The 60,948-nt window shown below is 43.3% G+C and overlaps 4 protein-coding genes across 5 annotated transcripts; all 4 read right to left on the bottom strand.

Annotated features, from left to right (window-relative positions):
* Positions 1–311: 311 nt before the first annotated feature.
* Positions 312–7,129, bottom strand: LOC118392440 (mitogen-activated protein kinase 12-like). 2 transcript variants are annotated; one of them, XM_035784438.2, is made up of 12 exons: positions 6,551–7,124; positions 5,714–5,843; positions 4,695–4,753; positions 4,488–4,599; positions 4,255–4,284; positions 4,036–4,083; positions 3,592–3,706; positions 3,234–3,305; positions 2,905–2,984; positions 1,482–1,560; positions 1,176–1,349; positions 312–508 (listed from the first exon to the last, which is right to left on the bottom strand). In XM_035784438.2, exons 1-12 carry the CDS (start codon positions 6,667–6,669, stop codon positions 432–434), a joined length of 1,095 nt encoding a protein of 364 aa, XP_035640331.1. In that variant the 5' UTR covers positions 6,670–7,124; the 3' UTR covers positions 312–431. The 2 variants fall into 2 exon arrangements, with proteins under 2 accessions (XP_035640331.1, XP_035640332.1); XM_035784439.2 differs by lacking the exon at positions 4,255–4,284 and having other exon boundaries at positions 6,551–7,129.
* Positions 7,130–7,408: 279 nt separating this feature from the next.
* On the bottom strand, positions 7,409–20,216 carry LOC118392441 (mitogen-activated protein kinase 11). Its single transcript, XM_035784440.2, has 12 exons — positions 19,959–20,216; positions 13,453–13,582; positions 13,285–13,343; positions 12,965–13,076; positions 12,406–12,435; positions 11,943–11,990; positions 11,717–11,831; positions 11,427–11,498; positions 10,898–10,977; positions 10,580–10,658; positions 10,218–10,391; positions 7,409–10,027 (listed from the first exon to the last, which is right to left on the bottom strand). Exons 1-12 carry the CDS (start codon positions 20,069–20,071, stop codon positions 9,954–9,956), a joined length of 1,086 nt encoding a protein of 361 aa, XP_035640333.1. The 5' UTR covers positions 20,072–20,216; the 3' UTR covers positions 7,409–9,953.
* Positions 20,217–20,864: 648 nt separating this feature from the next.
* Positions 20,865–24,176, bottom strand: LOC127906818 (uncharacterized). Its single transcript, XM_052460329.1, has 5 exons — positions 23,257–24,176; positions 22,675–23,007; positions 22,067–22,477; positions 21,552–21,926; positions 20,865–21,146 (listed from the first exon to the last, which is right to left on the bottom strand). The coding sequence occupies exons 2-5, from the start codon at positions 22,964–22,966 to the stop codon at positions 21,088–21,090; spliced, it is 1,137 nt and encodes a 378-aa protein (XP_052316289.1). The 5' UTR covers positions 22,967–23,007; positions 23,257–24,176; the 3' UTR covers positions 20,865–21,087.
* A 26,481-nt stretch (positions 24,177–50,657) lies between these two features.
* Positions 50,658–57,147, bottom strand: LOC118392442 (secretory phospholipase A2 receptor-like). The gene is made up of 10 exons (XM_052460328.1): positions 57,106–57,147; positions 56,076–56,114; positions 55,438–55,746; positions 54,462–54,627; positions 54,236–54,342; positions 53,375–53,722; positions 52,797–53,129; positions 52,110–52,610; positions 51,572–51,940; positions 50,658–51,169 (listed from the first exon to the last, which is right to left on the bottom strand). Exons 2-10 carry the CDS (start codon positions 56,107–56,109, stop codon positions 51,159–51,161), a joined length of 2,178 nt encoding a protein of 725 aa, XP_052316288.1. The 5' UTR covers positions 56,110–56,114; positions 57,106–57,147; the 3' UTR covers positions 50,658–51,158.
* Positions 57,148–60,948: the final 3,801 nt, after the last annotated feature.

Genomic DNA, 60,948 nt, shown 5'->3' with positions numbered 1-60,948 from the left:
CTGCAGTCAGCATGCCAATTGCACTCTCCCTCAAAACTTGAGACATCTGTGACGTTGTGTGACAAAACTGCACATTTTAAAATTGCCTTTTATTGTCCTAAGCACAAGGTGTATTTGTGTAATGATCATGCTGTTTCATCATTTATAGCCAGCAGCATACCTCCCTGCATACCACTGCTTGCTTGCTTCTGAAACTAAGCAGGGTTGGTCCTGGTCACTCCCTGGATGGGTGACCAGATGCAGCTGGAAGTGGTGTTGGAGGGCCAGTAGGAGGCTGTTACAGTAGTTCCACAATTACACAAGATTGACAATATCTTTAAAAATGTTTATTTGGCAGAAAATCTTTTTATAATCAATAAACTACATTCTGTACATTGCATTCGCATTACATCTGTACAATACAATAATCATTGACAGGTATGGGTGTACTCTCAGAGTGATGTCTCTTTGGGGTCCTTGGTCTCTGTTGCTGCAGGCCTGAAGGACAGGATCTCTGTGAATGTGTGACCTGTAGGATATATTATCACAATACATTACTAATTAGTCACTCTGTAGACTCTATACCTTTTTCTTCCTTTCTTTCTTTCTTTCTTTCTTTCTTTCTTTCTTTCTTTCTTTCAAGTTAAATGTGTTATCACACATCAACCTCCCTCATCTCTTCCTTGTCATCTTTCTCTCCCTTTATCATGTGGAATGAAAAAAGGAATGCTTTCCCTTAAATCCTCTTCCTAGGGAAAGGGATACCTAGTCAGTTGCACAACTGAATGCATTCAACCGAAATGCGTCTTCTCCATTTAACCCAACCCGTCTTAATTAGAGCGTTGCAGGGGGCTGCCTTAATCGACTTCCATGTCATTGGCACCCAGGGAGCAGTTGTTGCCTTGCACAAGGGCAGAATTGCATCATTTCCTAACTTGCCAGCTTGGGGATTCAAACCAGCAACCTTTCAGTTACATGCCCAACGGTCTTAACGTCTAGGCTACCTGCCACACCATCCTCCATCTCTGCCCCTTTTTCCTCTGCCCGTATCTCTCTCTCTCCCTTCCTGCTCCCAAGCTCCCCCTACATCTCCCCCCTATCTCTTCCTCCTCCCTCCCTGTGCTCTCCATCTCTTTCTTCAGCTTCCCTCCCTCCCTCCCTCCCTCCATCCATCCATCCATCCATCCATCTCTCACGTTTCCACTGTTCCAGGGGCAGGTCTGTGTTGTCCATGGAGTGATCGTAGGACTGGGCTTCAGTCTCCTCCTCTGGTTCTCTGAACTCGCTGAAAAAGGGCATGGCCAGTGCCTCCGACGCACTCACCCGCCTCTCAGGGTCCAGCAACAGCATGCGCTCCAGCACACACACCGCTGCCACACACAGAGGAACACATTGTCTTTAGTGGTGTTATGGTCAGAAGGACACTCCTGACAATAGTTAGAAACAGTAGCTGTTTTGTAAACCCCCGTTTATGATCCTTTAGTAATAGACTGTCAGCTCACCGTCTGAGCTAGCTTTGGAAAAAATAAAGTGCAAATCTTTCTTTGGTACTTTGGGAAGGCTCCGTATGTAGTTTTTGGCCTGTTGGAAGAGGAGCAGATTTACATGGGAGTATATATGGTATTCTGTTGGTATGTACGCTAGTAGGCTGTGTTTGCTTTGAATGTGTACCATCTGAATGTACAGTTGAAGTCGGCCGTTTATATACACTTAGGTTGGAGTCATTAAAACTCATTTTTAAACCACTTCACAAATTTCTTGTTAACAAACTATAGTTTTGGCAAGTCGTTTAGGACCATCTACTTTGTTTATGACAAGTCATTTTTCCAACAATTGTTTCCAGACAGATTATTTCACTGTATCACAATTCCAGTGGGTCAGAAGTTTATATACACTAAGTTGACTGTGCCTTTAAACAAATCAAATGTATTTATATAGCCTTACGTACATCAGCTGATATCTCAAAGTGCTGTACAGAAACCCAGCCTAAAACCCCAAACAGCAAGCAATGCAGGTGTAGAAGCACGGTGGCTAGGAAAAACTCCATAGAAAGGCCAAAACCTAGGAAGAAACCTAGAGAGGAACCAGGCTATGTGGGGTGGCCAGTCCTCTTCTCGCTGTGCCGGGTGGAGATTATAACAGAACATGGCCAAGATGTTCAAATGTTCATAAATGACCAGCATGATCGAATAATAATAAGGCAGAACAGTTGAAACTGGAGCAGCAGCACGGTCAGGTGGAAAATTCCAGAAAATGATGTTATGGCTTTAGAAGCGAAGTGATCGGCTAATTGACATAATTTCAGTCAATTGGAGGTGCACCTGTGGATGTATTTCAAGGCCTACCTTCAAACTCAGTGCCTATTTGCTTGACATCATAGATGGCATCGTGAGGATGGAAAATGATGTTGTGGCAAAATGGCTTAAGGACAACAAAGTCAAGATATTGGAGTGGTCATCACAAAGCCCCGACCTCAATCCCATAGAAAATTTGTGGGCAGAACTGAAAAAGCGTGTGCTAGCAAGGAGGCCTGCAAACCTGACTCAGTTACACCAGCTGTCAGGAGGAATGGGCCAAAATTCACCCAACTTATTGTGGGAAGCTTGTGGAAGGCTACCTGAAAAGTTTGACCCAAGATAAACAATTTAAGGCAATGCTACCAAATACTAATTGAGTGTATATAAACTTCTGACACACTGGAAATGTGATGAAAGAAATCAAATCTGAAATAAATCATTCTCTCTACTATTATACTGACATTTCATATTCTTAAAATAAAGTGGTATTCCCAACTGACATAAGACAGGGTATTTTTTACTAGGATTAAATGTCAGGAATTGTGAAAAACTGAGTGTACATGTATTTGGCTAAGGTGTATGTAAACTTCCGACTTCCAACTGTATTTTGAGTGCCCACATGACTTACATCTTGGCTTTGTAGCTTCGTAACAAAGTCTGCAGTGGGTGTACCAGTAATCTTCATGATCTCTTTTAGTTGGTCCAGGTCTGTGCTCACCCAGGGGTCAAGTGTCATAGCTCATGTGGTACAGGAAGTCACATTCACATGGTGCTCATACTATATATGCTTAGCCATAATAAGCTTACAGAACTAGTCTGACTAGTCGATAATTACGACTAATGCACCCGCTGACTTGCCTGGCAGGATCATTATAAGTACAAATACTAGTGTCTCTCTCTTTCTGCAGTAGGTGTGTGGGGTGAAGACAGAGAGTAGTAAACACTGAAAAAGGATACGGTCATTTCCTTTGAACAGCGGCTTCCCCAGCAGCATCTCCGCCATGATGCAGCCCACCGACCAGATATCCACTGATGATCGAGGAGGACAGACATATATAGGATTGCCATAGGATTGAATGGTCCTTCAGTAACACGTTGCTACCAAACTGCTACCATACCAGTGAGTTCAGTTACAAAGATATTGTACACAAATTGTACAAAGAGATAGATCTCCATAGGATCTCATACTTTAGGATATTTTCTGTATACAATAGCATGATTAATCATGGCAACAACACTGTTTTTGACATTAGAAAGTACTGCCATCATGTGGACAAAGAAGGCAGCCACGAATAAGTGTATGAGAGAGACTCACCAGTCTGGGTATAGTGCATCCAATTGAGGATTACCTCGGGGGCTCTGTACCAGCGAGTGACGACGTACCCAGTCATCTCTGTGTCCGTCTGCCGAGCCAGCCCAAAGTCAAGGATCTGAGACAGACAGAGAGAGAATTGGTTTGGCTACATTGGATTGTCCCTTTCATGACAATAAAGCACAGGAGGTTGGCGGCACCTTAATTTGGGATGACGGGCTCGTGGTAATGGCATGAGCGGAATACTAGAATGGTATCAAATCCACGGTTTCCAGGTGTTTGCCATTCTATTTGCTCCGTTCCAGCCATTAGTATGAGCTGTCTCCCCCTCAGCAGCCTCCATTGCAATAAAGTGATTTTAAGTTAAATCGAGAGCGAGTGAGACTGAACAGGGAGAGCACAGTGCTTATCACAGGTCTGGTAGCAATACGTATGTATATGTAGTACCTTCAGCTCACAGTCTTCGTTGACAGACAAATTTCCAGGTTTGAGATCCTGTTGGTATTTAGAAAAATTACATTATCATGCTGCCAGATTGACCCAAACACACGCAAGCATACACACAAAGAGCTTATGAGATGGAAAATGGCATGAATAGCACTGGGTGTGAAAAAAGCAAGGGCCCCAACCCCAATGCACATAGTTGAAAGGTCAAGGGTTACACACCCTGTGGATGATCCCTGCAGAGTGGATATACTGTGGGGAGACACGAAAGTCCATGAAAAGAGAAAGTCATAAAATTAGAAAAAGAGGTTGGTATTCAAGTATATTCTGGGAAACATTTAAACCTTCTGTATAAACTGCTTTAACTTTGTATCATATTTGAATGTTGGCGATAAAATTAGCATTTCTAAGTATATATATTTTTTTGTGTGCATGTGTATGTATGCAACTCTAACCTTGAGTCCTTTCAGCATTTGATAGACAAGGAATTGCACCCTCTCCTGTGACAATCTCTCCATCTTCATCAGTTTCCCCAGATCAGTACCCATGAGTGGCATTACCAGGTAACTGAGAATGACAGGGGAAAGGGAAAAAAAGACTTTATGATGAACAAAAACATTCAATATATGAACAGGAAGGGTATTGGACAAAGAGGTACTTACAAGTCATGAAACCTGTCCAATGAGATCTCAGAAGTGAACACATCCAGCAGTCCAATCACCTAATCCAAGCCAATCGAAGAATAACAGAAAATAAATAGAATAGCTCAATTGTAGATTAACTGGAGAATTGTTTTGTGCGCATCATGTATCTCAATTACATTATCAGGAAATGATTACCACTTGAAGTTACACACACACTTGTGATATGGGGTGTCTCTCTGTCATTCTAGTGTGAGCAACTGACTAAAGTAGATGTTTGCTATGAGGCAATTTTTCCACAACATGGATTGGCTTCCTTCTCAGACTTTCCTTGTGTACCCTTATTAATCTCGACCTCCTCCCTGTATACCCAGTAGACCGCTGAAAGCAGTGGTCACCAAGTACAACCCTGGCCCAGGAGAGCTACAACATGTACGTGTTTAAAAAATAGATATCTTTTTATTTAACTAAGCAAGTCAGTTAAGAACAAATTATTATTTACAATGACAGCCTATGGGGGAACAGTGGGTTAACTGCCTTGTTCAGGATTTTTTACCTTGGGGATTGAATCCAGCAACCTTTCAGTTACTGGCCCAACGCTCTACCCACTAGGCTACCTGCCGCACCAAGTTGAATGCCCGACTCAACTTCTCAAATCACGACTCAGAACCTGTGCCTGCTTCAAACGAACAGCCCTATAATCTTGATATGATGCGTTTCTGTTTCGTATTATGGGTTGTGATGTGACAATTAAAATGTGATATTTCTGACTACCCTGCTACTGACTAATTGCCAATCATAAGGAACAGCTGTGTTTGTCTCACTGTGTGCAAAAAAAGTAACTGTCACTGCTCTCTGCACGCAGCCTAGGCCATAAGGATTTTAACAGTTTGATGTGGTTAAAAGTGCATTTTTAAATGCAGTACTGTAGAGTTGTGCCATTTCATTTTTAGACACGGCCTAATTAGCAGAGTGAAACAGACACATTTTCTATTTATGTTCATTAACCACGAGGTGCGTATTCGAGGAAAGGCCCTCACATTTTCGTGCTTCATGTGCTTGAGGAGCCGGAGCTCTCTGTAGGCCCTCTTGGCGAAGAGCTTTGACTGGAAGGGTCTGTGGAGCTTCTTGATGGCCACCCTCACCCCAGTCCTGCGGTCCTGGGCAGAGCTGCAGCAAGACAGGTAGGTACAGGGAAGAATACATTTTAGCAATGTAGGCCATTGGTGGTAGCCTAGTGAAGAAGGACCAAACTCTTATGTTTTATTAAATGCTTGCTTAATTATTTCTTTAAAACAATTCACTTCCAAATATCACGTTTTTTAATCGAGTGGTTAGGCCTACTACAACTACACTCTTGGGTATTTCTGGAATTCAAGTAGAAACATTTGGTAGGCATATCCCAATAAATATTGAGCAAAGACCCAGAACAGATGTAGCCTTGTAGGCGGATGCACTTAAATCTAAATCTTCTCTTGCTCACTAAAATCCAACAGACAATGAGGCCAATGGGGGTTCTTTGTTATGCTTTTCCCGACTTCACAAAACCCAAAAGTCCCTGCCGTTTAAGCTATGCTTAGGAATTAAACATAAACCGCATAATATAACAGTTAAGTCTTCACTATTCATCAAATAGCACCGATGTTTGTTGATGACTTAATTCGGACACAATCGAGCACGTCACTGCACAAAACTTCCTTTTGATATAACCACATGAAGAATGAATGAGATGAACAGTTCCTAAAAAAAAAAGCGATGCTTATTTTAGGAACGAGTCACGTCTTGTTGTGGCTTGGTTTGTATTGCCAAACTCCAAATTCGACATTTACGAAGAGTAGCCTACCCATGTTTGATGATTCAACTCGTATAAAACTCACCATACTGTCCCATAGGCGCCAGTCCCCACCTGCTTTAGCTCGCGGTATCGCTCTGGAACCTCCCATGCCGTTTTGTTTACCTCCTGACGGTAAAATCCTGTCCGCGTGCGAACCGACATATTCAATTCGATATGGGGGTCAATGTATCCTCAGCTAAATCTTAATTCAGGGATAATGACCCGTTGTTGTGCACTAGACACTTCGTTCACTTGCTCTCGTGTAGCCGCCACCACCTACACACTCTCTATCACTCAGCAAATGCGCAATGCGTTCTGTTGCCCGACAGTGGTCTCCAGTGACAAGACTAAATAACCGTAACCAGTGACTGGTCTCACTCGTTTTTTATACCTCAATGGTATCGCTGGTGAACGCTGGTGGCATGACCTCTCTGGCTTTTGTCGGGGAAAAAGGTAAACACTAGAGTCGCTCTGTGCTATTATTGGGTGAGTCTTTGTCCAGACTAATTTTTACATTTGAGTAATTTAGCAGATGCTCTTCATCCAGATTAAGGTTAAGAGCCTTACTCCATTGCACATTGGCATATTTTTTTCACCTAGTCGACTCAGAGATTCGAACCAGCAACAATCTTAACAGCTAGGCAACCTGCCGCCCTGGTTCCTTATTGTCTTACAATCAAGTCACAAGGAATGTTGCCAAAATGCTGTCTGTTGTCATGAGATAGCAAAGAGAGCTAGCCTAGCCTAGCCTAAAAATAGGGATGAAAGTTATTTTAGTATTTTCCTGGCCTCCCTTGGTTACACTTCCTTTCTGCTTTGATGCTGTTTTTCTGCCGTCTCAAAAGTAAAAATGTACATGTAGGCCACACACACAATTATTATGAGTCTATGACACACACAGTAAGATAACTGGTGATGAATTGAGCTTTTATTGATGACAAGAGGAAGAAGAGGATACATGCATCGTCATGATGATCGGAAGGGTGGTCTCTCATAATACTGTTTCTGTTCTGTGGCTGAGAGATTATGACATAGTTTGATGCCTGCATGCATGTTTGTTGGAAACATGCAAGAATGGAACTTGAAGGCAAATTGACACACACACACAAACAAAATGCCATGTATACTTAGACTTGCAACCCATAAAGCACTGGAAAGCTACTGTGCGTGTGGGCTGGGAGTATTGATGGAACTTTGGCCATGTGGAGGAGGAATGAGTAGGCCGTAACTCTGGAGTAAAGTGGTCTTTCATAATGCCACAACATGCTATGCCCATGACAGATTCTCACCACTGACATAGTGCTGCATACCGGCTGATAGGCTGCTGCGTGATACTTGGAAACATTAAGGAATGTATCCATACAACAATAGACTTAATCATTTTTTGGGAGAAAACAAGACTGGATTGATGCACGCATTCATGACGTTACCAAGACAGGGAATAGATCGATTTGATTTATTCTGAATATGTGTAACCAAATGTTTACTTGTTCATGCTGAATAATGGTGTTATAACTGTTGTAATAGTGTTGAGTTGGTTGACATCAACTGTCATGAGCTGTCATGGCATTATGACACAGAGTTGACATTCGGTTATTGATTGGAAATGCATATGGCAGAAATTGTACAGTTCAAATTCATGCCACCATAGAATGAAAAGACACTTGTTTTTTTAACATACAGTTTTGTATACATTCATCTTTTTTTGCAGTTCTATTTAAATCCAACAAGTTTCCAATATCAACAATTGTACATGACACATACAGGACCGTAAATAGTCAAACATCAACTGAGAAAGAGTATTTCAGATTATCTCTACTGTAATTGAGGCATTATGTATATGATTGTTGTTGTAGTTCTTGGGCTAGTATAGGTTGCAATTCCAGGAAAATATAATTATCTTATTCCCCTGTAATTCGTTCACCTCCGTACGCCCCTTTAAAACATGCAGAATATTAGACCTCTGAAACTACAACATTCAGACCTGTAAATCCAATTTAAACTGCATGCATCTGGGAGTCACTGTGGGTAATGGTATATGTGGGAGTCACTGTGGGTAATGGTATCTGCTGAATGTTCAGATGTAAACTTCAGCTATAGGTTTGGGTTTCTCTACAGAGCCAGGGACTAGTAAAACCTGTTGGACTAGAGCCAGTGGAATCTGAAATGGGTGATACCAGCAACAAATGCATAGCCTGCATACAGGTAACTGCCAAAATAATGGAAACTCTTGAGTTAATAAGAGATACAAATCTTATTGAAAGCAGGTGCTTCCACACAGGTGTGGTTTCTGAGTTAATTCATTAAAATCCCAACATGTTTAGTGTCACGCCCTGACCTTAGAGATCCTTTTTATTCTCTATTTTGGTTAGGTCAGGGTGTGACTAGGGTGGGCAATCTATGTGTTCTATTTCTTTGTTGGTCGGGTATGGTTCCCAATCAGAGGCAGCTGTCTATCGTTGTCTCTGATTGGGGATCATACTTAGGCAGCCTGTTTTCCACCTGAGTTTGTGGGATCTTGTTTTTGTACTATTGCTTTCCAGCCCTACAGAACTGTGCGTTTCGTTTTTGTATTTGCTGTTTTTTCGGTGTCATCAATTAAAGAAAGATTTAAGCCTACCACGCTGCACCTTGGTTTAATCCATCTCTAAACGAACGTGACATTTAGGGTCATGTATAAAAATTCTGGGCTGGCCATTATTTTGGCCACCATGGCTATGCCCCCATAGGATAACAATGCCCCCATCGACAGGGCACAAATGGTCACTGAATGGTTTGATGTGTATGAAAACGATGTAAACCATATGCCATGGCCGTCTCAGTCACCAGATCTAAACCCAACTGAACACTTACGGGAGATTCTGGAGCGGCGCCTGAGACAGCGAAACGCGTGAAATTCTTGACAACAATTCACTAGAACCCTCTGTCATTACCATGACATAACAGGTGTTATAAGCAGATTTAAACTGACATCCATTATGAGTGCTTATAAAATGTCTTTATGACAAAGATTTCCAGTGACCTGTAGCCAATGCCTATTTATCAGTTGGACCCTTGGGTAGGTTTGAAAACCCTTGTGCTGCTTTCTCTCTCTGCCTCTCTCTCCTACCTCTTTTCAACAGACTGTAAACATATGCCTATCAAAACATGCTCCCTGTAATCGTCGTAATGTGTGTATTCTTATCCCTATCAGTTCAACCAGACCTCCCCTCTCCCTGCTCCCCTTTTACAAAACTCATGACAGGCAGTCAAATAGCCTGTCACAGTGAGCAAGGGGAGGGGTGTCATGCCTCTAGGGGACACAGCGTTGTCTCTGATTGGCCCACAGTCTCTCTTTCTTTTGGGTTCCTCCCGCCTCCCCAATGCCGGCAGACAGACGGAGACAAGACGGCGGTCCTTCATCAGCTGACGGGACAGACAGAGCAGAAGGAGGCAGGGTTTGTCTTTCACTGTTCCACCTGTAGACTGCTCGTTTCGCTGACAGGCGCTTTGATTCCATTCATCTCCTCGAACACCAGCTCTGTATAGTGGGAGAGAGAGAGAGCGAAAGAGAAAGAAGATGAGGTGAAGAAAGAGGGATGAACAAAAGGTGAGAAGCAAGAGAGAACGTTTAGTTCTGGTCAAGAACATAGCAGAAAATAAATGTTGAATCTTTAAAAAAGAGAATCCCTCTTAACCTCCTCCAACCACTCTCCATCTCTCTCTCTGACCTTTCCACTCCTCTAGTGTGCGGTCCTTGCTCTCCAGCGTCTGATCGTAGGGCAAGGCCTCTGGTTCGTCGTCCGGGTCGTGGTACTGGGAGAAATAAGGGTGGGAGAGAGCCTCACTGGCCGAAACACGCCCGTCACAGTCCAGAACCAGCATGCGCTTCAGTAGATCCACAGCTGAGGAAGGGAGGGAGAGAGAAGAATGGAGTTGCAGAGAGAAAGATGGAGACCGAGATTAAGATGTAGGCGCAAAGTGAAAAATACTAACAAAGCTGCATTATGTTATCCATAGCCTTGGGTGACTATAGTCTTGGGTTAAAATTAGCCTCCAGCAAATTCAGTTATCAGGTATGACTCAGTCTCACCCATTGGGTTGGCTCCTCTGAATATCTTCTCTAAGTCCTGCTGGGGCATGAAGGGTAGAGACTGGATATATTTCTGAGCCTATGAATAGGAAGCAATGTACACACATGTGACAATGTGTACAGTACATTGCAGGGCCAATTGAGAAATCAATCATGCTACAAGCAAAATATTGAATAGTCGATCATCAAATTAGTCAATCAATTACACCTATCAATGGATGTCAGGGGATAATCAGTATCATTAAAGTAATTTGCATTGATATAGCGTATGATCCATTCAACTTTCCCATCTCTCCCTCTATTTCTCCATCTTCTCACATGTTCAGAGGAGATCTTCTGTAGAAGGTCAGGGGTCGGGGTGCCCACCACCTCCATAATCCTCTTTAGCTGGTCGATATCTTAGATCAGGAGGGGTTAATTAAGGGCCATCATGACTGTGAAAAAGTCATTTGGTTGGCAGGACCAACTCTTTAGGTAGAACAACTGACTGAGGGTAGGCATACTTGACTTTGCTAGAACAGTGTTCTAGTGTTCGTTTTATACAGACAGCATACTCCAACATTTGAGGACCCAATACATACACACAAAGCAGTAAATCACATTCCTATTTGTTTCAGTCGTTGACAGTCAATACAATTCAGTCCATTGTGAACTTCCTTTCCTTTCAGTCACTCTCAATACACCTCCCCTTCAGACAGAAAGGCTATATTCTAGATGGGATTGTGATGCAAATCTGGGAGGAGCTGATATGTGTCCACAGAGCAGTATGGGCGGTAACAGCGCTGGAGAGCGGTTGGGGAGTGTAGTGCACTCCGTATCAAGTCATGTCTGTGTTAGTGAAGGATACAGTCGTTGCCGGGAAACAGGACCTTCCCCTTCAGCAGCTCTCCCATGATGCATCCCACTGACCAGATATCCACTGTAACAGAGGCGTTAACATTCAGTCGTCATAACAACAGGATTTTATGATTAGCCATAACGTCACAGATATAGCTAGATACTTTTTCTTTCTGGAAAGAACTGTTTGATGATAGAGTATGTGTTTGGTTGTAATATTAGGTGTCTGGTAACGTGTGGTGTGAAATGAGAATCTTGGTTTTATGATCATTCTTGGGTTGTGTGAGTGTGGATCTGTACCTGTCTGATTGTAGTGCATCCAGTTAAGCATGATTTCTGGCGCTCGATACCAGCGAGTCGCCACGTACCCCGTCATCTCATCATCCGTCTGTCTGGCCAATCCAAAGTCAAGGATCTGGGGGAGAGCGAGAGAGACACAGGTTGTCATGGTGATAGCCATTTCCGAGTTGGGGAAGGTTGTGTTGTGATAGTCTGAGGAGTTGGGCGGCTGGGTCACTGGTCTTACCCTCAGCTCGCAGTCCTCGTTCACTGCCACGTTACTTGGTTTCAGGTCCTGTGAGACAGACATATGAAAAGACAGACCGGTCAACACAGAGACTGTCTGAAGGACAGGGGAAAAGAAAGGGAGAAAGAATGAACACAGACAGACCAAAAGGCAGATAGATAGATAGACAGACAGACAGACAGGTTGAAACATATACTGGGTTTTACAAGCTGGGTGTTAGGCCTACAGGCACATGCAACAAGAAGCTCTCAGCACACAATCTCTCTCTGACACACTCACACAATATGATATTATCTACTTACACACATACTGGTACATTCTAAATACAGAATTGCCTTTAAAGACAACAAAGCACTCAGGAGAGGCAATTGCTCTCCAGAAGACTGCCTTTATGAAAAGAGGGGATGAGGGAAAATGAAAAGAGTGGGCAAGAAGAGAAGAAAAGAGGAAAGCCACCACTCACTCTGTGGATCAGTCCTGCTGAATGGATGTACTGTTCAGGGGGAGATGGGAAAAGGGACATGGCAGCGGGATGGGGGGAGGATTGGGAGGAGAAAGGAAAGAATGGAGTGCGAGAGAGAGAGAGAGGTCAACAGTGTATTCTAACATTGGCCCCTGTCTAAAAGGGTCTACATTTTTTGTTCATTCCTTGGTAACTAGGTTTGCTAGCTACTAGGCTGGCTGGTCAGTCCCCTCTTAACTGTGTTGCCTAGTGAGGCAGGCATAATGTAGATTTCAAACTTAGTATATCTGAGTTTGTAATCAAATGTGAAGGTACAGTATATATACCATTTCAGAGGATGTTAAGGGATATTCTAGTAAATTATAGCCAGTAATTTTATAGTATAAAAAGGATCATGATGATGGTGTTTGAGGTTTAATTGTGGCATCTTGAAATACGTAACAGTTGTCTTTGTGAGTAAAAACAATTATAATCAGGGAAGGTTGCTTTGTACTGTGAGTGTATGGGATAGTATGTAAAAAAAATATGTCTAAACATGATGCGTTGGGGGGTTAACTACCTTGAGGCCCCTGAGCAGCTGGTAAATAAGAAACTGCACATGCTCATCAGAGAGACGCTGGAATTTGACTATGTTGTTCAGGTCTGCCCCCATCAAGTTGGTTACCAGGTAGCTGGAAAGAGGAGGAGGAGGAGGAGGAGGAGGAGGGGACTTTTAGAACAGTGCATGGAGATGTTCCAATTCAGTTAGACAGTACATGCCTTGAATCCTGGTGAAAAGCTCTATTTAAATGCAATATGTCATCATCAGAATAATCATGACAGTATAATTACTGTATGGGGTATTTTGGACATCCTGGTGCTTGTTCAGTAGTCACTCACACTTCATGGAAGTCCTCTAGCGATGCAGCAGGGGAGAATACATCCAGTAGTCCTATTACCTGTTCAGGGAGAAGGTTGATGCCAAAGAGTTACAACTCTATTGTGCATTATCAAGGCAATTTAGGTCAACTAGCCAACACGGGAGGTCTTCAACCACTCCTTACTCACATTCTCATGTTTCATGTGCTTGAGTAGCCGGAGCTCGCGGTACGAGCGCCTACTGTGGATAAGGGACTGGAAAGGCCGAGACAGCTTTTTCACCGCCACCTTCTGTCGTAGCCGCACGTCATATGCTGAGCTGTGGGGAGCAAAGGAGAGAGAGAGAGAGAGACTTACAAAATGAAATGCATTGCTTCTAAACATGTTGCTCGTTAAATTATTAGATTCCTTATTAGTGCAAATGTATGTCTGTGTAGTGTACTGGTGTTGCGCTGCCGTCTCCGTTGTTGACAGTGTTATTTCTACTTAGGCAGCATTTGGAGCAACATCTTACTCAATTCCGATGTTGCACAGAGAGAAGGAGTGTTAGGGGAAATGAAAAAGATTCTAGGCAATAACATTATAGAGGAATGAAGAGACAAAGGAGTGTAGAAAGAGTAGAGGTCAGAGAGAGATTGAGGGAGAGCAAGAGATGAGGGAGGGGGCAGGAAGTACCAGACAGGAAATAAGTGTTTGAGAAATCAAAAGAAACTAGACTGAAGGAAAGAAGAAGCAGTAAAGGAGATGATAAAGAGGAAGTGTGAAGAACAGAGGAAGGAAAGGCAGCACAGAGCCACAACTCCACAAGAAGCTAAAACAGCATTAATGTAAATCACTGTCATTATCAACCTGACCGCTAACTCCTTTAACCAGCCTGTGAGGAGCGCTACACCATTACTATGTCCTTACCTGGGGCCTGCCATGTGTACAACACAAGGCCATGTACACACCATAATCAGACCGCATCACCTTCAGACAACGCCAAGTGCATTCATTTCATTCACAGCCACAGAAGCACCTGCTGCTAGATGCCCGTTATATGTTTGCCAAACAGGCAGCTAGCACACCATCATCTTTCCATGACACAAGCCAGACATCTCCATCTCTCTCACACACACACACACACACACCAGTCCTCTGCCATCTCATCTTCCATACATGGCTGTCTACCTCACTGCCAACAACTCCACAAGCAGTCTATGCATCGATTTCTGCAACTGACTCTGTCTTCCATCTCAGAATGTTTGATCAGCTGTTACATTAATGCACCTCAAGTTTCAAAAACAGAAAGAGTGGGCGAGGGGGAAGGGTGGCGTCAAAGGCAACGCAATATCTGATGCAAAGTCATTTGGCTCTCTCTCTCTCTCTCTCTCTCTCTCTCTCTCTCCATCTAGCTATCTATATTGACTTTAGTCTTATGCATATACAATCATTCAAAGGAAATAGTGGGGCAAACATGAAAGCATCTGCCAGAGCATCTTGTTTGCACATAGAATTCAAAATGAAGGTTGCTTGCTTTTATTCTCCAGCATCTTGCTCCCCACAGCAGCTTGCATGTTAATCCCGATAGACAGTTCATGTACTTGAGATTCTATTTCATGTGTGCTTTCATCCGAGAGCTTTGGCGGCCATCGCTTGTCCTCTCACGTTGTAAACAAACTCTGCACAACAGCGTCGGCTAAATGGCACCGAAGTGACATGATAATAGCACTTTAAGCAGCCAAGCCCCTACAAACAAAAGCATATGGATATGCCATCTACAAAGCTACACAATGTGCTGACAAATACCACACACTCACAGTAGCCATGATTTGCATAGTGTTGCAGCAACAGTTGAAATAGGCACGTTGAAATGAGTTCATTGACTAAATGAAACATTCATGGTGCAAGCACAAACATTTGCACAACGCTATATTATTGTTACATAACGTTACACCAACAAAGAGTTTCCCAGTTCCATTGTGAAGAATATGTTCAGTATCATGGACAAGTTCTAAACCCATCAGTCAGAACAAATTAGTTATATTACTGGCCAAGACGTTCCAACTTCCTTTCAGGAGACCGATGGAAGGAAAAGTAACCATTGAAATTGAATTAGGGGTTTGCAGTCTGCATGCTGAGCGGGGAAATGAGAAATGATACGACTTGGGAAAGCGAAGGGAAGTGGCAGTACGATGTCTCAAGAATGACAACTATTGTCATTACGCGTGACTGGTGTTTTGCAGTCTATGAAAAGCTTTCCAGTTATTGGAATAAAGTCTATTTGAAGTAGCAACCACATTTGTGAAAATCTCAGACATTCCAGTGCATTTTAAATGTGCACATTCATATATGATTTTTGATGTCTGCTGGTGTAATTATGGAAAACGAATACATGTGTCTATGTGATGTTCTGCATGGTATACAGTGAATGTGTGATATGAGTCTGCTTTAGTGCAGGTACGATAATACCTCTGTCTGATGGCTACGCCATTGAGAGCAGCTTGGCTGGCTGCATCACCGCTTGGTATGGCAGCTGCTTGGTATCCGACCATAAGGTGCTACAGATGGTAGTGTGTATGGCCCAGTACATCACTGGGGCCAAGCTCACTGCCATCCAGAACCTCTATACCAGGTGGTGTAGTAGGAAGGCCCTAAAAGTTGCCAAAGACTCCAGCCATCCAAGTTATAGACTGTTCTCTCTGCTACCGGAGGGCAAGCGGTACCGGAGCACCAAGGGCTCCTGAACAGCTTCTACCCCCAAGCCATAAGATTGCTGAACAGTTAATCAAATGGCTACACTGACTATTTGCCAGTGGTGTAAAATACTTTAGAGTACTACTTAAGTCGTTTTTTGGGGTATCTGTACTTTACTTTACTATTTATATGTTTGACAACGTTTACTTTTACTTCACTCCATTCCTAAAGAAAAGTATGTACTTTCTACTCCATACATTTTCCCTGACACCAAAAGTACTTGTTACATTTTGAATGCTTAGCAGGACAGTAAAATTGTCCAATTCACACACTTATCAAGAGAACATCCCTGGTCATCCCTACTGCATCTGATCTGGTGGACTCACTAAACACAAATGCTTTATTTGTAAATTATATCTGTTGGAGTGTGACCCTGGTTATCTGTAAATTTAAAAAAAAGAAAATAGTGTCATCTGGTTTGCTTAATATAATGAATTTTAAATGATTTATGCATCTAATTTTGATACTTAAGTATTATTTAGCAAATACATTTACTGTTGATACTGAAGTATATTTAAAACCAAATACGTTTAGTCTTTTGCTCAAGTAGTATTTTACTTCAGTTAAGTTTTACTTCTATTAAGGTATCTTTACTTTTACTCAAAATATAACAATTGGGTACTTTTTCCACCACTGCTATTTGCATTGATCCCCTTTTTATTTTCCCCGGCTCTATGCACACTCACTGGACTCTACCACACACTGGCTCTATGCACACTCACTGGACTCTACCACACACTGGCTCTATGCACGCTCACTGGACTCTACCACACACTGGCTCTATGCACGCTCACTGGACTCTACCACACACTGGCTCTATGCACACTCACTGGACTCTACCACACACTGGCTCTATGCACACTCACTGGACTCTACCACACACTGGCTCTATGCACACTCACTGGACTCTACCACACACTGTCTCTATGCACGCTCACTGGACTCTACCACACACTGGCTCTATGCACACTCACTGGACTCTACCACACACTGGCTCTATGCACACTCACTGGACTCTACCACACACTGGCTCTATGCACACTCACTGGACTCTACCACACACTGGCTCTATGCACACTCACTGGACTCTACCACACACTGGCTCTATGCACACTCACTGGACTCTACCACACACTGGCTCTATGCACACTCACTGGACTCTACCACACACTGGCTCTATGCACACTCACTGGACTCTACCACACACTGGCTCTATGCACACTCACTGGACTCTACCACACACTGGCTCTATGCACACTCACTGGACTCTACCACACACTGGCTCTATGCACACTCACTGGACTCTACCACACACTGGCTCTATGCACACTCACTGGACTCTACCACACACTTACACATACTACACTCTGGCACTCCAACACACACACGCACTGCGTACGCTCACACACACACACACACACACACTCACGGATAGACACACTTTCACACTCTTCACATACGCTGCTGCTACTCTTTTTATCATCTATCATGATTGCCTAGTCGCCTTTACCCCTACCTACATCTACATACTGTATTACCTCAACTACCTTGTACCCCTGCTCAATAACTCAGTACCTGTGCTCCTTGTATATATTTTTCTTACTTTTTAACTCTGCATTGTTGGGAAAGGGCTCGTAAGTAAGCATTTCTCAGTAAAGTCTACATCTGTATTAGGCACATGTGACATTTTTTATTTGATCTGATATTCATTATATGAGCCTTTCTGATCAGATCATTGACCTCGGGCAAACAATCTCAGGAGGCTTTGCAGGGAAATTGAGGAGCACCAAGGATCAATATAATGACTCCAATTCTCCTCTGTATCCTCAGAAATAATGTCCATGGACTCCCAAGGCTCTCCCAGTCCCAACCCCCTATAAAATACCTCCCCAATTCCCAAACCCCCACCCCTCTGCTAATCAATCAGCTCTGCCATGGAGAAGATGGTGACAATGGGTGGAGCTCAGCCTGAACAATGCAGTGCTCAGATAGAGAGAGAGAGAGAGAGAGAAAAAGTTAAAGAGAGATTGTGTGTAAGAATGTGAGTGTCCTTGCTGGCTAGACTGGTACTATGAGCAGTGGTGCCATTTTGTAGGGGTAGAAGATCACATGACTGCATTGCTCTGCATCTTGGTTGATGGTGTATTAGATGTGTTTGTGAATCCACATAAATAATGAGTTTTGTTTTTAACTGTTTGAGAATTGTATTCGTCAAAAGAAGCAGACACATGGATGGTATTTTGTTTGAATTGTTGCTAGAGCAATGCTACCATGTCTATCTGCTCAGCTTCCAAGGTCTTCATCAAATCAAACAGACATAACTGTGTCGATTTCACCATGATTTCTCAGTGGAGTAGTAAAACACCGCAGTTCTTCCCATCAATCAGCTAGGCTAAGCTTCCATTAAATCTAATGGACCAATAAAGGCTTAGATATTGCTTGAGCTAACATGTAGTTTCTGTGCCTTCCTTCTCTTCCATGTCTGCTGCATCACAGATGTCTGTTGTCTGTCTCCCTGGGCTGATACTCAGAAGATCACATCCTCACATCCCTCTGTCCTAGGAGATGAAAAAGCATTTGATTGACAGGCCATGGTTGGCTGTTTTACCAGCATATAAACAACAAAGAGAGCTCTGCCTACAATGTCAATCTAATCTATCTACCAGTGCTGTTATAGTAAAAGCACTTCATTTCCCTTCCCATGCATGGATCAATATGGATTGCATGTATGACACTCAAGTCGAGGTGCACACATCACCATGACACCTCGCCATGGCAACAGTGTCTATTCTCCCGCAACAGACAAAGAGTGTTCAAAAATTAAAACAAAGAAATATTGCCCAACCCACTTGTGAGAAAAGAGGAACTCGTTCATGTGGAAATGTAGCCTATAAGAAGCACCTCAATTGGCTAGACAGCTGTGTGTGTGTGTGTGTGTGTGTGTGTGTGTGTGTGTGTGTGTGTGTGTGTGAGAAAGAGAGAGCTTGTATTTACTGTATGGGGAGGAGATCAGGTTATGAAATTGATGTCTGTTGTTAGGTCAACAGACTGGTGGTCATGAATACAATGTTGAGATTTCTTCCCTAGGACCCTCTTCACTATCTGAAGTGAACATACACATATCAAAGATAAAAGTCCATAACAGCACAAATGTCTGAAAAAAAAAATCCAAGATATTTGCAGTCAGCAACACTGAGGTAGCCCCTACACATACACATGGCTATACAGATGTGTCATGCATCCTTAAGTTGTTCAGTGTAGATCCTGCCGAAGTGCTGTCCCTGTCAGTAGCCCAAAAAGCCTTCTAGAAATCCTATTGAGAACTGTCACGATTCGGAGGATCTTCCGTAGCGCGTGGTTGCAGGCGCGATGCGCCGATAACTCCTTGTTGTTTCCGTTCGGTGCGGGAATCGTATGGGGCAGACTGAAACAGCTAATGTACATGCGAAGCTTACGGTGTTTAAAGCCTCCGCACCGAGAGGCAACAACTGTAGACAGTCTGCCGTTGGACTGATGACGCCCAGTATTTGAGAATGGTGTCAACGACAGATAAACCAATACAATTGGACACGTAGCCTATATGACAGCATCATATTGATACCAATAGAGTAGTCTAGTAAATCGACATTTAATAACAAACATGAAAATAACATTGAGGATTTTCTCGTGCATAACAACTAAAATAACTAGGCTACACGAACATGGATTATATTTGAATTGAAATAGGCCAAATAACTGCTTAATAACAATAAAAACATCCTCAGTAATAATAATGATAATAGGCTGGCAATTGCACAATAATAATGAAAATAGGCTATAAATAGGCTTGTTTTTTTCCCAATATTATCCAATAATGTATATTCATAATACAAATCATAAGGCTAAATTATGTTTTTCATCTGCATTGTATTGTGTGTATGGACAGCCTCGCCCCTCCCTCTTTCATATAGCCTACTCACCATACCGAACCGTAGGCCCCAGAGCCCACGGGAGTCAGGTTCTGGTACCGCTCGGGAACTTCCCATACAGTCTTGTTCAGCTCCTGCCGATAGTAGCCTGATCTGGCCGACATTTTTACAGTGAATAAGTTTTTTACGACTAGACTGACAGCTCTGTCTGCACAATCCGCGGTAACTGGTGCACAGAGGGGAGCTGCTGGCCGTCTCGCTCTCTCCCTCTTGTTCTCTCTCTCTCTCTCCCTCTCTCTCTCTCTCTCGATATTTCTGAGAAGGGGGTAGTGTAAGTAGAGAGATAGAGCTGGTAATAGACGATGTCTCAGATATGGGGGTTGCGGCGCGGAAGGGGGGGGTGAGATAGGGGAGCGATTCCTCTCATTAATCTATTAGGATAGGCTCCTGCAAAACATATTGTTACCCATAGCCTATGTAAACCTTATCATTTCCCTTTTTTTATGTCTTTTATGTCTCCAAAATGCATGTTTTGCACAGCTTATGGTTTATGGCACATTGTTGCATCAATATAGCAGCGGTGTCAATTTCACAGAAGTCACAGTTGTCGCATGAAATGCATACATCTTTTAACACAATACTAAGTGTAATTATTTATTTTAATTTGACCTTTTATTTAACTAGGCAAGTCAGTAAAGAACATATTCTTATTTTCAATGACGGCCTAGAAACAGTGGGTTAACTGCCTTGTTCAGGGGCAGAGCAACAGATTGTTGTTACCTTATCAGCCCCAGTCCAACGCTCTAACCACTAGGCTAACTAGCCATCTTCTACAGTAGGCTACAGTGATCACACAAAAGTGAAAAACTACATTTTAATTTTAATAATCTTCTTTACTTTTTATCAACTCTATTTTTAAACAATCAAATTAGTACAGTTAATAACAGTCAAATAGCAATGGTTATGAATGAACATACAGTGTCATTAAGTAATGTAATGTAATAGGTGAAAATGATAAATAAAAGTAATAAAAAGTTGTAATAATTGTAATATAAATAATAATAACAGTAATAATATGAAAAGTAGTATTAGTAGTGTAACAATATAATGAATTCAAATGCAGGTTCCTTCCAGACCTTGAGTGTGGTAGTCTCTCTGGTAGATTAGATCAGCTATGCTGTTACATTGTGTCTGTCTGCAGACTGTCCCGGCTGCCATGGTGAGCCCTCTGGTGGAGATCTGTTGAAACATCATGGACAGTATGAGTGGACATGGAGGAGAGGTCATCAATGTATCTTATATTGCCAGGCCTTGCATTTGGTTTTAGATAATTAAGCTACAGTATACCACAGAGTGTAGTGAGTATAGACTCTGAGCCCCTCAGAGCAATTCAGATAGTAGCCAACTGTAGAGAGGGGGTGGCTGGGATGTAGATTGAGCCTTTTTCAATAGGGAGGTATGATCAGAGCATTGCATTAAGTAATACATTCCATAGAGCTGACATGACAGTCAAGACAGTACATTTCTATTCCGCAGTAAACCATGACACTTCTATGTAATATTTGTCTATCTGCAACATTCTGAATGTTCCACCCCACTTATTAACAAGCCCTAAAATAGAAGATCAAAAGAAAATCAACACACCTTGACAGATGAAGGGTAATTCCTGATGACAGGAAGCATCCAGCCACTTCAGTTCTCTGTTACCAACCCGGACCATCTTACCACAGTGGTAATTGATGGGCTTGAGGGGGAAGCAGCTGTGCCACCCACTGTACTTCACCACCTTATCAACATCACCACTGGTCCACAGCCAGGGGGCGCTCCACTCAAAGATGGACCGCTCCAGACCAATCCATACCCCCCCACATGGCAGCTCCACATTGGCCAGGAGCTGGGTCACGTCAGCCTGTACGGTTTGGTTGGTGATGTGCACCAGGTTGGACTTGGAGCCACGACTTTTACAGAACTTCAGGGCATTTATCCAGCTCTTGGACTCGTTGATGTAGTGCGGGTAATCTGCATGGACAAGACAAAAGCATAAAATTGCACACATGTAAATGCAAGTTCATGAACACAAAACCACAAATAAAAAGCCCAACAATTGTCACTTGTAAACCTTTGTACAGATTGGTACAGAATGTAGCTCCATGTCTCACCAGGATGGAGTGGAGAAGTTGCACTACTGGGTGAGGATGTAGGATTCCAGTCTGGGGAGGTGGGACACGATGAGGTCAGTTGTCCACTGGAAGTTGATGTTGGTGGTGTTGTCGACTCTCCATTAGTAGTGGTAGTTAGTGAGGTGGTGGACTGTCCATTAGTGGTTGTAGTTGGTGAGGTGGTGGACTGTCCATTAGTGGTTGTAGTTGGTGAGGTGGTGGACTGTCCATTAGTGGTGGTAGTTAGTGAGGTGGTGGACTGTCCATTAGTGGTTGTAGTTGGTGAGGTGGTGGACTGTCCAATAGTAGCAGTAGGTAGTAAAGTGGTAGGTGTTGTGGTGGAAATAGGGCTGGTGGTTTCAGGGGTAACAGGAATGGTCAAATCCCCTGTGGTGTTAAGTGGGTGTTCATCTGTCAGAATGAAGTAGAATACATATACATTTAGGCACATTTTTATAATTGATAGAAAAACAAAGTAGGCCTACTCTATATAAAATGTTATCATATTAAAACTAGGATTTACGTTGTGTAGATTCTGTACAATTTAGTCATTGATTGACTGACTAAAACACTTCAGTTTGTTAACACTCCCACGTGGTTCAACTTACCTCCATAGCAAAGGAAAATACTTTGACTAGAGCAATCTTTTGGTGTCCATTTTCTGTCTGAGTTCAGCTGTACACAGTTTCCACCTCCCATGGTATGTTCCCATTGCTGAAATGGTTCTCCGTTTGACCAATCCCATAGTTTGTTCTTCTGCTGAAGTCCAATCCAGGTGGCCTCTGTAGTCACCTCATCAAATGCTTCCTGTTCTTTCTGGTTACAGATACTCGCCAGTTCTCTGCCTTTTATTGTCTTGCAGTCTGTCACAGCATCCTGCCACATCGTTGCCCCAGGCATCAGCTCATACACCCTCTCTGTTGTTCCATTACCATGACGAACTTACAGGAGGGAAGGTGAAAAGTGACACATCTGATTTCATGAGGCAGTTCATGACTAAACACAACAAGAAATACACTTGGAAGTTACAGATGATAACCTAATTAATAAAGTGTTTGAGATCTGATTAGATGAAGAATACAGTATTAGGGTAGGGGTTGTTAAATCAATCAGTCAATCCCATTTGTTAAATGACAAGTTGGATTTTCCATTTATAGAAAGAGACAGTGAGTGAGTTAGTCAGTCCTTACCTCATTGACACATATACTGACTTAGGGCTGCACAATTCACTGGTTGCCAATGAGATGAAATAGACAAGACACAGTCGTAACCCTCAGTGTTGACACCAAAACCTTTTTCCCAGTTAAAGAACATGAAGTCCTGTCCATCAGACCACTTCCACTTTTCAGTTGGACCAGACCTATGGAGCCCAATCCACACATCACCACTGAAATCACCCAAAGAGGATTGAATTGCCTTCCAATCCTCTTCTGTGTGTATGATGGCCAGGTTTGTGTAGTGTTGTCTGCAGTATTCTTGTGCTTCGGTCCAGTTTTTCTTCTCAGGGACGAGGCTGTACTTCTTGACTGAGTAGGTGACTGTTGGAAACACAGAGGAAATGCTTATCAGACTACTTGTTGTGTTGATTGGAAAACGTGACCATCTTCAGCTTCCACTATTTATAATAAAATATAGGAAACACATACTGTTTTATAGCAGAGTAAAAAAGACATGACAGAGGCAAATTCATAAATGTGCAGACTCATTCAATCCTCCAACCAATTTGTTTTATGAATATGGACGTGTCCTGTGCATCAATGACTAAAAGTGAATACATAGTAGTGATAGTATTCTATAGAGTTTACACATCATTGGTCTGAAACGGTTCTCTTCAAAGATGCTTGATTGATGACGTTCAATAAGTTACACCTTCAACAGAGATGATGGAATCAACAGAAACACAACATGACAGAGTTTGATATCCATGTCAATGGTATCCTGTTTAAGAGGGCCTATTAACAAAGTTTACCTCTGTGATTATTAGATATTGGCTAGATATTCAATGGCCAAAACAAATGATGAATCAAGTCCTGCCTGCACTGACTTGCATTTTCGGTTGTAAATGGCTGATTCGCAATATTGTTCCCCAGAAAATGGACGTCGTCCAGTAGGTCCCTCACACAACCTGTAACCAAGACATACTGTATTTCACCACACAGACCATCAGAAAGGGACACAGCATAAAGATAAACTAGGCAGCAAAAGGATATTACCAGTAGTGCAGACTTTGTTAGCGAGAGAACAAACTGATACACAATAGTGATGCACTAATACAACATTCATACATGGAGATGAAGACTTTAAACCTTCATGTTCCTTCCTACTGTAAGGTGACATCTGCACTGAGCAAAACCCATTGTTAACCCATAGTCTGAAGTGAGCAACACTTACATTTGACTACCTTCAGGCTGTAGAATTGTTTAAGATCATTGAACATTCCAGGGACATAGACTCTGCAGCAGTAGCTCCCACGGTCTGTCGGCTGTAGCTTTAAAAATGGTGAGATTCACTGTTCCAACTTCAGCGTTAATTTTATATTTGGATTTATCTTCCATTATGGTATCAGTACACTGAATAAATCCACAACCTCTGCCCCAGCATGTCTCAAGCTTTTTAACCCCTAGATATGTGCAGACAAGGGTAACAGAGGTTCCCTCTAGTACTGATATCTCAGTCCCAAACACTGGTGAGGACATGGCTGCTGTGGGGATAAATGTCACATCAGAAAGGTGTTATTTTTGGGATGGTCAATCTCTTTCTCTGTTTAGATTGTGACACCGACATCAACCTTAGAACTAGCATTTCAACTTCATAATCACTGTACTAAAATATGAATGTGTCAACTCAAGGAGAGAGATCTGTAGATGTCATCTTAAATGTTGGTTAAACTGAAGCTCATTGTACATAAATAGATGTTGACAGGTTCTGAACCACTACCCAACTACTTTGAATACACGGTCAACTAGATAAGTCATAGCAGGTTGGTCTATAATACCAAAAGAGGAATATTCATCCCATCTGAACTCTTACCCAGTAGCAGGAGTAGAAGTACTGGCTGTATCATGGCCACTGTGAAGAGATTATGGTTTAATGCTCCCAACCCTTATATTGCAACTCAAGAGAAGCATTGATGTTGTGAACAAATGTTAAAACACAATCATTTGCCAATCCAGACCTTTTTGAAAGATTTCATGTAGAACAAAATATTTAAGAAGGAATTGTCTCTTTGTTCGATTTGAAGTCTGAACTAATGTGCACAATTTCCTTCTGAGAGTTAACAGGCAGTTAACCTTTCCAGTTAAACAAAATTACAAAGTGATGTTAAGGTGATTTGACTACCAAAGTAGCATTGCAGTTACTCTATGGAAACATTACATGAAATAAACTTTGATTAACCAAACATGCATTTTGAAAGAAGTAAAAAAGATTGTCTAATTTCAGGTAAATGTGATGAGATTTAAGTGTCTCAAGTCTCTCTAAATCTACTGATTTCCACAATTTCTATGATATGCATAAGATATGTTTGACTCACATTGTTATCAAACAATTGTTATCAAATTAGATTTGACTTCGACCTGAAAGGGTTCTTTGACTGTTCCCATAGGAGAACCCTTTGAATAAGCAATATGGGTTCCATGTGGAACCATTTCACAGAGGAAAATATTATTCTATGATCAAAAACGGTTATTCTTTGTGGTGACCCTACACTGGCCCATTTGTTTCTACCTTGAGGCCCCGATTATTAGCCAGATAGTGATAAAAAAAAACAAGGTAGAATGGCTCACTTGGCTAAAAGTGGACCAGCCCATCTGGCATTTTGGGCACTTTACGCCACTTTACGAGTGTAGTCAGTCTCAACTTCATCAAAGTACACAGATTACTAAGCAAACATATCCTAATGATTACCTCTTCATAGAAAAGCACAATGTTTCAGTTTATCAGGATAATAATGTATAATGCAGCTTGAAATGATGGCACACCTACCCAGTTAGCTGTCCTCTTCCCTCCCCAGAGTTTGGTTGTGAGATGGGGAGACCGGGGAAAGAAAGGTGAGTTTATAGAGTTTCTCTCCTCCCTCTCTGCTGACCAGGTGAACACACCCAGGAGATGCTGAAACTTCAGCTCCAACCCCTCCCTCCACATAAACAAACACTGACCAATAGACCCAATGTATTTTCTCTGTTATTACAGTGGACTTTATACATTGTTAGAAATAAAGTCATCTACGTTGCTTGATCAAATATACATTTCTGTTAGTGTATCAAATTCACATTTGTGACAATAATTTGCAGTACATTTGGTAAATAGGAATCAATCCATTTATTACTCTGATTAATGAGACATGAAGATATGTGGTTAAAGTAACAAAGAAAACACCAAATATATCATTGTAACCTGTGTCAGTGAGTTCTCCCAGTTCCAGGCAAAGCAGGGAACCTTCCGACATCCCAATGCATTGTAAATAAAGTCCTGTTTTCTATGTGGTACCTGAAGGGTTATGGCAGCCTAATCCCCAATTGTGTAAACAAAGTTCAATGTGTTTCTGTATGTACAAAAGCCCATAGTTCCTGGTATGAACATGTTGTAGTCCATACGGGTAATTTTGTTGGATTTCAGTGCTACAGTACAAGTAGATACATTAGGATGTAGTTTTACTTCCTTGTCTCTATGTTGATGTGGATAATCATGTTTGCTAGGCCTACATGATGACTTTGTTATGAAGTTGATTCATGTATAACAGCCATCAACAACATGAATAAGGACAAGAACCCCACACCCCTCCCCTGCTATCCATGAGCCCGTGTTTATGACTGAAATAGCTGCCACAGTCAACCCACCATGATACCAGGGAAAATTATAATATCCAAATGTTTCTTAGGTTTATAACATGGATACTGTCATACTGTCACACCCACAATGGTCTCTGTCTGTCTCGATACTTACAGTTCCCTGAAGGCTGCCACTTTGATGTGGGCACATAATTCTACATTGATGTGATTTCAAATCAAATCAAACTTTATTTGTCACATGCGCCAAATACAACATGTTTAGACCTTACCATGAAATGCTTACTTACAAGCCCTTAACCAACAGTACAGTTTAAGAAAGAGTTCAAAAAAATATTTACCATAAAAACAAAAGTAACACAATAAAATAACAATAACGAGGCTATATACAGGGGGTACCGGTACCGAGTCAATGTGCGGGGATACAGGTTAGTTGAGGTCATTTGTACATGACTTGTCTAGTTAAATAAAAAAATAAAAAGCTTGGGGGGAAGTGACTATGCATAGATAATAAACAGCATAGCAGCAGTGTAGAAATGTCAATCTAAATAGTTTGGTCGCCATTTGATGAATTGTTCAGTAGTCTTATGCCTTGGGGGTAGAAGCTGTTAAGGAGCCTTTTGGTCCTAGACTTGGCGCTCGGGTACCACTTGCCGTGCGGTAGCAGAGAAAACATTCTATGACTTGGGTAACTCGGGTCTTTGACAATTATTTTTATCTTTCCTCTGACACCGCCTAGTATAATGGTTCTGGATAGCAGGAAGCTTGGCCCCAGTGATGTACTGGGCCATACGCATTACCCTCTAGTGTCTTATGGTCAGATGCCGAGCAGTTGCCATATCAGGCGGTGATGCAACCGGTCTGGATGCTCTCGATGGTGCAGCTGTAGAACCTTTTGAGGATCTGGGGACCCATGCAAAATATTTTCAGTCTCCTGAGGGGGAAAAGGTGTTGTCGTGCCCTCTTCACGACTGTCTTGGTGTGTTTGGACCATGATAGTTTGTTGGTGATGTGGACACCAAGGAACTTGAAACTCTCGACCCGCTCCACTACAGCCCTGTCAATGGTAGTGGGGGCCTGTTCGGTCCACCTTTTCCTGTAGTCCACGATCTGCTCCTTGGTCTTGCTCACATTGAGAGAGCGGTTGTTGTCCTGGTACCACATTGCCAGGTCTCTGACCTCACTATAGACTCATATAGTCTCATTGTTGTGGGTGATCAGGCCTACCACTGTTTGGTTGTCAGCAAACTTAATGATGGTGTTGGAGTCGTGTTTGGCCATGCAGCCGTTGGTGAACAGGGAATACAGGAGGGGACTAAGAACACACTACTGAGGGGCCCAAGTGTTGAGGATCAGCGTGGCATATTTCCTACTCTTATCACCTAGGGTGGCGTGTCAGGAAGTCCAGGAACCAGTTGCAGGAGGAGATGTTAGTCCCATGGTCCATAGCTTAGTGATACACTTGTGGGCACTATGGTGTTGAATGCTGAGCTATTGTCAATTTACAGAATTCTCACATAGGTGTTCCTTTTGTCCAGGTGAGAAAAGGCAGTGTGGATCTGTTGGGGCGATATGCAAATTGGAGTGGGTCTAGGGTATCCAGGAGGATGCTGTTGATGTGAGCCTGTCTTGGTGTGTTTGGACTCCTGTGGCGTCGCTGGTGCGCGATGAGACAAGGACATCCCTACCGGCCAAGCCCTCCCTAACCCAGACAGCACTAGGCCAATTGTGCATCGCCCCACGGACCCCCCGGTCGCGGCCGGTTGCGACAGAGCCTGGGCGCGAACCCAGAGTCTCTGGCGCTGCAGTACAGCGCCCTTAACCACTGGGCCACCCGGGAGGACAAGCCTTTCAAAGCACTTCATGGCTACCGACATGAGTGCCCTGGGAAGGTAATCATTTAGGCAGATTACCTTCACTTCCTTGGGCACAGGAACTATGGTGGTCTGCTTGAAACACGTAGGTATTACAGACAGTCAGGAAGAGGTTGAAAATGGCAGTGAACATACTTGCCAGTTGGTCCTCGCATGCTTTGAGTACAGGTCCTGGTAAACTGTCTGGCCCCGCGGCTTTGTGAATGTTGACCTGCTTAAAGGCCTTGCTCACATCGGCTACTGAGAGCATTGTCACACAGTCATCCAAAATAGCTGGTGCTCTCATGTATGCTTCAGAGTTGCTTGCCTCGAAGCGAGCATAAAAGGCATTTAGCTCGGCTGGTAGGCTCGCGTCACTGGGAAGCTCTCGTCTGGGTTTCCATTTGTAGTCTATTATTTTCAAGCCCTGCCACATCCGACAAGAGTCAGAGCAGGCGTAGTAGGATTCAACCTTAATCCTGTATTTACGTTTTGCTTGTTTGATGGTTCGTCTGAGGGCATAGCGGGACTTCTTATAAGCGTTTCTTATTAGTTTCCCACTCCTTGAATGCGGCAACTCTTGCCTTTAGCACGATGTGGATGTTGCCTGTAATCCATGTCTTCTGGTTGGGATATGAATGTACGGGCACTGTGGGGACGACGTCATCGATGCACTTATTGATGAAGCCGATGACTGAGGTTTGTGCCCCCATGGTAGTACTGTTGTCACTAAAACATATTTTATTTAAGAATGTCAACAGTTACATCCATAAGTGAGTGTGTAACATCATTATGAAGAATTGTACAACGCAAATTTCCATTTTATTCCTCTTCTCTTCACTTATCTTATTTCCCTTATGGACAACAAACATTATTATTACACAACATTCATACACCTACAAAAAAAATTGATTATAATTTGATATTGCAATAGTAAATCATTGGAACGTTTAAATCTATCATAATATAAATTTGCTTCATATTTTACTTTCATAAGACCAATCAAACTATCATAACTTTAATAATATTAACTAAAATAATATTTTATTATGTATTATAAGATATATAATGTGTCATGTGATTTTCTTGGCCTCTCCTACTGGATCATCTTGGCTGGTCCTCTTCATTAGGACCCACACTGACCTTAGAAAACAAATACAACAGAACAAAGACTCCCAATGGAATTAGTCCATGAACACCTTACTTCATTTCCATAGTTTCAACGGGATGCAAAACCTAACAGCACACTGTACAAGGGACTCTGAACAACAGACTAAACATAAGGATGTTCATTTTGGATGAAGTTCCTGTTCTTAGCAAACTCCTTTCTGATCTATGAGATATGATCAAACCAGATAAAGCCAGCAGTACTCATCGTTCTTATCAAGCATCAGAGTTTATTAATATGACCAATAGGAATATAAACTTGTGATCATAAGAGAACAGTGAAATGAGTGAGCATGACATTGATTTCTGATGTGGGAGATGTAGGACTACTGTACCTGCTCCAACATCTGTTCCTTTACCACTGGGTCATTGAGGTCAGCTCCTGTGTTAGATTTCAGAGACATCCTTACAATGGTCTGCTTGATTCTCTTTTCTAGAGGGACATAGAAATGGTTACATTAGACAGCCACTCAAATGAGGTTCACCTTATTTACAATAAATAATCATTTTTTTCTTCCATTGTCCTTTAAAGGCTGTAAATGACTTTGGAACTGTGTAGTAGCAAGCCTCTGTGTTCTATGGTTACCAGTATGGAACTATTATTTCATAATTGAAACCACATGATCACATATATATCTGAAAGGTGGGGAGAGAGAGGTGGCTGGAGTAGGCTACATGTAGCATCTCTGTGTCTGACATGTCACAGTGTTTGCTGCAGTGGGACTCTATTGGGGCTAAAATGCCATCCTTGTTCCTGTCTTACGACCCATAGTAACCCCAATAAGATGGCAGTCTTGTGGCCTGGCTGGTCTAGCGGTAATGCCACAGGCTCCGGCACACGTGTCTATAGGTTTGTCAGAATCATTTAGAATCCTGCCTTTTCCTCTCTCTGTGTTCATTAAAATATGTCAGTCTTACTTCCAGTGCAAAGGAACGGTCTCTTCAGAGAGCAGTCTGTCTTCTCCAGGGTGACGTTTTCAGTCTGCCAATGGCCCTTATGGGTCAGGGAGCAGCAGTTACTAGCACCCAGTTGAGGCTCAGACACACAGTATGGAAAGGGGTCCCCATTGGACCACTCCCACATTCTGGTAGAAGTCTTCCAGTAGAGTCCGATCCACATATCAAACTGCCGTGTCTCTGTTATGCTTTGGAATGCTGTGTAATCCTCTTGGGTGAGGATGCTCGCTAAGTCATCTCCATTGGCTCGGCAAGCCGTCTGTGCCTCCTCCCACGTCAATTAACCTTGACCCATGTAGTATTTAAGCTCTTGAGTTTAATTGTGTGCCTAAGGACAGAAAATACAATTGTCTATAAAAGACATGGACATAGATGTTAAATAAATGCACCTAGACGATTGTCAAAGGATACAGTAACCCTTAAAGGTGAAGTTATTTGAAATGTACTATGTACTTTACCAAGATGTTTAGAATGACTATCCCCCTTCAAGTAAAGTGTTTTCATTACTTTGGAGTAGTAGGGAGAAGGGATGCAAAATAAACATACTTTTCTGGCACACAAAATTACATGAACTTGTGCATTCTCTCAAAACCCATCGTTTTTTTACAAGTTCATGAACAATACACTTTGCATTTGGTGTATTCCAATAGGCCAGTTGGGGCCAAAAGGCTCGGTAATGGGAGTGGACCCAGACAGCGTCAGTGAGGCTCTGTGCTGACACTGCTCTCAGAGCTGCTGTCTGGACCTCAGCATTGAAGATGGTGGCATGTTCCTCATAGTACTCCCTGCAGAACTTCTGGGTTGCAGCCATGCTCCTCCTCACTAACCAGAGTAAACACTGGTAGCTCTATTAGTGGGCCTGTGTGGACAGACAAAGCACTGGGGTGACTCCTCATGAAACTAGAACCAAAGAAGTTCAGAACTCTTTGGGATTTCCACTAAATATATTCCATAGAATGGTCCATTGGAGGAAGGATTACTGAAATACTCTGAATGAACAAAACATTAGGAACTTTTTCATGTCATTACATAGAAAGATCAGGTGAATCCAGGTGAAGGCTATGGTCCCTTACTGATGTCACCTGTTTAATCCACATCCATCAGTGTAGATGAAGGAGAGGAAACCGGTTTAAGAAGGATTTTTAAGCCTTGAGACAATTGAGACATGGATTGTGTATGTGTGACGTTTAGAGGGTGAATGGGCAAGACAAAATATTTAAGTGCCTTTTGAACGGTGGGATGTGTCTTGAGCTGTAACACTGCTGGGCTTTTTAAGATCAACAGTTTCCTGTGTGTTTCAGGAATGATCCATCACCCAAAGGACATCCAGACCATTTGACACAATTTGGGAAGTGTTGGCGTTAACATGGGCCAGCAACACTGTGGGACGCTTTTGACACCTTGTAGATTCCATACCCCGACAAATTGAGGGTGTTCGAAGTGCCAAAGGGGGTGCAACTCATAATATAACTTACTCCAATACCTAAGTTCCAGACTGTGATCTCTGCTACTTTTAGCGTTATAGGATTGTGTTAAACAATCCTGGATTGTGTTAAACAATCATGTTAAACAATAGTATTTCCCAAAGAGTCCATGCAACTTATGTGACTTGTTAAGGACATTTTTACTGCTGAACTTATTTAGGTTTGCCATGACAAAGTGTTTGAATACTTATTGACTCAAGACATCTCAGCTTTTCATTTTTAATTAGTTTGTGAAAATTTCTAGAAACATGATTCCACTTTGACATTATGGGGTATAGTGTATAGGCTGGTGACAAAGCAATCTAAATTCAATCAATTTTATATTCAGGCTGTAAAACAACAACATTTTGAAAAAGTCAAGTAGTGTGAATACTTTCTGAAGCATCTGTATTCTACATCCATATTAGATTTCCAGAGTGGAATCTCTACTAGTATTAGTTTTATGGGATGAATTGAAGGGATCATATATTGAAAAATGTGCCAGATCTAAACAAAAGTTTTTTTTTAAATATTCATGGTCATATTTTTCAATATGCATAAATGTATGTAAGAAATTTTATATTGAAATCAAAATACTACTCATATTACATAGCGATAAAGCTTCATATGACACCAACTTTTACTTTGTATCACCCACAGATTAAGGTATGGAGTCCTAAAGGAGCCCTGGGTGAGGCCAAATTGTCACAAATATTCCAACTTCAGTTGCTGAAGTAAGCTTTAAGGTAGAAATGTCAAATATATGTCAACAATCCTTCCTCCAAAGGACTCTTCTATGGATGACATTTCTTGTTCTAGTTTTGTAAGCAATCACCCATGGACTGAGTGATCCACCCCTTTTTTTCCATTTTCGCCTAAAATGACATACCCAAATCTAACTGCCTGTAGCAAGGATATGCATATTCTTGATACCATTTCAAAGGAAAAACTTTGATGTTTGTGGAAATGTGAAATGGATGTAGGACAATATAACACATTAGAACTGGTAGAAGATAATACAAAGTAAAAAACATACGTATTTTCATATTGTTTTGTACCATCATCTTTGATCTCCCATGTTGAACCTGTGTGGACAAATAAAGTACCTGGGGTGATTCCTCATGAAAGTAGAACCAAAAAAGTTCAGAACTTTTGGGGATTTTCGCTGAATATAATCCATAGAATGGTCCTTTTGCAGGAAGGATTGTTGACATTAAATGAGTGAACAAAACATGCTCTTTCCATGACGTAGACTGACCAGGTTAAAGCTATGATCTCTTATTGATGTCACATGTTAAATCCACTTCAACCAGTGTAGATGAAGGAGAGGAGACAGGTTAAAGAAGGATTTTTAAGCCTTCAGGCAATTGAAACATGGCTTGTTTATGTGTGCCTTTTAGAGGGCGAAAGAGGTAGTATGGTAGTAGGTGCCAGGCACACCTGTTTGAGTATGTCAATAACTGCAAAGTTGCTGGGTTTTTCAAACTCAACCGTTTCTGTGTGTATCAACAATGTGTATCACCCAACGGACATCCAGCCAACTTTACACAACTGTGGGAAGCATTGGAGTCAACATGAGCCAGCATCCTTGTGGAACGCTTTGACACCTTGTAGAGTCCCTGACCAATCGCCCTGACGAATTTAGGCTGTTCTGAGGGCAAAAGGGGGTGCGACTCATAATATACTTTACGTCCATATCAAAGTTCCAGACAGTGATCTCTGCTACTTTTAGCGTTATGGGATTACATTTTCAGAATGACAGATTTGTACCTTGTCAGCTCGGGGATTTGAACTTGCAACCTTTCGGTTACTAGTCCAACGCTCTAACCACTAGGCTAACTGAAGTTATTTGAAGCACGTACTAATGTTGTTGGGCTAGATCACTCCGTCATCTCAATTTAGAGCTTATTAGAACATATTAGAACATATTTATTAACAGTTGTAAGTACTATTCGTACAGAAGGTTAGATTATCCTATACCTTTACTGCAGCCCTTCCTAGAGTAACCAGATATGACTCCTGGATAGTTTATAATAGTTGGTTTACCATCTGAATACTTTTGATAGCAGCGGAATCTGTTTAGAAAGTTAAAGACAATACTGATGCTGTAAGGTTCTGGGTGTAGCTGGTGCAGAGTCAGGCACAGGACAGCAGAGATGAGTAACACAATGAACTTTATTCAAAATTTCCAAATACATGAAGAAATACCAAGCCCACAAACAACGGACCGAACTTACAATCACTCACAAAAACCATGGTGAAAACAGAGGGTTAAATAATGAACATGTAATTGGGGAATTGAAACCAGGTGTGTAAACCAAAAACAGGTGTGTAAACCAAAAACAACAAAAATCAAAAGTGGATTGACGATGGCTAGAAGGCCGGTGACATCGACCGCCGAATGCCGCCCGAAAAAGGAGAGGGACCGACTTTGGCGGAAGTCGTGACAGTACCCCCCACCCCTTGACGCACGGCTCCAGCTGAACATCAACACCGACCTCGGGGACGACCCGGAGGACGAGGCGTAGGGCGATCCGGATGGAGACGGTGGAACTCACGCAGCAATGAAGGGTCCAAAACGTCCTCCACCAGCACCTCTCCTCCGGACCGTACCCCTCCCACTCCACGAGGTACTGAAGGCCCCTCGCCTGATGCCTCGAGTCCAGTGTGGCTCGAACAGCACACGCCAGGGCCCCCTCGATGTCCAGAGGGGGCGGAGGAATCTCCCGCACCTCAGACTCCTGGAGTGGACCAGCCACCACCGGCCTGAGGAGAGACACATGGAACGAGGGGTTAATACCGTAGTCTGGAGGAAGCTGTAACCTGTAGCATACCTCGTTCAGTCTCCTCAGGTCTTTGAATGGCCCCACAAACCGCGGGCCCAGCTTCCGGCAGGGCAGGCGGAGGGGCAGGTTTCGGGTCGAGAGCCAGACCCGGTCCCCCGGTGCGAACACCGGGGCCTCACTGCGGTGGCGATCGGCGCTCGCCTTCTGACACTTCACGGCCCGTTGCAGGTGCACATGAGCGGCGTCCCAGGTCTCCTCTGAGCGCTTAAACCATTCGTCCACCTCAGGAGCCTCGATCTGGCTCTGATAACAAGGTGCGAGGACCGGCTGATATCCCAGTACGCACTGGAAGGGGGAGAGGTTATTGGAGGATTAGTGGCATACCCAAGCTTTAGTGGCATACCCGAGCACTGAGAGAGCACGGCTCCTATCCCAGCCTCGGACGTGTCCACCTCCACTATGAACGCTAAAGAGGGATCCGGATGAGCCAGCATGGGAGCCGAGGTAAGCAGAGCCTTCAGGTGACCAAAAGCTCTGTTCGCCTCAGCCGACCACTGCAGTCGCACTGGTCCCCCTTCAGCAGTGAGGTAATGGGAGCCGCTACCTGCCAATGCCCCGGATAAACCTCCGGTAGTAGTTGGCAAACACCTAGAAACCGCTGCAACTCCTTTACCGTGGTGGGAGTCGGCCAATTACACACGGCTGACATGTGGTCACTCTCCATCTCCACCCCTGAAGTGGAAATGCGGTACCCTAGGAAGGAGATGGACTGTTTGAAGAACAGACATTTCTCAGCCTTGACGTACAGGTCATGCTCCAACAGTCGACCAAGCACCCTGCGCACCAGGGACACATGCTCGGCGCGTGTAGCAGAGTATATCAGAATGTCATAGATATACACCACTACACCCTGCCTGTGCAGGTCCCGGAAAATCTTGTCTACAAATGCCTGGAAGACTGGAGCATTCTTCAACGCGTACGACATGACGAGGTACTCATAGTGCCCTGAGGTGGTACTAAATGCCTTCTTCCACTCTTCCCCCTCCCGCATACACACCAAGTTGTAAGCGCCCCTGAGATCCAATTTTTTTGAAGAAGAGCGTCATGTGCATTGACTCTATCGCACTGGCTATGAGAGGTAGCGGGTAGCTGTACCTCACAGTGATTTGGTTGATACCTCGATAACGGGTGCAGACCTCCATCCTTCTTCTTCACAAAAAATAAACTCGAGGAGGCAGGTGAAGTGGAGGGCCGAATGTATCCCTGCCCCAGGGATTCGGAGACATATGTTTCCATAGCTGCCGTCTCCTCCTGTGACAGGGGATACACGTGACTCCTGGGAAGTGCTGCATCTACCAGTAGATTCATTGCAAAATCCCCCCCGTCGATGAGGTGGTTATTGAGTCGACTTCAGCATATTCGGCATATTCAGAGGGGAAGCGCACGGTGGAGACCTGGTCTGGACTTTCCACAGTAGTAGCACCGAATTAAAACCCTAAACACCTCCCCGAGCACTTTCGTGACCACCCCTTGAGAGCCCTCTGTTGCCACGAAATAGTGGGGTCATGACAGGCCAACCATGGTAGGCCCAGCACCACGGGAAACGCAGGAGAATCAATAAGGAAAATACTAATTCTCTCCTTGTGACCCTCCTGCGTAACCATGCCCAGTAGAGCGGTGGCCTCCCTAATTAGCCCTGACCCTAATGGTTGACTATCTAGGACGTGCACAGGGAAGGGCATATCCACAGGAACAATGGGGATCCCTAAACTATGGGCAAATGATCTGTCAATAAAATTCCCAGCTGCGCCTGAAACTACGAGCGCCTTATGCTGGGAATGCGGGGAAAACTCAGGAAAATGTATAAACAAAAATATGTGAGCAACAGGGGGCTCTGAGTGAGCCTGGTGCCAACTCACCTGGGGTGACACGAGAGTGCCCTGCCTGCCATCTCGACTCCCAAAAGAACCTCCCCAGCAACGACCAGCGGTGTGCCCTCTGAGGCCACAGATGGTACAGGGTACGGCCCCTCTTCCGGTCGCCCTAAGTGCAGCACCTCCCAGCTCCATGGGCATCGGGGCAGTGGTTCTGGGGGATGGAACTGACTGATCCGGACGTCCGTGGGGAGCCAGCAGGTTATCCAGCTGGATGGACAGGTCCACCAGCTGGTCAAACGTAAGAGTGGTGTCCCTGCAGGCCAACTCCCGTCGGACGTCCTCGCACAGACTGCACCGGTAGTAATCGATCAGGGTCCTGTCATTGCATCCGACGCTGGCGGCCAGGGTCCGGAAGTCCAAGGCGAACTCCTGTGCCCTCCTCGTTCCCTGCCTGAAGTGGAACAGACGTTCACCCCCCGCTCTACCCTCAGGAGGGTGGTCGAAAACTGCCCGAAAGCGGCTGGGGAACTCAGCGTAATTGTCCAACACCGCTTCTCCTTCCCCACCACAAGGCGTTGGCCCACTCCAAGGCTTTCCCTGAGAGACAGGAGACGAGGGAGGACACGCTCTCACGTCCCGAAGGAGCCGGGTGGACGGTCGCCAGGTAGAGTTCCATCTGGAGTAGGAACCCCTGGCATCCGGCAGCCGTCCCACTCCCTCACTCCCTCGTGAGCGCGAGCCGAATCCCACTGGGACCGGGTGAAGGAGGGGTGAACTATGGTGCATGTTGTAGTGGTGCCGGTGGAGGCGCTGGCAGAATTCCTCCTCTCTCCCATCGGTCATTCGTCTGTAGCACGCGATTCATAGCAGTGCTGAGACGTTGCAACATGGTTGCATGCTGCTGGACGCGCTCCTCAAACTCCAAAGGGGTGTTGTCTGCTCTTGCTGACTCCATTTCGGGTGAGTGATACTGTAAAGTTCTGGGTGTATCTGGTGCAGAGGAGTAAGGCGCAGGAAGGCAGAGATGAGTAACACAATGAACTTTACTCAAAATTTCCAAATACATGAAGAAATACCAAGCCCACAAACAACGGACCGAACTTACAATAAAACAATCACTCACAAAAATAATGGGGAAAACATAGGGTTAAATAATTAACATGTAGTTGGGAATTGAAACCAGGTGTGTAAACCAAAGACAAAACAAATGGAAAATGAAAAGTGGATCGGCGATGGTTAGAAGGTCGGTGACGTCGACTGCCGAACGCCGCCCTAACAAGAAGAGGGACCGACTTTGGCGGAAGTCATGACAGATGCACTTCCTATGTCATTTCTGTTTAACATTAAAATAAATGTAATCAATGTAATTGCTAACATACTGCGTATGATTTTGATCTCATGCATAGTCAGTGCATGAATCCATAGCTCTGCATTTGAGTGGGGTGACATTTCTCTAACCCCATCCTTCAACTAATTACCAAAAGAAGTAGTGTGAACTCTACTCAAACAGACAACCCAGATACTCAAATAGGTTGTACTCTTTAACCACGTAGCTGAAGTAGGGTTAGGGTTAGTGCAGGCAAGCTGGCAATGATGTAGGTCCCGTTCATATACCATCAGAATGTCATTCCAGAAAAAGTATTTGTCAAGGACTGCTTGGACTGCTGGCTGAAGAAAAGGTCAGGTGCTGCACCTGGGCAAAGAAAACAGTCTAAACATTCCCATACTGTAAATTGAACAAGAAAGACCCCAAAAGGTAATGTGTATGTTGTATCTGTTACACATGCACAACTACATAGATAGTGAGATATAAAAACATGGATATGTGTCACAGTAGTGCAAGGTAACTTCATCAACATACTGTGGTTCGTGTTCAAGGTCTAAATGATGTGATGTTTTTAGTTTAAAGATGTTGGGGAAAAGGGAATACAATTCTTACCCAGGAACACAACCACCGCTGTTGGGAGCCACATTGCCACTGAAAAGATGCAAAAGGGTAAAGGTTTTTGTCTGTTTAAGAAAACCTTTTACGGAGATGTTTAAGAAACAGGATTTTGTGATAGAAAAATAGATATTTAATGCAAACTGTTATGGAAAAGAAGTCTCTCGTGACAGCCTTAACATTGAGTAGCTGATTTGGTTCTGGGTGCCGAGATTAATGTAAAAGCTATGTAAAATGGCCAGAGTGACTAAAGCAGCTTGATTCAACCTTTCTCCTCCCCCTTCTGTCCTCCAAAAAGTATATGAAGTTTGTAGTGTTGGGCAACTTCTTTTTCGCTCAAATTCTTCCTCTGAATCCTCTGGAACAAGTATTCTGTAATGAGGCATCAATCTATTAATGCCAATATTTGACAAAGTGATGCATCATTTTGTGTGTCATTGTAGTGGGTTTAGCTGCAGACCGTGTGAGAAAAAAAGTTATTTAGGACCCAGGCCTGATCACTGATTTATGAGTTCAATTCCACCTAAGCTGGCTACGGATCAGAAATGAATGCTCTGTTGACTATTTAAGTAAAACAACATATTTTACGGGGAGAATCCCTTCTTTTTTTTTACTTGACTCATATTGATTAGAAACCAACAGTACTGTATATCATTGATCAAGTGCTGAGTGATATGATAAAATGATAGCTGGTATGCTATTGCAGTACTTTATGTCAGTACATAATCACCTTACAACAAAACACATTTTCTGACATTTTCTGCTTGAGAAATATCCCATTATGAGAGGCACTAGGCATATTTACTAGATAACAACATTAAAATAATGCTTTTTGACACCAAAATATCAGTCATGATGTAAGATGTTATACAGTAATAAAGCCAACACATTTGAAAAATTCCAACATTTCCTAAATACTTTACATAAAGATAACAATTTATGGTCGACATCATCAAATTACAAACTCATTTTTTTGGTTGGCATATGACCAAGTCATAGATCAAGTCACCATGGTGATATACACTGAGTTTACCAAACAGTATGGACACCTGATCTTTCCATGACATAGACACCAACTGAATCCAGGTGAAAGCTATGATCCCTTATTAATGTCACTTGTAAATCCACTTCAATCAGTGTAGATAAAGGTGAGGAGACAGTTTAAAGAATGATTTTACATTTATTGTATGTGTGTGCCATTCAGAAGGTGAATGGGCAAGACAAAAGATTTAAGTGAGATTGAACGGGGTATAGTAGTGGGTGCCAGGCACACCGGTTTGAGTGTGTCAAGAACTGCAACTCAATATTAGGATGCGGTTCCTAATGTTTTGTCCTCTCACTTTAGACAACCTGATATGTCCTGCTCTTCATGTGATTGGTAAATCAAGAATTTGCGCTCTGGGAAATGATAGGTGAATTTCAGTTGAACATTTTCATGTCAGTTCTCCCCCTATCATGGTATTAACCCTAAATCTGTCTTTCTGGGAGAGGTATAGTTTTTGTGGGCCCTCTAAACTAGGTTTCCTTTGGTGACTCTGTTATATTGTCATTTGCCTTTTAAGGCCATGGACACACATATTAAACAATATGATAACCACATATTACATTACAATCATAACTCAAACATCAGTGTTACGAGCATCTAGGTGAGGAGAAGCATACTGTAGGGACCCCAGCAAGACCAATCAATCAGTCTGAAAAATATTTACCCATTTTTTAATTCTCCACTAGAGGGAGTTCAACACCTGAGGTCAGATGATCAAGATCTTTCAAAATTAGCCAGCAGAACTAGCCTGTACATGCTACAATAAGAGAAAACTGCAGTATATTTACAACTAACCCCTGCATATGCCTTTTGGCTAGATTGAATATATGAGTATCACAGACCTTCCAGTGATTGTAAATAAAGTACTGTTTTATATGTGGTACCTACAGGGCTATGCCAGCCTAATCCCTAGTTGTGTTAACAAAGTGCAGAGTAATTCTGGATGTACAAAAGCTGTGGTTTTACTTCCCTTTCTTTTTGTCGATTTGGATAAATGCTAAATAACGACATGATTCATGGTGTTTGGTTTATCACAGAAAGACTTAGTAGAGACTGAAGCTACCGTCTCATCGTGGAGGTATTTGACAGCCTCGAGGTTAGCCTAGCATTGTGCGAGACCTGTGGGATATCTGTTGCTGCTAAGGAGTACTGTCTGTATTGATAACTGTGCTTGCTGTGGATCTCGTGAGGACACCTACACGAAACTGCTATACTTCGCTGAGGAGATATCTATGAGTAGTGAGTAACTACAACGATGGGGTGCTTCGGGACTTTGCCGTCATTTTGTTTTTAGCTCCAACGTTCGCCAACGGGTTTAAGCAAGCTTGCAAGTCATTTGGACATGGGTTGTGCATGACTCATTTGGATTTATTATTTTGATTTATTTTGATGTGGTACATTGAAGATGTGATGATACAGATCTTGAACCTTATGTCTGTTGCATTGGAGTGATTTACTGTTTCAGTTTCATTTAATGCATAGAAAAGCATATCCTTATATAATAACACATCTATAATCATTCAATCTCAAGTTAGTTAATACCCTAGTTGTCATCACCCTAGCGAGTTTACAATAAGGATTCTTATTGGAGATGTCCTTCTCACCTAATGTCCAACGCTGTTCAGATATTCTAAGTAAGGTAATATCGTGAGAGTCAAATTCGAGCCTGGTGAGAGGGTTACACTAAGAAAACAAACACAACAGTACAAAGACTCTCACTGGAAATAGTTAATGAACACCTGACTTCATTTCCATCCTGTCAATGGGATGCAAAACCTAACAACACACTGTACTGCACTGGACTCTGAGCAATAGACTAAACAGAAGGAGGGACATTTTCATAACTGTGACGCAAAAACATTTTACCTTCTTCAGGGCTGCCAAGACTTCCAACTGTCTTGCGAAAAGTGTCTCCGTTCGGCAGCTCTCTCCAGCGTAGGCCTTGGATGGAGTTACTGTTCTTGGCTAACTCCTTTCTGGTCTATGAGATATGATCAAACTAGATAAAGCCAGAAACACGCATTTTAATTGAGCATCCTAAATGTAATAATATGTGATGTCAGGTTTCTATTCCTGATCCTGAGAAGAGTGAAATGAGTGAGGATGACATTGATTTCTGATGTGGGAGATGTAGGACTACTGTACCTGCTCCTACATCTGTTCCTTTACCACTGGGTCATTGAGGTCAGCTTCTGTGTTAGATTTCAGAGACATCCTGTCACGAATATTACCGAAGGTGACTCCCCTTCTTGTTCGGGTGGCGCCCGGCGATCGTCGTCACCGGTCTACTAGCTATCACCGATCCTTTGTTCTGTGTTCGTTTGGTTTTGTCTGATTGGTATCACCTGTTTCTTGTTTGGTTGTTAGGGTGGGGTTATATAAGTTTGTTCAGCCCGCTTCTGTGTCGTGCGGGCTTGTTTGTCTGTTTTGTGTTAGAATGATTTTGTTTGCATTTTCGGGTTTCGCGCTGTCCGTTATTATTTCTGATCATTTGTTTCCTACTTTTGTTCATGTTATTTTTCCTGGACATTAAAGCGTGTTTTTCCCACATCCTTTTGCTCTCTGCACCTGACTCCACACCTCTTCACTCATTGAGCGTAACAGAAGCCCGCCCCACGATATGGAGTCAGCAGGAGCAGCGACCACTCCTCTTCCCACGATGGAGGAGAGAGTCCTTCATCACACGTCCATCCTCCATCGCCTAGGATCAGTGATGGATCAAATGATGGAGAGGATGGATTGTTGGGAGAGGAATGGTCTCCCTACTACCCCACCGACCCTCTCACTCTACCATCTCCCCCATCGGGATCCGGTTCCAGCGCTCTGCGCATTACACCTCCGAGGAAGTACGATGGAGCAGCGACGGGGTGCCAGGGATTCCTGCTTCAACTAGAACTCTACCTGGCCACCGTTCAGCCGGCTCCCTCGGACAAGGAGAGTGTGTGTGTCCTCATCACATGCCTTACGGGTAGAGCCCTTGAGTGGGCCAATGCGGTCTGGAACGGGCCCGACTCAGCGAAGGGCAATTACCCGGAGTTCACCCGCCGTTTCAGGGCCGTGTTCGATCACCCTCCAGAGGGTCGAGCGGCGGGTGAGAGGTTGTTCCATCTCAGGCAGGGGACGAGGAGCGTGCAGGACTTCGCGCTGGAGTTCCGGACCTTGGCCGCTGGAGCAGGGTGGAACGACAGGGCCCTGATAGACCATTACCGGTGTAGCCTGAGAGAGGACGTCCGCAGGGAGCTGGCTTGTCGGGACACTACACTTAGCCTGGATGGACTGATAGACCTGTCGATCCGGTTGGACCATCTGCTAGCTGCTCGCGGACGTTATGAAAGCCTCCTGACCCTCCCGCTCCTATCCCGATGGAGCTAGGAGGGACCGCATCTAGGGAGATCGGAGGAGGAAGCTCCTCCTGTACCAGTTGTGGCCGGAGAGGGCACACGTCTGGTCGGTGCTGGAGGAATTAATCTGGGAATCGAGAAGGCAGGCAGAACACTCCTCGGTCACCCCAGGTGAGTAAGCACCACACTCTCCCAGAGTTTCCTGTTGGTCACATGTTCTTATTCATTTGTTTCCTTAATTATTCTCCTTCTCTCCAGCATAAGGCACTGATAGATTCAGGCGCAGCTGGAAACTTTATAGATCGCGGACTCGCTCAGAGGTTGAGGATTCCGTTAGTAAAAGTAGAACCCCCTTTTCCCATGCACTATTTAGATAGTCGACCATTAGGGTCAGGGCTGGTGAGGAAAGCCACAATTCCGTTGGAGATGATTACGCAGGGGAATCACAAGGAGCGAATTAGTCTGTTCCTTATCGATTCACCTGCGTTTCCGGTGGTGCTGGGGATTCCCTGGCTAGCTATTCATAATCCTACGATTTCGTGGAAACAGGGAACTCTCCAGGGGAGAGTTCAGGCAGGTGTGTAGGGGTTTCCATCGGTGCGACAACGGTGGAGAGTCCAGACCAGGTTTCCACCGTGCGCATTCCAGCTGAGTATGACGATTTGGCTATTGCTTTCAGTAAAAAGAAGGCGACCCAATTACCACCCCATCGTTAGGGGGATTGCGTGATAAACCTCCAGGTAAACGCTGCACTCCCCAGGAGTTATGTGTATCCTTTATCCCAGGAGGAGACGGTGGCCATGGAAACATATATCACCGAGGCTCTGGGACAGGGGTACATTCGGCCCTCCATGTCACCTGTCTCCTCAAGTTTCTTTTTTGTGAAGAAAAAGGATGGTGGTTTGCATCCGTGTATTGATTATAGAGGTCTAAATTCCATCACGGTGGGTTTTAGTTACCCACTACCTCTCATTGCTACGGCAGTGGAATCATTTCACGGAGCGCAGTTCTTCACGAAACTGGATCTCAGGAGTGCGTATAATCTGGTGCGTATTCGGGAGGGAGATGAGTGGAAAACTGCATTTAGCACTACATCTGGCCATTATGAGTACCTCGTCATGCCATACGGGTTAAAGAATGCTCCAGCTATATTTCAATCCTTCGTGGATGAGATTCTCAGAGACCTGCACGGACAGGGTGTAGTGGTGTATATTGACAATATTTTGATCTACTACACTACACGCACTGCGCATGTGTCTCTGGTGCGCAAGGTTCTTAGACGACTGCTGGAGCATGACCTGTACGTGAAGGCGGAGAAATGTGAGTTTTCCAAACAATCAGATTCCTTCCTGGGTTATCGCATTTCCAGCTCTGGGTTGGTAATGGAAGGTGACCGCGTAAAGGCCGTGCGTAATTGGCCGACTCCGACCACGGTAAAGGAGGTGCAGCGGTTCTTAGGGTTTTCCAATTACTACCGGAGGTTTTTCCGGGGTTTTGGTCAGGTAGCAGCTCCTATTACCTCACTGCTGAAGGGGGGGCCGGTGCACGGAGCTTTTTGTAGGTTGAAGGCGATGTTCACTGAGGCGCCGGTGTTGGCGCATCCGGACCCTTCTTTGGCGTTTATAGTAGAGGTGGACGCATCCGAGGCTGGGGTTGGGGCGGTGCTCTCACAGCGTTTGGGTGCGCCACCGAAGCTCCGCCCCTGTGCCTTTTTTTCCGAAGAAACTCGGGCCAGCGGAGCGGAATTATGATGTGGGGGATAGGGAGTTGTTGGCTATGGTTAAGGCCCTGAAGGTGTGGAGACACTGGCTTGAGGGGGCTAAGCACCCTTTCCTTATCTGGACTGACCACCGTAACCTGGAGTATATCCGATCAGCTAGGAGACTGAATCCTCGTCAGGCAAGGTGGGCCATGTATTTCACCAGATTTCGTTTTACTATCTTGTATCGACCAGGTTCCCTCAACACTAAGGCCGACGCGCTGTCACGACTCTATGACACTGAGGACAGGTCCATCGATCCTACTCCCATCATTCCGGCAGCTAAGCTGGTGGCACCAGTAGTATGGGAGGTGGACGCGGACATTGAGCGGGAGCTAAGGGAGGAACCTGCGCCTCCACAGTGTCCGGAGGGTCGTAGGTACGTGCCGCTCGCTGTTCGTGATCAATTGATTCGATGGGCTCATAGTCTACCCTCGTCGGGTCACCCAGGTATTTCTAGGACAGTGCGAGGTCTTCGGAGGAAGTACTGGTGGCCCACTTTGGTGAGGGATGTGCGATTCTATGTCTCCTCCTGTTCGGTGTGCGCCCAGAGTAAGGCTCCTCGACACCTGCCACGAGGTAAATTACAACCTCTCCCCGTTCCACAACGGCCGTGGACCCATCTATCGGTGGATTTTCTTACTGACCTTCCCCCCTCTCAGGGTAACACAATGATCCTGGTCGTTGTGGATCGGTTCTCTAAGTCCTGCCGTCTTATCCCATTGCCCGGTCTCCCTACGGCCCTACAGACTGCGGAAGCTCTTTTCACCCATGTCTTCCGGCACTACGGGGTGCCCGAGGATATAGTTTCTGATCGGGGCCCCCAGTTTACCTCCCATGTATGGAGGGCATTTATGGAACGTTTGGGGGTCTCGGTCAGCCTGACCTCAGGGTATCACCCGGAGAATAATGGGCAGGTGGAGAGAGTGAACCAGGAGGAGGGTAGGTTTCTGCGGTCGTATTGCCTGGACCGGCCAGGGGAGTGGGCGAGATTCATTCCCTGGGCAGAAATGGCCCAGAACTCACTAAGCCACTCCTCTACCAACATGTCACCATTTGAGTGCGTGTTGGGGTACCAGCCGGTCCTGGCACCTTGGCATCAGAGCCAGACTGAGGCTCCTGCGGTGGAGGAGTGGGTGCAGCGCTCTAAGGAGACCTGGAGAGTCATTACGCCAAGCGAGTGTAAGGCAGAAGAAGAGCGCTGACCGTTACCGCAGTGAGGTCCCCGTGTTTGGGGACAGGGTCTGTGGGTGCAAATATAACACATGGACAAATGCATAAGATGTATAGAATAGCTGGACATTAAAAACAGACTACATGAAGGGAAGGTGACACAGGTGCTAGGATAGCTGGACATACCAAGGCCAGAGGGATATACAAAGGAGGGGGTCAGTGAAATGACTAACTGATGACCAATAGACATAGTTCGCATATTTTTGAGCTAAGTGCAGAGCCAAAGCATAGGGCTGTAAAATAGAGGAATGTATAGTATTTTTAGTATAGCTGGACACGTTAGAAACTGAGGAGACACATAGTCTGCTGATCTTAGATAATACACAAACAAAATAATGCATTTAGTTAAGTGCAGGAACAAAGCAAGGGTCTTGTCATCATTATAATCTGATGGAAAGCAGGTATGAGCGTTATTGAGCTGAACAAGCAGGATGCATGGATTGGAATGTAACGTAATTTACATGTGGGATGGGCTCATATGCAATATGTGGATAAATACTGGAGCCAGGGCTCTGGAAAAGGTGTGTGTTTCGCGGAGCACTCCGGCTTGCTATACTCTTGTATTAAAAGTCTATAATTGAATTCAAAGTTCTTCATTGTGTCATATTTGAACCGATTTTCTACTACAGATTTGGCTCTCGACCCGAAACCTGCCCCTCCGCTTGCCCTGCCGGAAGCTGGGTCCGCAGTGTATAGGGCCATTTAAAGTCCTGAGGAGAATAAACAAGGTTTGTTATCGATTATTACTTCCTTCGTATTATCGTATTAACCCCTCATTTCATGTGTCTCTTCTCAGGCCGGTGGTAGCTGGTCCCATGCAGGAAGGTGAGGTTCCGGAGGTCCCCCCCGCCCCCTCTGGACATCGATGGGTCCCCGGCGTACATGATACGAGCTATTCTGGACTCGAGACGCTGGGTGAGGGGCTTGCAGTACCTCTTTGACTGGGAGGGGTACGGTCCGGAGGAGAGGTGCTGGGTTCCGGTGGGGGATATTCTAGATCCAACTATGTTGAGAGAGTTCCATCGCCTCCGTCCGGATCGCCCAGCGCCTCGGCCCCCGGGTCGTCCCCGAGGCCGGCGTCGGCGCGCTGCGGGAGCTGTGTTCTGTGTTCGTTTGGTTTTGTCTGATTGGTATCACCTGTTTCTTGTTTGGTTGTTAGGGTGGGGTTATATAAGTTTGTTCAGCCCGCTTCTGTTTCGTGCGGGCTTGTTTGTCTGTTTTATGTTAGAGTGATTTTGTTTGCATTTTCGGGTTTCGCGCTGTCCGTTATTATTTCTGATCATTTGTTTCCTACTTTTGTTCATGTTATTTTTCCTGGACATTAAAGCGTGTTTTTCCCACATCCTTTTGCTCTCTGCGCCTGACTCCACACCTCTTCACTCATTGAGCGTAACACATCCTTACAATAGTCTGCTTGATTCTCTTTTCTAGATGGGCAAAGGAATGGTAACAGACACTCAAATGAGATTCAGCTTATTTACAGCTAATATAACTTTTCTTTCAATATCCTTTGAAGACTGTACATTTTTTTTTTTTAAATGTCACCTTTATTTAATCAGGTAAGCTAATTGAGAACAAGTTCTCATTTGCAACTGCGACCTGGCCAAGATAAAGCATAGCAGTTTGACACAAAACATATACAGTCAATAATACAGTAGAAAAAAGAAAACAAATTCTATATACAGTGAGTGTAAATTAGGTCAAATAAGGGAGTTAAGGCAATAAATAGGCCATGGTGGCGAAGTAATTACAATATGGCAATTAAACACTGGAATGGTAGATGTGCTGTCACGTTTTGACCATAGTTATTGTGTGTTTTCCTTGTTTTAGTGTTGGTCAGGACGTGAGCTGGGTGGGCATTCTATGTTGTGTGTCTAGTTTGTCTGTTTCTGTGTTTGGCCTGATATGGTTCTCAATCAGAGGCAGGTGTTAGTCATTGTCTCTGATTGGGAACCATATTTAGGTAGCTTGTTTTGTGTTGGGGTTGGTGGGTGATTGTTTCCTGTCTTTGTCTATGCACCAGATAGGACTGTTTTCGGTTTTCACATTTGTTGTTTTGTAATTTGAAGTGTTCAGTTGGGATTTATTATTAAAGAAGATGAACACTCACCACGCTGCGCTTTGACCCTCTCTTTCCCAGGAAGAAAGCTGTTACATGTGCAAGTAGAGATACTGTGGTGCAAAATAAATAGGAGCAAAATAAATAAATACAGTATGAGGATGAGGTAGATAGATGGGCTGTGTACAGATGGGCTACGAACAGGTGCAGTGATCTGTGAGCTGCTCTGACAGCCGGTTCTTAATGCTAGTGAGGGAGATGGGAATCTCCAGCTTCAGTGATTTTTGCAGTTCGTTCCAGTCAGTGGCAGCAGAGAACTGGAAGGAAAGGCGACCAGAGGAATTGGCTTTGTGGGTGACCAGTGAGATATACCTGCTGGAGCGCGTGCTGCTATGGTGACCAGCGAGCTGAGATAGGGCGGGGCTTTACCTAGCAGAGACTTGTAGATAACCTGTAGCCAGTGGGTTTGGCGACGAGTATGAAGCGAGGGCCAGCCAACGAGAGCGTATAGGTCGCAGTGGTGAGTAGTGTATGGGGCTTTGGTGGCAAAACGTATGGCACTGTGATAGACGACATCCAGTTTGCTGAGTAGAGTGTTGGAGGCTATTTTATAGATGACATCGCCGAAGTCAAGGATCGGTAGGATGGTCAGTTTTACGAGGGTATGTTGGCAGCATGAGTGAAGGAAGCTTTGTTGCAAAATAGGAAGCCAATTCTAGATTTAATTTTTGATTGGAGATGCTTAATGTGAGTCTGGAAGGAGAGTTTACAGTCTAGCCACACACCTAGGTATTTGTAGTTATCCGCGTGTTCTAAGTCAGAGCTGTCCAGAGTAGTGATGCTGGATGGGCGGGCAGGTGCGGGCAATGATCGGTTGAATAGCATGCATTTAGTTTTATTTGCGTTTAAGAGCAGTTGGAGGCCACGGAAGGAGAGTTGTATGGCATTGAAGCTCGTCTGGAGGTTAGTTAACACAGTGTCCAAAGAAGGGCCAGAAGTAAACAGAATGGTGTCGTCTCCGTAGAGGTGGATCAGAGAATCACCAGCAGCAAGAGCGACATCATTGATGTATACAGAGAAGAGAGTCGGCATGAGAATTGAACCCTGTGGCACACCCATAGAGACTGGCAGAGGTGTGGACAACAGGCCCTCAAATTTGAACCACTGAGCTCTATCGGAGAGGTAGTTGGTGAACCAGGCGAGGCAATCATTTGAGAAACCAAGGCTGTTGAGACTGCCAATAAGAATGTGGTGATTGACAGAGCCGAAAGCCTTGGCCAGGTCGATGAATACAGCTGCAAATTACTGTGGAACTGTGTAGTAGCAAGCCTCTGTATTCTATGTTACCCGGAATGGAACTATTATCTCATATTAGAAACCACATGAACACATATTTGCATTAATCCCTAGTGAGAGTGGGGAGAGAGAGGTGGCATTTTAGAGTGGATTAGGCTACATTACTGTGCGGCATCTGACAGTGCTTGTTAAAGTGGGACCCTATTGGGTCTAAAATGCCACCCCTTCACGTGTCTTACAGATATTAACACCAATAAGATAGCAGTCTCGTTGACTGGTCCATCTAGTGGTAATGCCACAGCCTCTGACACACATATCTATGGTGTCAGTGTAGATTTGAATCTGGCATAGTGCCCCTTAGATGCAAGCTCTGTCTCTCTTTCCCTACTGTCCTCCTCTCTTTCTGTTTAAAACATATATATATACGTAAAAGAGAAAAATATGATAGTCTTACTTCCAGTGCAAAGGAACAATCTCTTCAGAGAGCAGTCTCTATTGTCCAGGGAGGAGTGTTCAGTCTCTATTGTCCAGAGAGGAGTGTTCAGTCTCTATTGTCCAGAGAGGAGTGTTCAGTCTGTCAATGGCACTTACAGGTCAGATGGAGGCAGTTACTACCACCCAGTTGAGGCCGAAATCCTGTGCTCAGTATTACAATATTAGATTGATTTACACTAAAGCATTAAGGATATAGTATATAAGCATTAACACCCATATGGGTCGACTGCTCAGGTGTCACTGAAGGACTCATCCCTTTTGTTGGCTAAAGAAGAGGTCAGGGGCTGCATCTGGGAAAAATAGATTTGAGCTTATGGTTTAGAGAGCAGTGTAGCATAAATACAGCCCATCAGTGCAATAGTGTGTCAACATTACAGATGTCGCAGACATCTCGCCCCCATGAAAAGTTGTTTTCTGAGATACCAGGTTCATTGTTGCTGACAGTTGAGATGGACTCCTTCAGTCCTGCTGAAAATATTGATAACATGGATTTAGACTAGACACCACTTAATACCTCTCAAATAATAAGGATACATTATGACCATTTTAATAGCTTTTGATTAATCACTCAATGCACTTTCTACAAATAATAAAATTCCACACTGATCAAATGCTAAATGGATGTTTATGCAGAAAGTACAAAAATAAAAATGACATTCTAACTAAATCACGTTTTCAAACAGTACAGTACACGTTCTCAAACAGTACAGATCACACAGGAGTTATACTATATTTTCAGTTAATAACTTTTACTTTACCTTTCTTTACTCTGTTTTTAAATAGTTAAAGTATTACAGTACATTACAGTCAAATAACAATGCTTATAAGTTTGTATATGTAAGTAGAGTATCATTAAGCAATATCATGTAATAGAGATTAATAATAAGTTAATGTAGTAATAATATTAATAATCGTAGTGTAATAATATAATGAACTGAAATGCAGGTTCCCTCCAGACCATGAGTGTGGTAGTCTCTCTGGCATATCAGTGTGGTCTGTCTGCAGACTGTCCATAATGACATGGAGAGCCCTCTAGTGGAGATCTGTTGAAACATCACACACAGGATTAGAGGACATCAATGTACAGTATCTTATATGACCAGGCCTTGCCATTATGTTTTGGCTCATTCTAAAGACTTACTAGTAGAGTGAGTCTAGACTGTAAAAAGGAGAGAGTTAAAGGGAGTAAAGAGCAATTCAGATAGTAGCCAGCTGTGGAGAGGTTGTGTCTGGGGTGTATGTTGAGCCTCAATAGGGAGGTATAATCAGAGCATTGCATAACGTAATTCAATGCATAAATCTGACATGAGAGTCGAGACAGTAAATCTCTATTCTGCAGTAAACCATGACTGTTCTAAGTAATAATTGTCTATATGCAAAGTTCTGAATGTTCCACCCCACTGAAAAAAGTCCCAAAATAGGAGATCCAAAGTTGAGCAATGCACCTTGACAGATGAAGGGTAATTCCTGATGACAGGAAGAATCCAGCCACTTCAGTTCTCTGTTACCAACCCGGACCATCTTACCACAGTGGTAATTCATGGGGTTGAGGGGGAAGCAGCTGTGCCACTCACTGTACTTCACCACCTTATCAACATCCCCACTGGTCCACAGCCAGGGGGCGCTCCACTCAAAGATGGACCGCTCCAGACCAATCCACACCCCCCCACATGGCAGCTCCACATTGGCCAGGAGCTGGGTCAAGTCAGTCTGCACGGTCTGGTTGGTGATGTGCACCAGGTTGGAGCGACGACTTTTACAGAACTCCAGGGCATTGATCCAGCTCTTGGACTCATTGAAGTAGTGCAGGTAATCTGCATGGACAAGAAACAAACATGAAATTGCACAAATGTTAATGGAAGTGCACTAACACAAAACCACAAATTCTCTCAAGGACTTGTCTGTCATTAAAAGCCCAACAACTGTCACTTGTACACATTTGTGCAGATTGGTACAGAATGTAGCTCCATGTCTGACACTCACCAGGATGGAGTGGAGAAGTTGTACTACTAAGGGAGGATGTGGACTTCCTGTCTGGGGAGGTGGGACCCAATGAGGTCAGTTGTCCACTGGAAGTTGAGGTGGTGGACTGTCCAATAGTAGTGGTAGTTGGTGTTGTGGTGGACTGTCCAATAGTAGTGGTAGTTGGTGAGGTGTTGGACTGTCCAATAGTAGTGGTAGTTGGTGAGGTGGTGGACTGTCCATTAGTGGTGGTAGTTGGTAAGGTGGTGGACTGTCCATTAGTGGTGGTAGTTGGTGTGGTGGTGGACTGTCCAATAGTAGTGGTAGTTGGTGAGGTGGTGGACTGTCCATTAGTGGTGGTATGTGGTGAGGTGGTGGACTGTCCATTAGTAGTAGTAGGTAGTAAAGTGGTAGTTGTTGTGGTGGATGTCTTGATAGAGGGAGGTCCAGTTGAAGTAGGGCTGGTGGTTTCAGGGGTAACAGGAGTGGTCGAATCCCCAGTGGTATTAAGTGGATGTTCGTCTGTCACAATGAAGTAGAATACATATACATTTAAGTACATTTGAAGTTTCCTGTCATTTTTATCATTGATACAAAAACAATGTACTTCTAGTAAATTAGGATTTTCTTTGTGGAGATTATATACAATTTAGTCATATCACTGACTGTTTGAAAAGTTTGAAAACGCTCTTACAATGTTGCACTCACCTCCATAGCAAAAGAAAGCACTTTGATTAGAGCAATCTTTTGGAGTACATTTTCTGTTTGAGTTCAGCTGTTGACAGTTTCCACCTACCCAGGTATGTTCACTTTCCTGAAATGGTTCTCTGTTTGACCATTCCCATAGTTTATTGTTGTGCTTAAGTCCAATCCAGGTGGCCCCTGTAGTCAACTCATCAAAGGCTTCCTGTTCTTTCTGGTTACAGATACTCGCCAGTTCTCTGCCTTTTATTGTCTTGCAGTCTGTCACAGCATCCTGCCACATCGTTGCCCCAGGCATCAGCTCATACACCCTCTCTGTTGTTCCATTACCATGACGAACTTACAGGAGGGAAGGTGAAAAGTGACACATCTGATTTCATGAGGCAGTTCATGACTAAACACAACAAGAAATACACTTGGAAGTTACAGATGATAACCTAATTAATAAAGTGTTTGAGATCTGATTAGATGAAGAATACAGTATTAGAGTAGGTGTTGTGCAATCAATCAATCCCATTTGTTAAATGACAAGTTGGATTTTCCATTGAAAGAAAGAGACAGTGAGTTAGTTAGTCAGTCCTTACCTCGTTGACACATATACTGACTTAGGGCTGCACAATCCACTGGTTGCCAATGAGATGAAATAGACAAGACACAGTCAAAACCCTCAGTGTGGACACCAAAACCTTTTTCCCAGTTAAAGAACATGAAGTCCTGTCCATCAGACCACTTCCACTTTTCAGTTTGACCAGACCTATGGAGCCCAATCCACACATCACCACTGAAATCACCCAAAGAGGATTGAATTGCCTTCCAATCCTCTTCTGTGTGTATGATGGCCAGGTTTGTGTAGTGTTGTCTGCAGTATTCTTGTGCTTCGGTCCAGTTTTTCTTCTCAGCGACGAGGCTGTACTTCTTGACTGAGTAGGTGACTGTTGGAAACACAGAGGAAATGCTTATCAGACTGCTTGTTGTGTTGATTGGAAAACGTGACCATCTTCAGCTTCCACTATTTATAATAAAATATAGGAAACACATACTGTTTTATAGCAGAGTAAAAAAAGACATGACAGAGGCAAATTCATAAATGTGCAGACTCATTCAATCCTCCAACCAATTTGTTTTATGAATATGGACGTGTCCTGTGCATCAATGACTAAAAGTGAATACATAGTAGTGATAGTATTCTATAGAGTTTACACATCATTGGTCTGAAACGGTTCTCTTCAAAGATGCTTGATTGATGACGTTCAATAAGTTACACCTTCAACAGAGATGATGGAATCAACAGAAACACAACATGACAGAGTTTGATATCCATGTCAATGGTATCCTGTTTAAGAGGGCCTATTAACAAAGTTTACCTCTGTGATTATTAGATATTGGCTAGATATTCAATGGCCAAAACAAATGATGAATCAAGTCATGTCATTGTATGTACTCACCTTTACCACTGCAGTTTCTCAGAGAGTAGCCTGAGGTTGCATGTTGGAGGTGCTGTATTGTAATTACAGGCGTATGACCAGTTGAGGCCTTCAGGAAACATTTGTTTCTGTGGAATAAATATCCCCCAAAATGTTGTAGTAGTTATCAGAATGGTGCTGATTCAAAAATGATATTGCTGCCTTTATTTGCCCAAGCATAAAAAAAATATAATTTTTGAGCATGTACCTGTGGACTATTATTCCTGCGTTTTCATCAACAAATGTGAAGTACTGGCATGTGTCATTTCTGGTGCATTCCTGCCTGCACTGACTTGCATTTTCGGTTGTAAATGGCTGTTTCGCAATATTGTTCCCCAGAAAATGGACGTTGTCCAGTAGGTCCCTCACACAACCTGTAACCAAGACATACTCTATTTCACCACACAGACCATCAGAAAGGGACACAGCATAAAGATAAACTAGGCAGCAAAAGGATATTATCAGTAGTGCAGACTTTGTTCGTGTTAAGTGATTTTAAAAAAATCAATAATGACTAATTATGTATACATTTCAATCAGGACTGACTAATCAGAATACTATTATGTTACTGTATAGATGTATGAATTTTCTTTTAATCCTAGTACTGAATATAATGTGTGTAATTATAATCAAGAATTATAACAATGACTGTCTGTTCCTTGGTAGAAACGAATGAACTTATCGTCAGACTGGCTAGAATGCTTATCTACACAGGAAGACCTTGGCTTGGTCATAAATGATCTAAATTGGTGAGAGACGATGTAGGAAAGCTTGAGAACTATACTGCCATTGTACCGGAGTGGAGGAGAGACGGGACAGTTCGAAACCTAATGACGTCATTTTCAGTTTATAACTTGTTGTAAATTGTATCATGTTCAGTACTCTGGAGAATAAACGCTAGTGATTTTGAGACTGGTCTCCGCCCATTTTATGCAAATAAGTTTCTTACAAATCCTTAGAAATGGGTTGAGTGTATTAATTTAATTGGGTATTAAACATATAGGAATTTAATTCCTCTAACAGTTAGCGAGAGAACAAACTGATACACAATAGTGATGCACTAATACAACATTCATACATGGAGATGAAGACTTTAAACCTTCATGTTCCTTCCTACTGTAAGGTGACATCGGCACTGAGCAAAACCCATTGTTAACCCATAGTCTGAAGTGAGCAACACTTACATTTGACTACCTTCAGGCTGTAGAATTGTTTAAGATCATTGAACATTCCAGGGACATAGACTCTGCAGCAGTAGCTCCCACGGTCTGTCGGCTGTAGCTTTAAAATGGTGAGATTCACTGTTCCAACTTCAGCGTTAATGTTATATTTGGATTGATCTTCCATTATGGGATCAGTACACTGAACAAATCCACAACCTCTGCCCCAGCATGTCTCAAGCTTTTTAACCCCTAGGTATGTGCAGACAAGGGTAACAGAGGTTCCCTCTAGTACTGATACCTCAGTCCCAAACACTGGTGAGGACATGGCTGCTGTGGGGATAAATGTCACATCAGAAAGATGTTATTTTTGGGATGGTCAATCTCTTTCTCTGTTTAGATTGTGACACCGACATCAACATTAGTGCTAGAATTTCAACTTCATAATCACTGTACTAAAATATGAATGTGTCAACTCAAGGAGAGAGATCTGTAGATGTCATCTTAAATGTTGGTTAAACTGAAGCTCATTGTACATAAATAGATGTTGACAGGTTCTGAACCACTACCCAACTACTTTGAATACATGGTCAACTAGATAAGTAATAGCAGGTTGGTCTATAATACCAAAAGAGGAATATTCATCCCATCTGAACTCTTACCCAGTAGCAGGAGTAGAAGTATTGGCTGTATCATGACCACTGTGAAGAGATTGTGGTTTAAAGAATTGTCAGTCTTCGTTCATTCGTGTTGAAGTCTGAACTAATGTGCACAACTTCCTTCTGAGAGTTAACAGGCAGTGTTGTACCTTTCCAGTTAAACAAAATGACGAAGTGATGTTAAGGTGATTTGACTACCAAAGTAGCATTGCAGTTACTCTATGGAAACATTACATGAAATAAACTTTGATTAACCAAACATGCACTTTGAAAGAAGTAAAAAATATAGTCTAATTTCAGGTAAATGTGATGAGATTTAAAAGTGTCTCAAGTCTCTCTAAATCTACTGATTTCCACTATTTCTTTGATATGCATAAGATATGTTTTGACTCACACTGTTATCAAACATTAGATTTGACTTCTACACTTAGAAAAAAGTTATCTAGAATCTGAAAGGGTTCTTTGACTGTTCCCATAGGAGAACCCTTTGAAAAGGCCTTATGGGTTCCATGTGGAACCATTTCACAGAGGAAAATATTATTCTATGAACAAAAACAGTTATTCAAAAGGTTCTCCTATGAGGACAGCTGCAGAACCCTTTTGGAACCTTTTTTTCTAAGAGTGCAGGAGCGGACAGGGACCAGTATTCATTTCTAAAACACTGGCCCATTTTCTTCTTTGATGGCACAAAACTGGCCCAATATTTTTACCTTGAGGGCCCCATTATTAGACAGATAGTGATCATTTTCCACAACATAAAAATAAAAACAAGTTAGACGGCTGGTCCACTTTTAGCCAAGTGGGCCTATCTGGCATTTCGGGCAAATGTCTGACACTTTAAGAGTGTAGTCAGTCTCAACTTCATAAAAATACACAGAATACTAAGCAATGGGCACCATTCAAATCATTTCAAACAGTAAGTTATAAAAGGTGCCAAACACATCTGAATTATTACCTCTTAAATTGAAACACTGTGCTTTTCTTTGATCAGGATAAAAATGTTTAATGCAGCTTGAAATGATGTCACACCTACCCAGTTAGCTGTCCTCTTCCCTCCCCAGAGTTTGGTTGTGAGATGGGGAGACCGGGGAAAGAAAGGTGAGTTTATAGAGTTTCTCTCCTCCCTCTCTGCTGACCAGGTGAACACACCCAGGAGATGCTGAAACTTCAGCTCCAACCCCTCCCTCCACATAAACAAATAAACAAATAGACCCAATGTATTTTCTCTGTTATTACAGTGGACTTTATACAGTGTTAGAAATACAGTACATCTACGTTGCTTGATCAAATGTACATTTCTGTTAGTGTATCAAGTTCACATTTGTGACAATAATTTGCAGTACATTTGGTAAATAGGAATCAACTCATGATTATTGGCGCTGGACAATGGCTTCACTAAAGTACATGGTTCAGTACAATATCCACTGACCTCTGATTGATGAGACATGAAGATATGTGGTAAAAGAAACAAAGAAAACACCAAATACAGTGCCTTGCGAAAGTATTCGGCCCCCTTGAACTTTGCGACCTTTTGCCACATTTCAGGCTTCAAACATAAAGATATAAAACTGTATTTTTTTGTGAAGAATCAACAACAAGTGGGACACAATCATGAAGTCGAACGACATTTATTGGATATTTCAAACTTTTTTAACAATTCAAAAACTGAAAAATTGGGCGTGCAAAATTATTCAGCCCCTTTACTTTCAGTGCAGCAAACTCTCTCCCGAAGTTCAGTGAGGATCTCTGAATGATCCAATGTTGATCTAAATGACTAATGATGATAAATACAATCCACCTGTGTGTATTCAAGTCTCCGTATAAATGCACCTGCACTGTGATAGTGACAGGACCCGGTTACGAACCCGGGTCTCCGGAGTGAGAAACAGTCACTTAACCAACTGAGCCACGAATAGTCGGCAGAACCCAGAAGATGAGGCAGACACAGAAGTACTTGAGACGGTGTATTTAATGAAGTAAAAAGTGAAGTTCTTCAGGAAAACATGTAACTCCACAACCTCAAAAGGAATCCTACAAGAACAAAGGTAATCCTCCAAGACAAAAAAGGATAAATCCACAACGTGGAAGGTAAACACAAAAAGCCTCAAAAGATACTCAAAAAACAAACAAACAAGAACAAAAAAACAGAATTCCACAAGAGAGTCCACCGGGATCAACAAGAGTTCTCAGAGTACTAGGGCTGGGTGCTAACATACAAACACAGAGCAAAGAACAGAGGAAAACAAAGTGTTTAAATACAATCAGGGGAAACGAGGCACAGGTGCAAATAATAATGGGGATCAAGGGAAAACAAAAGGTCAAAAGGCACAATGGGGGCATCTAGTGACCAAAAACCGGAACAACCCTGGCCAAATCCTGACAGATAGTCTCAGAGGTCCGTTAAAAGCGCAGAGAGCATCATGAAGAACAAGGAACACACCAGGCAGGTCCGAGATACTGTTGTGAAGAAGTTTAAAGCCGGATTTGGATACAAAAAGATTTCCCAAGCTTTAAACATCCCAAGGAGCACTGTGCAAGCGATAATATTGAAACGGAAGGAGTATCAGACCACTGCAAATCTACCAAGACCTGGCCGTCCCTCTAAACTTTCAGCTCATACAAGGAGAAGACTGATCAGAGATGCAGCCAAGAGGCCCATGATCACTCTGGATGAACTGCAGAGATCTACAGCTGAGGTGGGAGACTCTGTCCATAGGACAACAATCAGTCGTATATTGCACAAATCTGGCCTTTATGTAAGAGTGGCAAGAAGAAAGCCATTTCTTAAAGATATCCATAAAAAGTGTCATTTAAAGTTTGCCACAAGCCACCTGGGAGACACACCAAACATGTGGAAGAAGGTGCTCTGGTCAGATGAAACCAAAATTGAACTTTTTGGCAACAATGCAAAACATTATGTTTGGCGTAAAAGCAACACAGCGCATCACCCTGAACACACCATCCCCACTGTCAAACATGGTGGTGGCAGCATCATGATTTGGGCCTACTTTTCTTCAGCAGGGACAGGGAAGATGGTTAAAATTGATGGGAAGATGGATGGAGCCAAATACAGGACCATTCTGGAAGAAAACCTGATGGAGTCTGCAAAATAACTGAGACTGGGACAGAGATTTGTCTTCCAACAAGACAATGATCCAAAACATAAAGCAAAATCTACAATGGAATGGTTCAAAAATAAACATATCCAGGTGTTAGAATGGCCAAGTCAAAGTCCAGACCTGAATCAAATCGAGAATCTGTGGAAAGAACGGAAAACTGCTGTTCACAAATGCTCTCCATCCAACCACACTGAGCTCGAGCTGTTTTGCAAGGAGGAATGGGAAAAAAATTCAGTCTCTCGATGTGCAAAACTGATAGAGACATACCCCAAGCGACTTACAGCTGTAATCGCAGCAAAAGGTGGCGCTACAAAGTATTAACTTAAGGGGGCTGAATAATTTTGCACGCCCAATTTTTCAGTTTTTGATTTGTTAAAAAAGTTTGAAATATCCAATAAATGTCGTTCCACTTCATGATTGTGTCCCACTTGTTGTTGATTCTTCACAAAAATATACAGTTTTATATCTTTATGTTTGAAGCCTGAAATGTGGCAAAAGGTTTCAAAGTTCAAGGGGGCCGAATACTTTCGCAAGGCACTGTATATCATTGTAACCTGTGTCAGTGAGTTCTCTCAGTGCCAGGCAAAGCAGGGAACCTTCCGACATCCCAATGCATTGTAAATAAAGTCCTGTTTTCTATGTGGTACCTGAAGAGTTTTGGCAGCCTAATCCCCAATTGTGTAAACAAAGTTCAATGTGTTTCTGTATGTACAAAAGCTCATAGTTCCTGGTATGAACATGTTGTAGTCCATACGGGTAATTTTGTTGGATTTCAGTGCTACAGTACAAGTAGATACATTAGGATGTAGTTTTACTTCCTTGTCTCTATGTTGATGTGGATAATCATATTTGCTAGGCCTACATGATGACTTTGTTATGAAGTTGATACATGTATAACAGCCATCAACAACATGAATAAGGACAAGAACCCCACACCCCTCCCCTGCTATCCATGAGCCTGTGTTTATGACTGAAATAGCTGCCACAGTCAACACACCATGATACCAGGGAAAATTATAATATACAAATGTTTCTTAGGTTTATAACATGGATACTGTCATACTGTCACACCCACAACGGTCTCTGTCTCGATACTTACAGTTCCCTGAAGGCTGCCACTTTGATGTGGGCACATAATTCTACATTGATGTGATTTCAAATCAAATCAAACTTTATTTGTCACATGCGCCAAATACAACATGTTTAGACCTTACCGTGAAATGCTTACTTACAAGCCCTTAACCAACAGTACAGTTCAAGAAAGAGTTAAAAAATATATTTACCATGTAAACAAAAGTAACACAATAAAATAACAATAACGAGGCTATATACAGGGGGTACCGGTACCGAGTCAATGTGCGGGGATACAGGTTAGTTGAGGTCATTTGTACATGACTTGCCTAGTTAAATAATTTTAAAAAAAAGCTTTCCTCTGACACCACCTAGTATATAGGTCCTGGATGGCAGGAAGCTTGGCCCCAGTGATGTACTGAGCCGCACGCACTCCCCTCTGTAGCGCCTTGTGGTCAGATGCCGAGCAGTTGCCATACCAGGCGGTGATACAACTGGTCTGAATGCTCTCGAAAGGTGCAGCTGTATAACTTTTTGAGGATCTGGGGACCCATGCCAAATCTTTTCAGTCTCCTGGGGGGGAAAAGGTGTTGTCGTGCCCTCTTCACGACTGTCTTGGTGTGTTTGGACCATGATAGTTTGCTGGTGATGTGGATACCAAGGAACTTGAAACTCTCGATCCGCTC

Source organism: Oncorhynchus keta, chromosome 13, assembly GCF_023373465.1.
Source record: "Oncorhynchus keta strain PuntledgeMale-10-30-2019 chromosome 13, Oket_V2, whole genome shotgun sequence".
Lineage (NCBI taxonomy): Eukaryota > Metazoa > Chordata > Actinopteri > Salmoniformes > Salmonidae > Oncorhynchus > Oncorhynchus keta.
Note: the sequence above shows the minus strand (reverse complement) of the source record. Positions and strands in the feature narration are given on the sequence as shown.

Excerpts from the sequence above, each read along its gene's own strand:
- LOC118392440 (XM_035784438.2), bottom strand. The coding sequence starts at position 6,669 with ATGTCGGTTCGCACGCGGACAGGATTTTACCGTCAGGAGGTAAACAAA. Across the intron at positions 2,985-3,233 it reads GCTGTTCAAAGGAAATGACC|ACCTGGACCAACTAAAAGAG; the intron begins GTATCCTTTTTC and ends GGGTGAGCACAG. Across the intron at positions 509-1,175 it reads GCCCCTGGAACAGTGGAAAC|GTCACACATTCACAGAGATC; the intron begins GTGAGAGATGGA and ends TATATCCTACAG.
- LOC118392441 (XM_035784440.2), bottom strand. The coding sequence starts at position 20,071 with ATGTCGGCCAGATCAGGCTACTATCGGCAGGAGCTGAACAAGACTGTA. Across the intron at positions 13,077-13,284 it reads CTAGAGGACTTCCATGAAGT|CTACCTGGTAACCAACTTGA; the intron begins GTGAGTGACTAC and ends TCCTCTTTCCAG. Across the intron at positions 10,659-10,897 it reads AGAAGATCTCCTCTGAACAT|GCTCAGAAATATATCCAGTC; the intron begins GTGAGAAGATGG and ends TCCTATTCATAG.
- LOC127906818 (XM_052460329.1), bottom strand. The coding sequence starts at position 22,966 with ATGCCTGGGGCAACGATGTGGCAGGATGCTGTGACAGACTGCAAGACA. Across the intron at positions 22,478-22,674 it reads TATTTTCCTTTGCTATGGAG|ATGAACACCCACTTAACACC; the intron begins GTAAGTTGAACC and ends TCATTCTGACAG. Across the intron at positions 21,147-21,551 it reads ATTACCCTTCATCTGTCAAG|ATCTCCACCAGAGGGCTCAC; the intron begins GTGTGTTGATTT and ends ATGTTTCAACAG.
- LOC118392442 (XM_052460328.1), bottom strand. The coding sequence starts at position 56,109 with ATGATACAGCCAATACTTCTACTCCTGCTACTGG. Across the intron at positions 54,343-54,461 it reads GCAGGAATAATAGTCCACAG|AAACAAATGTTTCCTGAAGG; the intron begins GTACATGCTCAA and ends TTTATTCCACAG. Across the intron at positions 52,611-52,796 it reads TGCTTTCTTTTGCTATGGAG|ACGAACATCCACTTAATACC; the intron begins GTGAGTGCAACA and ends TCATTGTGACAG.